At 45.7% G+C, this 72,089-nt stretch overlaps 1 pseudogene; it reads right to left on the reverse strand.

Moving 5' to 3' along the window:
- Nucleotides 1–8,990: 8,990 nt before the first annotated feature.
- LOC144167941 (uncharacterized) lies at nucleotides 8,991–18,688 on the reverse strand (annotated as a pseudogene).
- Between the last annotated feature and the right edge of the window lie 53,401 nt (nucleotides 18,689–72,089).

The raw sequence follows: 72,089 nt of genomic DNA on the forward strand, positions 1-72,089 counted from the left end.
GTAAATTGGCCAGCAACGACTGTGTTGTATCTGACGCACCAGAACAGGACAAGGTTCACCGGAAGAATCATTCTGTTCGCCTTCTAGGATGTCAAAATTGGTAGGGCTTTAGCGCAAGAAAGAGTCTCACATCTTTCCCTTCACGCCCCAGATTATCCAGTACTAAAGGATGTAGGACACCTTCCTGAGCCAACGTCTCTAATGCAGACCGATTCGAAAGGACGCCAACACCAAAACAAGGCACGAGCCAGAAGACGCCATTCCGAGCCGAGCACAAAGTGAGGTAACCAGGGAACATTGATGCGCTGCAGACAAGGAACAAAACAGAAGTCAAAAGAACAAGTCTTCCAAGGAGAAAAACATGAAGCAAAGGCAGCAAAGGCAGCAAAAGCACGGTCTCATCAAACGTCTGACACCTGCACCACAGGTTTTCCGTTCACAGCAACATTCCCTGGTTTAGAAACCGTTCCTGCTCACGCCGTCACAAATGAGCTCTGGCTTGCAAAACACCGTGGAAAAATTGTAGGAAGCAGCAAGTTAGGCGGTGTAAACAGCGATGGCAGAGAAAACGCTCTGTGGATGTTAGAGGAACGATGCTCAGAAATTTCACCAGGAACGTCCCCCCAAAAGGCACTTATTTAGAAATAACAATATCCTTCTACTCGGCCAAACACGATTTCAAAGAGAACTATGGACCTTGGCACGCATAGAAGTGCCAATAGGTGGACGGGACGAAGACGTCAGGACCGGCTCTTTACGTTTGCTCGGTGACACTGTAGTCAAGTTTCCCGTACCGCTTTTCAACCTTTGGAAGCCACCTAGCGCCATATGACGGCGGGGGAGACTGTTGTGACTTCCTCTGTGTCATCCCTTGTAGCAGAAGACGCAAGTCATCATCATGTATTACGCTTGTCACGAGCTGCGGCATGTTCGTGTGGCTGCGCCAGCTCGGGCCACTTTACTAACTAGTAGAGTCCATTAAAGCCTCATCCTCTTCAGGCGTGTCTCTCCCCTTCCTGCGCATCGCGCCGCAGCTGGAGGACTCAAAGGTCCAACACAGAGGTTTGCGACATCAGTCCAGGCAGTGGAAGGGGTAAGTGAATATAACTACTTAGGCCAAGTTGGGTACCCGGATCCCAACCATGAGGCAGAGATAACTAAAAAAATAAGAATTGGTAGGAGTGCATACGGCAGGCATTCTTAGAAAATGAATGGCAGCCTACCATTGTCCGTGAAAAAGAAAGTGTATGACAGCTGCATCTTACCGGTAATCACGTACGGAGCAGAACCCTCGGCACTCACTAAGAGGGTTCAAATTGAATTCAGAACGACTGAACAGGCAATGGAACGGAAGATGACCGGTGTAAGATTGAGGGACAAGAAGAGACCAGAGTTGGTGAGCTTAAACACGCCTGTTAAGGATATATTAGTAAAAATTACGAAGAAGAAATTGGCATGGGCAGGGCATGTAATGAGAAGGCAAGGTAACCGTTGGTCAATAAGGGTAACTGGCTGAATCCCTAGAGAAGGCATGCGTGGCGGGGGGTGACAAAAAGATGTACAGATGAGATCACGAAGATTTCAGGGATAAATTGCTCACAGTTAGCACAAGGCCAAGATATTTGAGATCCATTGGCGAGGCCTTTGCTCGGTAGAGGGCGTAGACAGACTCATGATGATGATTATGGCGCTGATGATTATCCATTAATGTTCACTTCGTGATCCTGCAAGCTCTTTTGATGTGCCTAGGTGTTAATCGGATAGTTATTTGTTCCAAGACCAGTTGAGCCGACTTAAACTTGTTTTCTTGTCGCCTAGTGAGGCGCCACGTTTCCGTTCCGTAACTAATCGACGGCAGGATGCTGTGGCTGTATATTCTCCGTTTCTGTCATAGAAGTAGCTCATTTATCATTATTTGAGAGGCTTTCCTGAAAGCAGCCCAGCTCATAACTTAACTTCACCGGAGTGTTCTCTTTTGTGATTGGAGTCCGCTGAATTAACCTTTCCGAAATGGGTCGCCTCTACTACTCGTTATAACTTTTCTTTACACAGGCTGAAGAGAGGAGTTTTCGTGTGTGTTTATCAACATTTTAAAAGTACTTGTTTTTATGTTTTGTTTTTCTGCCTAGGTTTCTGGTCGTACTTTGTTAAGCATTTTAGCAGGAGCTCCGCAGACATAGGTAACAAGAATATGCCGTGTGCAATCTGGAATGGGTGAAGTATTCTCTACTTATTCATAATGCTAAGTTTTCTAACTGAAATCTCTCAATTTCTCCCCTGAAGTCCATGGTTACTTCTGTAGAGATAGTATCTCCCTGTCTAACGCTTTTTTACATCGGGAATCTGGCGCCTTGCTCGCTAAGAATTACAGTGCCAGTACTTCCATGATGTATATCGTGTACAAGTTTTGCGTAGGTTTTGTGTATTCCATGGGTTGATTGTCGCCACAACTGTTGCGTTTTGCACTTTATAAAACGCTGTTTTATAGTCTATAAAAGCCATATAGAGGGCTTTGGTGTACTCTGAGTATTTGTCTAGTACACCATTTGTGATATAAAAGTGATTCAGAATCGGCTGTTGTTCCCTAAACCGATCCTTATCTGGATTGTTGAGAGTCTAGACTGTCGATTATGCTGTTAACTAATACTTTTGTAAACAGCTTGTATACAAGTGAGTGTAGGCTGATCAGCCGGTAATTTTCAGGCCTTTGTTATCTCACTTTTGTGACTCAGAATGATGTATGCTTTTTTCAGGCTATGGGCACTGTCTTTAAGCATTCCGAGAGGAGCGCAGCAAGCTTTTCGTGTACAACTTCTCCATCTTCCGCTGGAAGACCTACCGCTTTGCAGTCATCACTTACATATTTTCCTCTTTTCATGCTCTCAAAGCCTTTTTAAATCGTCTTTGGTTATTAGTGGCACGTTCAAAGCTCATTGTTTTTACTAAGTAGTTGCATGTGGCCTAACGTTGCTGGCGCATGGCAAGGCGTAGAATCTTTCTGCTGCATTTGTTTTCATCTAAAATCTTACCCAGTTTGTCTCTTAGCACGGACATTGTGTTTCCTCTAATATTGCATTTTATTAGTTGCTTTTAGGCTTCCTTGTATTTTAGCACTTCCTGAATCCCTTCCATTTTGCAGGAGCGAATGTCATCGTTGTACATCTAATACATTTAGAGAGCTGTGCTAATTTTTTCTGATCCGCATTATTCGCCACTTTCATGTGCTGAGGCTTCGCAAATAGTTCTTCATTTTCTGAGTCACTTTTTAGTTTGTTTCCTACATGTTTGTGCTCCTGCAGCTGCTGTAGGTTCTGTTACATTCGTTCTGAGGTTGTCATTAAATCGTTTTGGGACTATCCTCTTTTTGCTCGTGTACAACCTTTAATTTTCAACCTCCGGAAGATATTTACAGTAGTTCCACAGCTACCATCCACCTCCATAAGGAGAGCACCAAAATACCTATACGAAAGTGCGTCAGACCAGCCCACACAATCTCTCCAATGTTATTCATAGCATGTTAACAAAAAGTATTCAGATCACTCAACTGGGAACAGGTGGAGTAAGGCTTAATAGAGAATACCTGAGTAACCTAAGATTTACTGCTGCCGTTTCGTTGCGACGTAACTCGGGGGACGAATTGCAAAGCATGCCTACCGCACTCAAAAAACAGAGCAGAAAAGTGTGCCTGAAAATATTATGCAGAAAACTAAAGTAAGTATTAATAACCTAGGAACAGCACAGCTGGTTGAGATAGGTGTCGAGGCAGTGGAAATCCTGAGGGAATATATCTACTAAGCCCTAGTTGTCACCCCAGATCTTAACCAAGGGGCAGAAATAATTCGAAGGATAAGAATGGGCTGGAGTGAACTAGGGAGGCATGCTCCGGTAATAAATTGCAGGCTACCATTGTCCCCGAAGAAGAAAGTATATGACTGCTGCATCTTACTCGTACTTACCTATGGAGCAAAACCTCGGAGGCTCACAAAGAGGGTTAACTTCAACTGAGGACGACTCAGCGAGCAATGGAACGGAAAATGATAGGTTTAACATTTAGTGACAACACGTGAGCGGAGTGGGTCAGGGAACAAACTCGGGTTAAGGACATATAGGTAGAAATTAAGAAGAAGAAATGGACGTGGGCAGGGCAAGTATTGCGAAGGCAAGACAACCGTTATTGATTAAGCCTAACAGAGTGAATCCCTAAAGAAGGCTAGCTTGGAAGGTGGGCCGCAAATTTAAAAGTACAGATAAGATCAAGAAGTTTGAAGAAGCACAGGACCGCGATAATTAGAGAATAATATAGGCGGCCTTTTCCCTGCAGTGGGTGTATATAGGCTGGTGAAGAAAAAAGAACCTCGAATTTGTTTCGAAGGTTTATTCCCGCTTTGTGAGCCCTATCCAAGCTGGACTTCATTCTGGGTTTCATACCTTTAACGAATTTCCTTCTTTCCCTTTTGCCGCTCAGGCTTCTTTTGCGTCTTACCATTCTATGCTCACTGCTGCGATTTCGGCGTATCACCTCCACATCTTGCAGAATTCCTGGGTTGTCACGGGAGATTTGGTCAATTGCATTTTGTGTTGAACCTTAGAGGATTTTTCATGAGCACTTCTAGTGCTTTTGTCTTCAGTGTAATGTGTTCTATATCCTCAGGTATTACTGTCTGCATATCCTTCCAGTGCGTCTCCTCGACTGTTGAGACCGCCCATTCCAAATTTTTCCTCTGACCTCTCATCTCTGACCATTCGTTGCTTGCCTGTGTTGGAATTGCATTCTTCCATCAGAATCTAGAACTAGATTCTGATGGAATCTAGAATCTGGAATCTAGAATCTAGAAACTAGAAATAAAAAAAAACCTAGAAAAGACTCCTTGCCACGAACGTTTTTCAGTCACAACCGCTCTAATGAGAATGGCCTCCTTGTGGGTCTTCCTTGTGTGGCTTCCTTGTGTGAAAAGAAGATAGACAAGCTATCCGTTTTTGCAGCTGAAACATTCTCTCGAATGCCATCAAGATTAAGGCGCTCACACAACCCTTATGCTTTCTTCATCACTTTTGACGCTGCCTAATCGAATTTTACAAAGTTCTTAGCGACTGATTCCGTGGCGTTTAATCCATAAACCATCTTTGGCATGACAGCGAATCCGCCTTCCTTGTCCGCCAGAACGAGGGAGAGTTTATTGCTGCTCAGAAATTCAGTTGCCCTTTTTACACTGTTTGGGACCTGTACACCTCGTCCTCTTGAACTATGGCAATCAACATCTTTTGCAATACATGGTTCTTTGTTTTCTGTATAAACTCTTTCGGCCACTTTTCTTACCATCTCGAGAATTCCCACAGGCTAGCGCTACTTCTGTGTGGTTTCTACTTTTGCCCCGTATTTACCGCGCTACATAAAAATGTTTCACAATATGTTGGTCATCTCTTCAATTTCCGTCGCATGCGTGGTGGCGTATATCGGTGGAATAGGGTGCCTGTCGGTTTCGTTCTTTACAAATTCAAAGTTGTGCACGCAAATGAGCACCCATTAACCAAAACTGCTTTATTGATATAACGAAATATTGAATAAAGCGAAATATTTTGGGATCCCCTTCAACTTCGTTTAAACGAGGTTTAGTGTATATTCAAAACGTGTTTAGTCATTTATATTAAGTACAGTCATAAATACATTGACAAAAGGCTCTCGTGCAATGCGACTTACTTGAATTCGTTAATACTTAAGGCAGAAAAATGTTTTGGGGGTTTTATCAATTATTTTCGGCTCTAGTCTTAAGATATGCTCGATTGTTTCAAGCTAAACCAGCCCTGCATTCATTGGGGGCAAATAACGACTTCAGCGACTGTCAAGAACAGGTATACGCACAGCTTGGCATAATGAACTATTTGTATTGTACACCTCAGCCGAGTGGCCAATTTCGCTATTATAACCAGAAAAATGAAATCAATGCCTATCAGCCACCTCTACATTGATCGTATATGTCGCATTTATCTATTGACTCCTCCGTGCTTCACAGCCTCCCAAATGTGTCATATCGCCACCACCTAGGTGAGAAAAATAGAAACAGGAAAAATATCAGTTAAACTGATTTGTTAGAGACAAGCACGGGACAAATCAATTACGCCTGCCCTGTGGAGGTAGAAATATTCTTCAAGATAAATTATTTCCTTGTTTCCAAATTAAAAATAAAACCGGGAAGAAATTCCTACTTGAAGAATGCCACTTTCCAAGACGTAAAATGTTGTACATCGCATAAAGCCTATTTTATGTTCTTATGTGGCATTGCCCCTTCATGAACACAGAAGTGGAAAGGGGGAGGGGGGAAGTTCGCTTGCAGATTGTCAGACTGGGTGCAAATTCGCGGAAATTAGAGGAAAACAGCGGCCTTGACACAAATTGAAACGTTATCAATTATGTACGAGGATTCTAAGCTTCGCGCTATTTTCTTTGTTTATAGGAGCCGGAGTTGCTATGGTGACCGTTGTACGTTTTCAACTTACCTGGGCCAACCTCGTCTGTTACCCCGCAGGAAGCTAATAACATATATTAGCAATATTATAATTAAACAAAATATTTCAGGTCCTGTATTTCGGAGTCGCCATCTTGAAAGACCAAGTTCTAAAAGATATTTCAAAGGGAAACAGTGTAAATTAGAGAAACAGGGGGCAAGTAAAACGCTTGGGGCATCAACTTGGCAACTGGTGACCAGGTCCAGTCTGTGGCCGAGCGGCCGCGTCAAGACAGTGTCGGGCAACGAGGACGGGATGAAGGTTCCGTACCGGTGGGGTCGGTGAGTGTGGGACCTACGTGGCGGCGCTTGAGCTTCAAGCCGAAGCCAAACATGCCATACGACAAAGGACCCACGGCATCAAATAATCCGTTATAGCGCCATCCTTGATTTCACTTTCGGACTGATAAAAGTATTTTTAAATTGTCTTTGTGTGTCGTTGAAAAGAAAGGAAAGTGCAGGGCGTGTTCTATAGATTGGCTTAAGCTCGTTCGTTGTATTTCGTGGGTTTTTGTTTATGTGTAGGGCGTCGAAGGGTTTTTTTTACTGTCATGGTGCGGTTTTGGAGTGTATTTGGTGTCGCAGGGTTTTTCTTCGTGCCAGAGAGGGTGTTTGGGGTGTTTTGTATGTATGAGCGTCACGTGAAGCTCCCTATATGGGCTCAAGTTGGCTTTTTTTTGGGGGGGGGGGGGTCTTTGATCTTTTTGCGGTATTTCGTGTGTTATTTTCAAATGTACCAGCGTAACTGCTTTTGTGTCTGTTTCGTCTCTCAACCTGGTGTATTTACACACACCAATTCATATTGCCACATTTAACGGCAGGGGGCTTGCTCACAGGAGACAGCGAGAATCAGTTGTATCGTTTAGTGACCGAACAAGATCTGGTTATAGTGGCGGCACAAGAAACAAAAGTTTAGAGAGAGGAGCAGACAGATCGTATGGTCCGCCAGTTTGCGTCGAGGAACAACGTGTGCGTCACTGACACAGTCGGGATGCATGTGGGCGTTGACCTGTTGGTACGGCGGAGTTTTGGGGCAACCCCATAGACCATCACCTTGTCCGAGTGTGGGCGTTTTGTTGAGTGTGATTCTGTTTTTTTGTCAAGCGAATGGCTGTTGATTTGTGTGTACAAGCCCTCGAAGGCAGCTGAAAGGAAAGGTTTTTTGAGGATGTTCGCGGATTTTGGTATACGGAGAGGCTCGTCATTTTACTTGGCGACATTAAAGGGGTCCTGAAATACCTTCCGCCAATGCATGGATGTACATGTACCCAAAAAAAGCAATGTATTTGCAATCTCCTCCCGCAAGAATTTTGTTAAAGCGATGAGTATTAGCTGGGAAATCGTATATCAAAAACCGTGCATTATCGCCGCTCCGCGTTTCCTCCTCCTTTCGACTTACTCTCCGCTGTTGACGGCGCGCAAGCCTTGCCTCCCATGATGCTGCGCTCAGCAGCGGTGACGTACTTCCGCTATTGCGCTGCTCAGACTGTCGTCTGCTACGGGCAAGCTTTGTTGACACCGTGAATCCCGCACTCCGCTCAAGGCTGGAAAAGCGAACGAAAAATCTGGCCGCATGTATGCGGCGGCCTGGCCTTGCCCTTTCCCGGTACACGACTTTTTATCGGCGGCGAACTCGCAGCCGCACAGGGAGGGTCGTGCGCTCGTGCCCTTGATGCACCGCGCACTGTTTATCCAAAAAGCACCGTATCAGATGTGACCCCTCTGGTGCCGGGCCTTATTTTGCGGCGGTGGTAATTCCGGCCGGCGGCATGTGAAAAAGTCATATTAAACCGATACAGAACGCGTGCACAAATTGCTTCGATCATGTGGCCAGTTCAGCTTGGGGCGACGCGTGGTGGAGAGCGGCAACGTTGGCAAAACATGCTCCGCCGCGGCTCTGAGCTTTCTAGCGCTGGAGTGAGCGCCATTTTTTTTTGACAATCTCAAACATCGGTTGCCTTGGCAACAAGGCACAAACCACTAGAGAAGTCAGTTACGGTTGCGTGATCCCGGTTCATCTTGGGGCCCCACCTCGCGACATGTGGGCACTGCAGGCGTACCACTCACTCCAATTGGGAAGTGCGAGATGTGTTTGGCATTACAGGAGGCAGTGGTGTGTGTGTTGTGGACTCCTTTGTTTCGCGATGAAATGCGACGTTGTGCTTCTGTGGGTGGATAGTGCTTCCCATGGTCTGGATTATCTTTCTCGAGCGATGTACGACTCGGTATGTGTACGATGTACGGTATGTGCAGTGTGCGTGGCTAAAAGCCATCGGCTTGTGCGCCATAGTTAAGTGACTTGCTGTTCGTCCCCGCAAACCGTGCGCGAGGTGAGTGCCGAATTTACGACGGGCAGGAGGCAACCCATCCTCTGTCAATCGTGGTTCAGACTTTCAACGCATGTTGTGACGTTGTGTTCGTTAGAAACGCATCTCTGGATTGTTTTGAAGTTGAATAAAATGTATGCGTCAAACCTGGGCTTTCGGCTCAGAGCGTTCTCTGCGATTGCAGGAAAGAAGTGCCACGGGGCTTCAACGCTTTCTTTATGTAACGTACTCAGGTGAGCGAACATCCATGTCGTGTTATGGCCGTGTTGCATTCAATACAAACGGTTAAGCGTTTGTTTTAACGTGTTTCGTTTGTCCTAAAATGCCCAAGCACTCCGGCACTCCGCTGGCAGATCAGCCGGCGAGCCGACGCTAAGCAGACGACTCATCTCTTTGCCGGAAGTGCATAAAAAAGCCGCCCCAGGGCGTTGGAAATTATTACTTAACAATCGCCCCGGGCGATTGCCAAGTAATACTTGGCAATCGCCCGGGGCGTTGAAGCATGACATTCGAGGAGTAAAAGCGCAGCTTGAAGTAATAGTAAAGAGAAGTATCAGGGAGTGCTTGTCGCGCAAGATCTGAACGATTTCTGCACGGCGAAGCGCCGAATAAAAGAGCGTTCAGCACGGAACAAAAGTACGCTCGCTGAAATGCGACAGTGGAAATTGAAGCAAAAGGCGTGGTTTACATTGACCAGGCTAATATTGAGCGTTGTTTTTGTGACTTTTATAAAAACTTGTTTTCCCGTCATCCTGTCAAAGCTGTCAAGTATAGAGAAGAATATACGTCTTTTTTACCGAGCTTAGACGTGGAAGTTATGGCGTGTCTCGAAATAGATATTACAGTAGAAGAGATACGCAGAGCTATCGACGAGTTGAGCCCAGGGAAGACACCGGGCCCTGATGGCCTAAGCGCCACTTTCTAAAAGGCGTTTAGGGTGACATCAGCCCGGTTTTATGTAGAGTATCAGAAAGGTGTATCAGAGGCGTATCAGAAAGGTGTGCTGCCACCTTCTTTTCTCGTATCAATTCGCTCTCGCGAAGCAAGTGACTAGGCTCCTGGTTAGCTCAGTTGGTAGAGCGGCCGCTTTGCTAAACCGGTGGTCCCGGGTTCGAATCGTTCAGTTTCAGCTGCGGAGTTCCTGAGAAAGCTGTATAGCTTTATTTGTATTAGTATGGCTGCATTTAGGTGGATGCCAAACTTTTTGGCATAAGCTTACTCCCACTTGGAGAATTCCCCTAAATCTGTTGTATTAACACTTGTCCTTCACTTCAAGTTGCTCAACATTTCGCTCTCGCGCTGCAAATGAATAGCCTTTTGGTTAGCTCAGTTGGTAGGCCGACTGCTCTGGTAAAGCGGTGGTACCGGGTTCAAATCCATGATCAGGACAATTTTTTTTCAACTACGAAGTTTCTGAGAAAGCTGTATAGCTTTCCTTTGTAGCTGTATGGCTGCATTTAGGTGGATTTCAAACTTTCCTTCGCCGAAATGTACCTCACCTTCGGGAATTGCCCTAAGTCAGTTCTAATATTACCCCTCCTTCACTTCGAGTACTTCACCAATTCGCTCTCGCTCTACAAACGACTACCATTCTGGTTAGCTCAGTTGGTAGAGTGACTTCTCCGGAAAAGCGGTGGTCCCGGGTTTGAATCCTGGACCAGGATAAAGTTTTCTTGAACTGCGAAGTTTCTGAGAAAGCTATATAGCTTTCGTTTGTACCCATATGACTGCATTTATCGCGACGGAAGTACGAGTGCATTGAATGGTATAACGGCAGATCTTGGTTTGGAAGATGTGAGAGATACATTGGAATACAAGACGCATATCCAGTTTACCCACTTTCAAGGAACCAGCTGCTCAAGATTAGACCGAACTTATGTTTCCTTAGAACTTGTGCCGGAGTGCTCTGAGTATAGTGTAACACCCGTGTCGTTCAGCAACCATTTCTTTGTGTCGTTCTTGATCGGCAACAGCAAAGATGAAAAGACGTTCAACTAGGACTAATGGAAAATGAATACCCTGTTGTTAAAAATTGAGGAATTTTTAAAAGAAGTAAAAAAGGGATGTGAACCGTCAACAGCACACATGTGACTGGGCCTCTCAGTGGGAGAACTTCAAAACAGAAATTAAGATGGCAGCAATAGAATTGTCGACCGCCGTAAAGCATGATAAAAGAAAACAGGAAGCCGTGCTTAGAGGAAACCTCGAGACGCTTTCTGCACTAGAGTGCCAGGCACCTGAAAGTTGGCATTAAAACTTTAAAACATCAGTTGGACGCCATCGAACAAGAAAACTATCATGGTGCGCAAGGGTGAGCCCGTGCATAAAAGTTTATGTTAGGGGAAGCTCCTAAAAAGAGAGCACTTAGCTCCGGGAAGAGCTACGGTACCCGCAACTCGATTGCGGAAATAGAGTATAAAGGTCAGGTTCTTGGCGAACAAAAAGCAATTAGTAAAGCTTTTTTTATTTTATGATGGTTTGTTTTTCTACCAACCTGGAAACTTGGAACGGTTTAAGGACAAATTTTGAAGGATCTTGTCGGCGATAGATGTTGAGAAAAAAAATTAAAAGTACCAATTACAGTGGAAGAGTTCAAGAAGGCTATCGACGACCTAAGTCCGGGAAAGTCTCCAGGCCAGACGGGTTGTGCACGGCGTTCTACAAAGTCTTCCGCAATGACCTAAGCCCAGTGTTATGTGACGTGTACAAAGAAGCCTACACGCAGGGAAGACTGCCGCCCTCGTTCTCACAATCGCACGCTGTTCTCATTCCCGAAACAGACGTTAGTGAAAAGCTCAGAAAAGTTCCTGCGTATAGGCTAAAATCTTTGACGAATGTTGATTATAAATAATAATGAACGTTTTAGCAAAGAGATTACAGAGTGTGATAACGAACATAGTGGTCTAAACATGTGGTGTAAAGAAAGGTGTATCACAAGTAATATTCAAGCATTCTCGAGTGTTGTGTGGCATGAATATTGTTGTAGCCATGCTACAAACAGACCTGGAAAAGGCCTTTGATAAAGTCTCGCATGAGCTACTCTATACTATTTTGGAAAAAATCAATTTCGGGAAAGTAGTATTGGAGCGCGTAAGACTGCCTTATAAAAATTGTTTAACAAGGCTTGTTTAAATGGGTCAGTGAGCCGACCAATAAAAGTCACGCGTTCAGTTCGGCAAGGATGCCCGCTGTCAATATCTGTCATTGATAGCGCACTAATAAACGCTGGACACAAAAAAGAGTTTGCAATCTATGGACTGATATTGGCACTGCCAACTTTCTCCAAAGGTGCAGCGAAAAATATTTTTATTTGAGAGCAACATTCTTTTCTAATAAGTTGCTCATTTTTCGGCATAGCAGTATGCATTTCAATGATGTAATCTACCACACGTGCACTACGTCAACAAAAAGACAATTTTGGGCTGTTTTGAATCAAGACTATGAACTCTTCGCATTTTTTTGAATTTTGCCAAAGTGTTCAAAAGACTCAATCCGACTCTGCTAACTTTTTTTAAATAATGCGGCAACCGAGGGCCGGTTTTAAATGTAATCAGACTGTATTTGCAGAGAGTTACTCAGTTGGCGGTAATTATAAATTAATCTAAGTTTCTCACCCTCAGCCCAGGGGTTCTACAAGGCATCATTTATGGCCGTTACTCGTTCATTTGTACGTCAATTGCAACATAATAATATACACCGAGGCAAAATTTGCAGGAAAAATCGGCTCCAGATAATGGGGCAGAGATGGGTCACGGGGCGGTAGGACATTGTCCGCCTATGAGTCCTGTGCCAGTATACGAAAACGAGAATATGTTTATCCTCACATTTATAACACTGAAGAAATAAGTTGCGTAGAAAAAAGAACACTGAATAAATGACATGAGTGGAATATGGGAAACCCAGTTGCTATCAACGTTTTCAAAACTAAATCAGTTGTTTTCAGAACTCGAAAAACAATATTTCGCGGCCATTTTAATTCATCTCTCGTTCAAAGTAAAATACCTTGCCTTCCGAATGTAAATAGTCTTGGTGTCACATTCTTTGAGCATGTATATTGGAAGCCGGAACGATTCGATTGATTGTACGGTTTAACACGTCGACGCAACGCAGGCGATGAGGCGCGCCGTAGTGGAGGGCCCCGGATTATTTTGACCACCTGGGGATCTTTACGTGCGCCGAAATCTCGCATAAACGGGCGTTTTTGCTTTTCACCCCCATAAGAAACGCGGCCACCACCGCCGGGAATCGAACCCGCGACCTTGTGCTCAGCAGCGTAATGCCTTAGCCACTGAGCCACCGCGGAGGGTAGAGCCGGAACGGATGAAATAAAAATTATTCTTTGAGTACGAGTGAGGATGGAGGCAAGGTGCGGTACTTTGTTCCATATAAAATTGCTTATATAGAGCTTAATATTTAACAGTCAACTTACGTATGCTCTGTTTATTTGGGGGGGGGGACAGCCTGCATAAATCAATCTAAGGAAACTTCTGATTTTACAAAACAACTTTGTGTGCATTGTAGCAAACCACTCTCGCGATTCCCCATCAATTAGAATATCGGAGTCACAAACGCGGTAACAAATTAGTACCCATATTCATACAAGGGAGGTATGAATATGGGTGCTTACCTCCCATGGATACACGAATTAACCCTTGGCACTCAGTCCACAGCGACTGCGAGGCAACTGAACACCGTGGCTGTCAGACCAGCGCCGCCGTGGACATTTATTTATTTATTTAGGTTACCCCTAAAGACCCTCTAGAAGAGGGTATTACATAGGGGAAGCGGGGGGGGGTAATAAAACATGGTGTGAAATGAACAACAACAAGAAAAGAAAAGGGAAAAACAGAAAAAAAGCAGCAAAACAAGATACAATGCAACGTGACCCCCCAACAAAACGCAAACCATGAATACGGGCAGCAATTGCATGGCGTTATACAATAGTTAAAAAATATAAACAAAAACATAACAACAAAAGTAAAACAAATTAGTCGCCGTAGTTCGCATGAGCTCTAAAACCTGTGCGCGGGTAAACTGTGCCCAGGTAAACTGTTCCACTCAATATTAGTGCACGGGATGAATGACTGAGCGAAACGAAGTGTGTGAGATCGCGGGCGTTTAACTTTGTTAGGATGGTTACGGCGTGGAAAGATAGAACAGGGTCGTGCAAAAAACTGTCATGTATGATGGGTGATTGTAAAGTTTGTGGAAAAGGGCTAAGCGTGCATATTTCCCAAGAAGTGCCAAATTTTCTAGCCCAGCAAGGTTTTTTAGGTGCGAATGCACTTTATAAGCCACCCCAAACCTTCCACCGCCGGCGGCGGCGGCGGCGGCGGCGGCGGCGTCCGCAGTCCTCCTCTCCCTAGCAATGGCGTGGAGCGGAGAGGAGCGTCGGTAGCAACGGCGCGGTGACGTCACTTCACAACGTGACCGCGCTCGCTCCGCCTCCTCGCCGTGGCTGCGCGGTTGCGCGCCGCTCCCCGCACCGCTCCTCGCGCCGTGACGTCATGGTATGACGTCACAGCGCGCCTCCTCTCCCCAGCAGCTGCCGCGTGCCTCTCTCTCCACCGTGACGTCACACTCTCTCCTCTCCCCCTCGCTCGGCTGCAGCTGCCGTGCGCCGCTGTCCCTCTCCCCTTGCGCTCGCCTCCTCTCTCAGCCACCTGGCTCGGCGCGCTCGGCGCGGCTTACCCCCCTATATATGCAGCGATAAACTGCCAGACCTCCGTGGGTCGGCTCGCGCGCGCTCACGGGCGAATGCCAACGGATTTTAACTTTACTCCCCCTCATAGCATCACCCCGTGCATTCGCACTTAACCATGTTCACCCTCGGGGAAATGCTTGGGAGTTTTTAAATAAGTGACGCTGGAATAGGAAGAAAAATCTGAGTAAATGAAATGTGCAGCATTGTTTTGCAAAGATTCAATATTTGATACGATGTAGGCTTGATGAGGATCCGAAATGGCACTGACGTGTTCTATTTTAGGCCGAACTTAAGTGGTAAAACCAAGCTTTTTTATCTGATACGGAGGCTCTTTAAGATTTCGTTTCAATAACACGAGAGACCGGTTAGCAGCTGCAAAAGTGAGTTTTATATGATGGTGCTATGATAGTTCCGATTGAATGTGGAGGCCGTGGAACTTGTAGGTAATGTTAACTTAAGTGTCATATTACTCCACGAGTATTGACTAGGAAAACAGGTAGTAGCGTTATAAAGGACATACACTTTGTTTTAGAAACATTTAACGACATAGGCCCAGTTGAACACCAGTGATTATTTTGTTAAGGAAAGATTGCACAGTTAAGCAGTCCGAATCAGAAGAAATGTTACGGTATAACACGCAGTTGTCCGCAAAAAGTCGAACGTGTGAAGATAAAAAATTCGGTACATCATTATATTAAGGAGGAAGAGTAGAGGACCAAGAACACTTCCTTGGGGTACACCAGATGTTAGCGGTAAAGCGGAAGAACAAACAATCACAGCAAAGGTGAATTGACACATGAAGGAAAGAAAAGCTTTTATCCATGCAAGAATGTTACGGTGAATTTTAATTTGTTGTAGCTTTAGTAGTAATCTCTGGTGATGAACGCGGTGAAAAGCTTAAGCAAAATCTAAGAAATTGGCATTGTCCTGGCAACCAGTATTCATAGATTTATGAAGGTCGTGAACAAAACCGGCAAGTTTGGTGTCGCATAAAAATCCCTTGCGAAAACCATGGTGAAAAGTGAAAATGATATTGTAACGTTCCAGATAGTTTATGAATTGAGTGTGTATGATATGTTATCTGAGTTTGCAAATGGTACTAGTTAAGGAAATGGGCCTGTAATTTAGCGGTAAGGAACAGTCACCCGATTTGAAGAGGGGAACGACTTTAGCTGTTAGCCAGCCTTCAGGTAGAGTTCCAGTAGACAAAGGCTGTGAAAACCGAGCGCATAAGAAGGGGGTGCTGCTGAATGATATAGATTTGAGGATTTTATTATTAAAGTCTATATATCCGAGGTGGAAGAAATTTTAGTTTCTGTAAAAGGGAGAGAATGCCTTCCTAACTGATAATAATTTCCGGCAAGACTGTGCTGTTGAAGCTATGCATTATGGGAGCGGATGAAACATCTTCTCTGCTAAAAACTGATAAAATAGCCTGGTTTAAGACCTCTGCGCATTGAGATGTGGGAACTGAAACGCCATTTTTATTGCCCAGGACTATATCAGGATAACATTTGGGCTTAACAACGCGCCAGAATCTGCGTTGATTATTTGCAAGTATAGGTGATAAATCATGGTAAAGAAGAGGCGGCGGATAGGTTTTAAAAGCGACTGATAATCATCATCGCATTTTTTGTATTTCGTCCAAGAGATAGAGGTATCCGTTTGGATGGCCTGTTTATATAAAAGTTTTTTTTATTGTTCAACCGTCGGAGCTGCTGAGGAAACCGTGCTTCGGGTTCTCACGGTGATGACAGGTACGAATTTGTTGAAGAGACCAGTCTGTTTATTTATTACAGCAACCAGTTTTCTTGAATGGTGCGCTGGAGATGGCCATGTAAGAATTCTTCGTAAAAGGCCGACAATTCATTTTTTATGCCATCAAAACTGTTATAACACCTAATCGATTTGTTAGTTGCTATTCTAACGACAAGTGGGCGAATCAGGTTTGCGATATTAGTGGCATGGTCGGAAAGACCATCAAAAATTATAATGTTCCAGCAAGCATCAGGTTCATTTGTTAAAATTAGGTCGAAGATATTCGAACTTGTTGCTCAGCAGCGTGTAGGAAAACTGATTAGTTGACTTAAATAAGAGTCCAGGCAACTCCACAAAAATTTGTGGGCCTAAACATCACTTGGTGGAGCTGTAAGCTAACTCCAATGAATGGCAGGAATAATAAAATCACCGAAAATGATAAGTACAGCATTCGGAAAACGGGTATGAATATCGCCTAGAACACGAGAAAATTCATCCGAAAACGTTCCATTCATATCGGGGAGACTGTGAAAAACAGCCATTGTAACATGATTACCAGCGCACTTCAAGGAAGCAAAGGCACATTCCAGAAAAGAACATATTGAGATGGGGGCAACAACAAGATCGTTCTTGACGTCAAGGAGGACAGCAACGCCCCTTTGGTGCTTTCGATCGGAACAAAAAAAGTTGAATTCAGATGCACAAACAAAGATATTGTTATCACTAAGAGTGTCATTAGGCCATTATTTGGTTAATATTGCAACTGATGCTGACGATGGCAGTTTTTGAAAGAACACAACGGATATTTGTAGACAAGAATGAAAAATGCTTGACTATAGTGTGGGGTACAAGTAACGAAGAACACTTAATTCTAGGGGAAGAGCTAAGTCATTCACTCGTGTCGCTCATGGAGGTTACCGCCGCGTGTACGTTATCACGAGGATTTAATCTGACAGCGCATTCGTTTTCGGTGTCCCACACGTAGATGTCAATCACGAACAGCTTAGTAAATACCAGGCGGCAGTGGTCTCTCTCCTTTGCCACAGATTTCTTGAAGTGGGCAAGTATTCGGCGCTTGTCGCGAATGGGCAGAGAGTACTCACGAAACATGCTGAACGGCGTATTTTTTAGTTTGGGTCCTTCGTTCAAAATTGCTTCAATTTCTCTATCGTTGAAGAACTTGGCTATAATAGGCCTCCTTTTGTCCCGTACCAAACGAGCCATTCTATGAGCTCGGGAAACGGAATCTACTTTCATGCCTAACTTTGACGCGCAAAATTCCCTAACGAGACCTTCAGTTGCATCCTATGTTTTTGATGGTTCTTTATCATCTACGCCAAAGAAAAAAACTTTGAAATGCCGAGATCAATTTTCCAGGCCATCGATTTTATCTTTTAATGCAGAAAAAGGTTGGTCGTGGGTTAGTAGAGTTACGGTGTTATCTCTGGTTTGCATTTTGACTCGATAGGCTGTACCCGAATTTTGAGCTGTTCTACATTGATTTGAATAGCAATATGTATTAGTAAAACCTTATTTACCGATTCTAGCAAGGTAGAGTTGTGGTTTTCTAGGAGCTTAAACGCATCGAACACAAAGTTCAATTTTTCTTCCAGGGACTTATTCATTGGTCCAGGGTTTCTCTCACGTCACCGTGAAGTAATAAAAGGCGACTGAGGAATAACGCTGGAGTCCGAGCATATTTCAAAACCCCAGAAGGCCACGACACCTCCAAAAGGCAAATATCACCATTCCGGTAGGAACAACAGTCGTAATAACAAACCTGAAGATACATGATGGGTGGGCGTTGGTCCGCAGTGGCAGTGCCGTGGCCCGAAATGTCGATGCAGCCGGCGCGCTTTTGAAGGGGTGGGTCAGCCGATGTGGCACTATGTGGCCGGACGGCCAACACGGTAAAGTCCAGATCTGGCGGGAAACCATCCCAAACCCAAAAAACGCGCTGTGGTGCGCGTAAAAGCTTTTCAAAGGTGTACCCGAGTACAGGCCAGAATCTTCGATGACTCCAGTCCGTAGGTCATCTGATGAGGAAGACGACAGCCGGCCCGCGACGGCAAAAAGCAGCACCTGCAGATACATCATGAGTGAGCATTGATCCGCAGCGGCAGTGCCGTGGCCCGAAGTGTCGATGCAGCCTGCGCGCATTTGAAGCGGTGGGTCAGCCGATGTTGCACCGTGTTGCCGGGCGGCCAAAAGGTGAAGTCCAGTTCTTGCGGCAAACCATCCGAAGCCCGAAAAAATGGTCTCTGATGCGCGCAAAAGCTGCTCAAATATGTACCCGAGCACACACCAGAATCTTCGATGACTGTAGTTCGTAGGTCATTCGATGAGGCAGACGACAGCCGGCCGACGACGGCAAAAAGCAGAACCTGCAGATACATCATGGGGGAGCGTTCATCCGCAGCGGCAGTGCCGTCGCCCCAATGGCTTGGTAAAGTGTTTCCCACGGAACCTATGGTTCCGCAGGCCCATCTTCGGGGTTCCGGGAGCCACTGACAAATTTTCCCTGGTTCCGCAGTCGTGAATTCCCTTACATGGCGAACCTGAGGTGTGATCGACCTGAGGAACCTCTATTACGTACGCCCAACTGTCAGTAAGCACATCTCATTGCATAACAGAAACGGGCGAGCTCCACAATAAATCCTCCCAGCAGCTTGTAGCCAGCTAGATTACAAAAACGGGCCGCGTGGGTAAACTATTGCACCCGAATATCGGCCATATATTACCCCCATGCGCATATGTTCTGTTTGGAGGTAGGTACTGCGAGCGCATGCGCTCGGTTAAGACGACAGGAAAAAACAATACCCTTGCTTTTTTTTAAGTTTATTCCACGTGAATGTAGCGTGAATGAATTAAAAAATGGCGAGGGTATGGGAACGTGGGGACCAACATGCTTGAGAACCTCTACCGCAGAGTTTCAAGCTTCAAGTTTCAAGTTTCAAGTTTATTTCAGGCATGAAAATTACATGGCTGAGGAGGAATGAAAAAACGCCGCAGCTTAGAGGCTTGAAAACGTCCTTTCCCCTGAGCTACATCGAGAGTAAGGGTACCGAACAGCAGGTAGCAAGAACCAAATTAGCACTGCAGTTTTTTGTGTAATCAAATACAGTTGAATACTTATACATAGCTCGTGTACAATTAAAATATTCCTACATAGGAATTGAACAGAAATATATCCAACACAAGTGGTATCAAAGACTTTGAAAAGAGAATGGCAGAGGTAGGGCTAACAAGAAGACAAGTGAACTACTGAACAATAGGCAACCAAAGTAATAGATACACTGAAAGCACCTTGTAAAAAGTAAGTTTTAATTTGTTGTTAGAGGTTGTTCAAAACCCTGGAGAGGGACAGGGCACCACTACAATTTTAACCTGGCCACTTTTAAAACGACAAATTTATCAAGCGACGCGAGTGTAGAGGCGTTGTTCCAGGAATATATAGCATTAGGTGGGATGTAACAAGGCTCAGTGTGGTTAGGAGGACTGGTTAAGCCTGCACAGTGATGGAAAATAGACACTCATATGTTACCATGGTCTAGCGTAGAGAAGAGAACTGGGAGTGGAATATTTATTCAATCAAAGCATACCTACAAACATAAACGTATACTATAGCACTAACGAAAGGGTAGCTGGTCTTGTAAATAGGCCAAATATTAAGTACAAATTCAAGGTGGTACAGGACTACACGCCTACATCCAGCCATGAAGACCGACTAGTTGAACGCTTCTAGGAAGAAGTTTAACTTGCCAAGGTTAAGTAAATCGCAGTGTACCGGAGTTATGAGACACTTTCAATCTGAAGCAGGCAAGAAGCAAGCTGGAGACAGGGCAGTTGGGAACTATGGTAGGTGTTGTATGAGTAACTGAGAAATGTATTAATAATGTTAGCAGAACGGCATAATAGAAATACCTGAATACCTTCTTCCGCAAACAGGAGAGCCCGAAGTGGACGTGGAGAAGCCCGAACGGGTAACATAGAGATAAAATAAACTTCATACTATCCGAGTATCCAGGCGTCGTGCAGGATGTGGAAATATTCGGTAGGTTGAAGTTTAGTGATCACCTTGTGGTATAATCTCGAATTACGCTACGTTTGTGGAGGGAACGTAAAGCGCCATCACAAAACGAGCCGATCAGTGAGCTTACAGTAAAAAGGAAAGTTGAGGCATTAAGTATGGTGGTTTAGAACCGATATTAGGCTCGAACTGAGGCAGCAGAGTTTACGACATAGGAGCGAGTGGCAATCTTACATTTATTATCATAGGAGAGTGCAGTTTAAGTCGGAGGTATGATGGCCAGACAGGATACTTGTAAACGTTCCCAGAAGACGCAATTTTCAATTAGGAAAAAGCATAGCATGATAGTCTCCACCCCAGCTCACAGAATAAAACTAGCGGAACTTTTTGAAGTTCATTGAATAAGCGGAAAGCAGTTGACATACGGAATTATAATAAGGAGAGGATTTAGCGTGCTGTAAAGAATGTTGGCAGCCTGAAATCAGTGCAGAGGTGCCTAGGTATGGAAACGATATCAGATTATGCACTTGAAGAGAAGCAAGACAAGTTTATCACAGGTAGGCATAAAATATTTATAGTATTCGAGATGTTTTATAGGAATCTGCACACTAGCCGCGACATCCAGGATAACAGCGAATGGGGAATTTGTTCAGAGGAGGTAGACATCTCACCAGTAATGAGCGGACGAAGTAAAGCAGGCTTTGAATAAAATACAAGGGGGAAAAGCCACTGGCGAAGATCAGAAACAGCAGACCTCTTGAAGGATGGCGGCCAAATTGTACTAGACCAACTGATAAATCTGCATACGCAGTGCGCAATTACGGCGAGTGTACCGGAATCTTTTTTACCTTTTTTGTATACGCGTATTTAAAAAGGCGTTACATTTGCAAAGTTCCAGTCTTTTGAAAAATGCCTGAATCCAGTGGGATTTGGTTAATAATAGCTATATTTATTATCATACTGCTGCCGTGGAGGCCAAAGCAAGAGGGGTATAATATGGTAACAATATCAACCAAACGATAATACAAACAGTAAACAGTAAAAAGCAGAAACAAGAAAAGAAGTGTAAAACAGTGTACGCTAGGCGCCACTACAAAGGCACAACTAAACATATGTTTCTGAAGAACCAAGAGAGTTTAGACAATTTTCGGGTGTGCTGTTCGAAACGTTATTCTGCGGGTGAAAATAGAAAATATAAAGAGATTGGTAGAAACAAGCATTTGGGTTAAGGACAGAGAATATGAATGATGAGTAAGGTGAATAGCAAGGGGTTTCAATGAGGAACTGCAGTACAAAGCAACTCTCCGGTGATAAAGTAAATAAAATAATTTTAAGCGGAGAAACTGTCTTCTGGACTGCAAGGTTGGAACTCTGGAAGTCAATATTTCTTGATGTATGAGGGTCCCAAACAGCCCAAGCATACTCCAGTTTAGGTCTATTAGCGGGTTCCATGCAAGTAGTTTAACATTAGGAGCGTCTCGAAGCTTATGCCGAAGTAAACATATACCAAAGGCTGAGGAAGAAACATTATAAAACATGCGAGTTACTGCCTAAATTATTTGTTAAAATTATGCCCCAACATTTATATTGGTGAACTTGGCGTAAGGTATTTGCTGCAAGAGAGTACGAAAATTGGTGAGGATTTCGTTTATTGGTGATGCGAAAGGAGGTGGTTTTTTCGAGTGTAGTAGCATGCCCCTTTCAAGGCTCCAGGAGAGTATTGCAGCGAGCGAGAAGTTTAGAGCTTCCTGGTCACTAAAGAAATTGATATAATTAAGGATAACGCAGTCGTCGACGAAAAGCCGCATTTGTACGGGTTTTATAATTACGGAGGCAGTATCATTACAGTAAATGTTAAAAAAATCACGCCCACCTCCCCTCGCGGGAACCGTGGTGTGGTGCGACGCTGAGGTGTTTCAAGCGCACGTGGAGAGCAACCGTCGACCGAAAGGCCGCCGCAGAGCGGCATACGCAGCGCAGCGCGCCCGAAGGAGTGGAGACCGCGTAGAGAGAGAGTGCCGTGGCTATGGCGCAACACAATCTAACACAATCTATTTTAATCCAATCCAATCCAAATCCAATCCAATACAAGTCAAGTCAAGCCAAGCCAAGCCAAGCCAATTGAATCGAATCCAATGCGCCTCGCGAGAGAGTGTTCGCTATCGGAGAGGAGAGGGGGAGTGTGGCTGCGGACAACGGACGCACGCGGACAACAACGGACGCACGCAGGAAGGACAGGGCCGCCGACAAGAGATGCTCTATGCGTTGCATCTAAAATAAGGGGCCAAGAATGCTATGCTAAGAGACTCCGCAGGTCACTGGAAGAGTACTAGCAATAAAACCAATGTCTACATATTGGCTTCGATTCGACAAATAATCCGAAACCCATGCTACAAGAAAGGAAGGAAGCCCGATAAGATAGAGTTTGTGAAATAGTTTATGATGGGGCACTAAATCAAGCGCTTTGGGGAAGTGTAAAAAAATTACATATACCTGCCCAGCATCATCCAGCGTTGAAGCAAAACAATGAACAATTGAACATTATTGAGTGGTGGTAGAAAACCCCTTTGCTAAAACCATCTTGCAGTGGAGATAGCATCTGGTGTTCGCGAAGAAAAGTTAAAATAACAGTTCTTACTATATGCTCTAGAAGTTGCCATCAGGGCGGCAGAATAGAAATGAGACGATGGGTAGCCTGAGAAAGAGAGCCACCTTTTTAAATATAGAAATACAACGCTCCACTTTAACATCCTGAGGTATAATAGCAGATTTAACTGACGCCTGAAAAACAATAACGAGAAATTGGCGAAGGGTTTAGCATAACGACGCAATAAAGCGTCGGGTAAATTATCGCGTCCTGCAGAAGATTTTAGCTTTAAATTGTGGGGCATGTTAAGAACGCCATGTGAAGACTACGTTAACATCTGTGAAACTGGTAATATTTGGAGGGGGTACACCAGAGCTAGAAAATACGCTGTGAAAGTATTGGTTTAAATGGCAAGCGATATCCGAGCGGTTATCTAACATTGAGCCAGAAGGTTTGCTGTCGGGCCAGTTTGTACATTGTTACACTAAGAAAAAAAGCGCGAATGACAGTAAGAAAAAATAGAAGACAAAAGCACAGGCGCTGTGCTTTTGTCTTCCCTTTTTCCATCCTGTCATTCGCGCTGTTTTTTGTTAGTGTAACATTGAACCGTTGTGTGAAATCTTATAAATCTTTTTATGTTCGCCGACAAATCTCTAATATTTCTGGGGTCCCCGTTCATAAAAGTCAACAGGATAGTATTGAAATAAAAATTGTTGGCCTTACGGATCTCTTGCGGAAGCGCAGAGCAGACTTGATTAAATTGAGAAGGTGCACAACGCTTAGATTGCAAGCGCTTGGCTTTGCGCTTTAAGTGAATGATCTTTCTATTGATTCAGGAGGTGAATTTGGCTGTTCTCTTAGTTTTGTGTGTATGATGTGATCTGGGGAAAAATAACACATGTTTTTGAAAATGTTCCAAAGTTCAAAGACATCACGATCAAAGTTAACAAGTTTTGCTCTGAGGTATTCAAGAAAGCCACGTCATTGTCGCGTGTGAATCTTTAGGTTTTTAATACTGCATGGCTTAGTCAAATGTTTTACACAAAAAGAACGGTACAGATAAGGTGCTATGGTCACATAAACTAGGCTCTACTGAAACTTCGTACTGGTTGATAAGACGCGGGAGGAAAACAAGATCAAGTAGACAACAAGAATGGCCTGCGAAACGGGTCGGTTGACATACAACTTGAACAAGATTGAGCTGCAGCAGTACACAAAAAATTAGAGTTGCGTTGTTTGTAGTAGGAGCGACGGCGTCGGACCTCAAGCGATCCCAAAGAATGCTTTGGAGGTTAAAATTACCGGCAATAAGTATTTTTCTGGTTATTATATTAAGCAATACGTGACTGTATATTCAACAAGACGTCAGGAACATCTCTAGGAGGTCTGCAAAGGGCATATAATATAAAAGAAGACTCAAAAAGTTTTATCATCAGGCAAGAACTTTCACTATTCTCAGCGTGAGGAAGAGATGTAGCCTCAACGCAGGAATTAACAATACCTTCGACTCTGTCAGCACGGGTTAGCGGATCTCTGCGGAAAATATTGTAATTCGGAGGTAGTAAATTTTTATGACGAATGCCGTCGTGAAGCCGTGTTTCCGTTAAATCTGTAATGCGCGGGTCATAATATTAGAAGAGAGATTAGAGCTGCTCCGTCTTATTTACGAAGCAGCGCGTTTTGATATTAGGCAATCTAATACATTTGGAACGAGCCATTCAAGAAGAATCGTGATCCCTGGTTCCACTCAAAGCTGCTCCGCGCGATGCGTGCGCAGTGTCGGTTACAGGAGACGGGTTGGAAACTTCAGGAATTTAAAAGTGGAAAGTTTGTGCGGCTCATTTTGTGGTTTCGTAACTTATGTAGCAATCGTCGGCTATTTTTAACTTATCATAAAATACACCTAATTTCTTACCCTCTAGCTTATCGGATTTAGCGCGTTCCCATAGTAGCTTTCGTTTCTGAAGTGTGTGCTGAGAGTAGTCCTTCTGGACAAATATTTTGGTACATTTTAGCTTGGAAGGATTTTTAAACGCGTGTTTTTTGTTGAAGTTTTAAAAGAACAAAATAACTTGCCTATTACCGATGTGTTTACCGAGTCTGTTTTTCCTACCAACAGATTCACAGACGACGCCTGACTTATTTGAAAAGAGTTTCGTAAGAACTTTCTTTTTTAAATAAGATTGAGTTTCGTTCGGAGGTTCAGGGACTCAAAAACTACCATATTAGATCGCCTGCTTCGGTCTTCCGGGTCAGAAAGTTTGCGAGTCTGGAAGTTCATTGAGTCTTTGTACAATTTTATTGTGCTGTAGAGGTGTAGTCTAGCCATTTGCAGTTTGAGTTCGGTCATGTGTACTTCTGGTGCAGTGAAACGAGTATTGTGGACAGCAATCATTCCTTCTGTTTCGCTAATAAGGTCGGCTAGTTCACTACGCAAAAGACTTTGTCCATCCAGAATTTTAGACAACAGCTCCTGGATGGTAGGGCCGGGATTCAGCTAAATATCACCGCAGAGCAATAACCGTAGCACAAGAAAACATTGCTACGCAATACGCCAGCACGTCCATTAGCACGGCAGGACTACAAGGCAACGGAAGTGGCTAATAACAGAGCTATGAAATAAATCATCCTGCGATAAACAGAATAATGGTGTAATCAGAGCCATGCTTGCGCAGGGCCCGCCGTGCCCATTGACAATGAAGTGCTCTGCCGCAGCTTTATGGGAAACAAGTGTCTTGACGACACGGGGCCAGATGTGACACGTGATTCTAGCAGAAATTAGGGAGGGGGAGGGTCCTGCTGCAGCATACGTACCTTGCAATAACAACCTGGCACTCCTTCAGTACAAATTAGCGGTAGCCTATATGAACCAGATGACTTGGAAGTTTTCAATAACGTAAGAGGCCATCTATGCCATAAACATCTGTAGAGATGTCTAAAGAGTGAATTACATCACTTACTCATGATGGTAAAGGAGCCGCTGCAGTTTTTGTAAAAAACAGACTAAAAATGCATTGAACGCTTCAGCCAAAATTTGTTTGCACAGTGGTGCCATCCAGTGGTAAAGACTGCATTGAAATGCCAGGTTTTCTTGTTTGTCTACGTATTTCTTCGCTTAAGGTCAATGTTCAAACGGCGAAAAAATTATCTTTTCGCAGTTTTATTGCAATCCTAACATGATTGTTAGCGTCTGTCAAGGTCTGTTTATTATTTGCACAATTATTTCTGCAGAAAATTCTGGAGGATCGCCGGACTTCACTTAGTATTTTGCAAATTGACGCGTTAAACCAAGGTTGTGTTGCTTTTTTGCCGTTAGGTACTTCCATGGTATAAACGTTTCCGTTAGATGTTTTACTTTATCGCGAAAGATACACCAAAGTTCTTCCAACGTCCGGGGTTGAGACACCTGAATATAATTTTTGAGGTATGATTCTGGTTATGCACGAATAGCTAAATTGTTTCTTCTATGAAGCATGAAAGCTCGGCAAGGATGTTACATTTCATTCAAATCACTAAGTAAGGACAATTCGCTTTGTGGTCGCTATTGCCAGTGATGACAGAAACTTTAGACATATATTTGTGTAGTTTTATAACATCAAATTCAACATTGCGTCCACTATGTGGCCAGAAAATATAAGCCCCTCGCACGCGAAGCGGAAATTGTTATATTTTTGTGTTAACCCCGATGCACGATGGCCTTGAGAAGAGACTGCATCCTTGCAAGGTGCCCGTCGAAAGTCCGGGCGAATACCAGAACGTCGTCGAGGCATACAAGGCGGGTGTGCCACTTAAGACCTGCTAGCACAGTGTCCATGACTCTGAAATATTGCTGGTGCCGTGCACAGCCCAAGCGGCATTACCTTGAACTCGTATAGGCCGTCCGGGGTTATGAATGCAGTCTTCTCCATTTCTCGCTCCTCCGCTTTATTTGCCATTAGCCGGTGTGGAGACTTATTGATGAGAATTACTGCGCGTTGCAGAGGTGGTTGAGGGCATCGTCGATTTGTGGCAAGGGGTGCACATTCTTTTGGAGGATTTTATTTGGAGAAGTACGACCAGCACAGCCCAGGGACTTTTCGGTGGCTGTGTAATGTTGTCGCTGAGCATGTGCTCGATTCGTGTCCAGATGGCTTTCGAATCGTGTGAAGAGGGGCGGTACGTATTACCCCAGGCCAGGAAGCCGCAGTTCAGTTGTGAAAGAGAAAGTAACTTGTAGACAACCAGCTTTATATTGGTGGTAATGGTGACTGCCCCCGCACTTCGCAATAGTGGGTAGGAGAGCGAATACACGTATGTATTCCACAGTACGTTTTCTTCAAAGACCACTCCGAGACTTCGAATGTAGGGAAGATTTCTATGGAAGGGGTTCCAATCATAAGGGTAACATCAGTATTCAAGCTCTGGTTTTTTTGGTTTTAAATGTACCGCCTTTGTTTTACTGGGGTTAATATTTAGGGAGTTGAACGTGCTCCTGCTCTTCATTTTCTTTCATACCTCCTTAGCATTAAAAATTAATCTAGTGACCTCGTTCCAAGAGAACAGTATTTTAGTGTCATCAGCATAGATTACATATTTTGTAGAATGGTCTATTCTAACTAGGTTGTTCATATACATATAAATAGGAGGGGATTGAAAATGCTTCGCAGGGGCACACCACATTGCATACGCATCGCATCAGACACTTGGTCGTGGATAATTGCTTTTGGCAACGGAAGTCTAGATATCTGGTCAATAAATCTAGAAATATCCCCTTGAAACCATAATACTGAAGCTTCTTTAGGGGAGTGGTGTGGTTCCGGAGGTCAAATGCTTTGCGAAAATCCACAATGACGCCGAGTGTTAGCAGTTTATTTTCGATAGCCTGGAATAATATTTCTTTGGTGTTAAAAGCTCGCATTCCGTAAGAAGACCCTTTGTAAAACGAAACTTTGATAAAGTGATTAGGTTTTACTACCCGCAAAACAAAGTCATTCGGTCATTTATTAGCATTTCAAGTACCTTTGAAAAAACGGGAAGTGTTGATATTGGCCTATAGTTAGATAAGCAGTTCAAATCACCACTGTTGAAGACGACACTTACTTTATGTACAAGCAGGCTTTTTCGGAATAAGCCCAGTGAGAAACTAAGGTAAAATACACATACACGCACAGGACAAATTAAATGTAGCCCGTATTCAAACTGGTCGTATCCTCATGTCATCAACACCACGGGTCCAGGTGTTCCGAAAACTGGAAAAGGTGCGATAGACCTCGTCACCGTTTATCGGGGCCAAAGATGAGGTGGCGCAGTTTCGGGTGGGCACGTAGTCTGAAGCATGCAAGTCGAGCACTTTTATCGAGGGACACAAAAAAATGGTTAAGAGGGTTCAGCAGTGCCGGCCTCCCGCAGACAATACATAGACATTTTCAGAAGCCATAGCACGTTAATATTCGGCCTAGCCTAATGCGGTCAGTATCATTTTTTTTTGCAGTCAAAAACGGGGGGAATGCGGCCGACAGATTTTACATCTAGGAGCTTGATTTTTTGCAAACGAGTAAGAAATATAGCAAAAACATGGGTTTTTCAGGTGCCTGTGCACAGAGCAAGATAAACAGGAGCGCCGAATTCGCTCTCTCCTGCGGGCCCTTAATGTCCATCACTCGCAGAGCACAGTGTAGATGGCGCAGCGAATGAGCCGCCGGTACAATTCCTGCATATCCTGTATACAATTCCTGTATACATCTGATTGCCACATGCCGCGGGTTCCAGTTTGACAGAAAGCCCGCTTTCAGTGCTGCGCGCAGGAGTTATGCTCAACTCGGCATCGACGGTTGTGGAAGCGGCGTCAGTGGCAGCCGCTCATCTGATAAGCGGTCCAATATCGTGCGCCAGTTTTTAGATGCGACTGCATCTCATTCACTCGCCTTGTCCATGCAGCGTCGGTGTCGTTGTCGTCCGCCCCTCCCCATTTTCCTCGCCGCGCAAGCTGCGCTCTCCGCCGCTCACCCCCTCTCCTCTCTCGCGAGGGGCATTGGATTGGATTCTATCGGCTTGGCTTGGCTTGGCTTGGCTTGGCTTGAATTGGATTGGATTTGAATTTGATTGGAATTAAGTGGCTTGGGTTGGATTGTGTTGCGTCATAGCCGCGCCACGTTGCGTCATAGCCGCGGTCGTTCCAGCACCGGCGTTCCGATTTCCATCGATGCGTAGAATGCAGCCTAACAATTCTGCTATCGCCCGCGCAACCGTAACAAGCACCGATTACTGTGATAACAGGAATGCGAGCAGCACTGAAGACAAGGCTGCGAAGCGGCGTGAACGGGATGCTGAACGCAAACGATTGAAGCCAGCAGCCGAATCCGAACTTCGTAAACGTGATACCGAACGCAAACGGTTGAAGTGAGCAGCCGATGCTCGCTGTGGCGTCGCATCTCCACATGGTTCCCCTCCGGGGAAGGTAGGGTAATTTTTTTCCGGCCGCTCCTGCCACTCCTCCTCGCCGGTGCCGCTGGGTGCGGCGGCAGCTTTTTCACACGATAAGAGTGGCTTTCCCGCACGACCTGGACCTCAAGATGGCGGATGGACGCGCAACTCTGCTCCCCTAGGGGAGCCGTATACAGAAACTCTAGCCGCCGGCTATGCGGCCGGCGTTCCCCGTGCGCCAGCGGGAGCGTTGGCGGAACGCATTCCGTCGGCTTTTGTCGTCTGTTTCGGCGACGGTAGTTTTGGGCACGGAGTGCTTTGGGCCTGCGTTGGTTCCGCTTTGCGTTCATTGCGCTACGCCTTCGTACGGCTTGAGTAACTTGTTCGACAGCATCTTCTGGGCAACAGGGACCCGACGGAATTGAGTGGTCGTACGGCAAAGATAGGTTAAGGATTGGTTTGCATGGCGGGAAAACAAAATGTAGAGCCCACATATAGACATATGGCTGCTATACAAACACCACCTTTGCGCAGTGCTTGCCGAAAATGTGACTCCGTTTTGTAAATGTGTGAACACCAGTTCGGCTGTGTTTTAACAGGTTTTACAAAAGGCGAAAGGAGCAGCTGGTTCTGATAACTAACGATTATAAAAGTTCCGTCAGCTTTGTCGCCGTTTTCCAACTTACTTCCGAAACAGAGTGTGCCTAAAACACAGACAGGCACTCACAGGCTCATCAGAAAATAACAGAAACGCGATAACATCGCCCGCGACTGCCCGCAACGTAGCAATCTGCTCAAGATCGAGGGCCTGACAGTGCGGTCTTTTCACGAGCCTTCATTTCGCGATATTTGAATTCGTCTGGACCCTATATCTCTGTGGTGATGAATCGCCGAAAGAAAAGGTTTGACGAGCCGGTTGTTTGCTGGTCAGACGCTTAAAGAAACAAAAAAATTCTAGGAACCCAGGTAGGCCCAAAATTGCAGGCATTAAAATCTCAGCTTTTTATTTGGAGTCCTCGGCGTTATCGACGAGATAACACGACCGTAGAGCGACAGTGAACATCGGGCGGTACGTTGAAGCAGAAGTTACAATGAAGGTTGCGTTTGATATTCTTGGGTGCCTTATAAAGCTGACAGTGTTTTTGTATACTTATTACCACAGGGCAGCCGTCCAATTCAGTCATTGGCGCAGAAATATGTGTATCATTGCCGTTTGCCAATGGAGACTCCGGGGAACCCTTGTAAGCTTTGTTCGTGCGCAGAAGCAGCATAAATAATTAAGCACGCGGCCAGAGAGCGGGACAACAACAAAGGGTAATTTTTGCGCTGCATCGATTTGTGGTAAGCAGAATCACGCTAGACTGCATGTTGTGGCGTTTTATGTTACTCTTGCTCATTCTTTGGTGCTCCTAAAGTCGTCGTCGTTCAGTTGCGGCTTACATCTGCTGGGTTAGTACAATATTTTTAGCGGGTCTTCATATAGTCAGAATAAACACCCCCTGATAGGGAATAAGCGATCGCCATGTATGCGGTGGAGTGCGATTATTTGCGCCGTCGATTCCGGCTGCGGACCAGTGTTTAAATTCTTCGCGTCAGGCATTCCTCCGGCAAAGCAGGAGAGGCATACGACAGACGTCGCTGCGAAAGAAAAGACGCTTGTGGGGAGAGCGAAGAAGGGAAGAGCCATGTACAGAGGCACAGCGACGAGAGGGCGAACAAAGGAGGAAGAGAGCAAAGGGAAAGCTGAGAGGTCGGCGGCGCGGGTACATTATCGGCCCAAGCAAATGATTTTTTCTGGGCCAGAGTCGGCGCTACTCTTTATCTTGCTCCGTGTGCCTGTGTTTCTGCACGCCGAATTAAAAAAAAAAACGTCCAGTATCAAAACTCTGTTTGCAACATTCCCTCCCTTTGGCTCTTCTGATTGCATACATACCGGTAGAATTCGTCTGAGGCGAATAGTTTAGGCGCTAGGCTTTCTGAAATTTCTCAGGTCGAGAACGCCCGAAATTAAATTTTCCACTCTTGTTGGAAGCTCCATCTTTCGTAATCAGGGGAAAACATTATTAGGATCTCCCTTTCACCACATGCACGCTGCGGTCTTGCCATGTTACTGCGCCGATACCCGGACTTTTGGGCTCAGGCTGCATGCGCGCGGGAGAGTGAAGAAAACATCGCCGTTACTCATGCGAGCGGGCACCACCGTTTTCATTGCAACTATGCATTGCAGCGTCATCTCTTGCGAACCGGGTTCCACGCTTATCAGCGTGCGGGGAAGAACAACGTTAGACCGATGGCGTTCGTCGAATCGGTGAATGTTTTGCTTTTTCACCGAACGACGGCTTGCTTCTGCAGTAATGCTGTTTACTTTTATTATTAAACTATGAGCCGTAGCAAAGACCACGCACTTGCGCGAAGTGACGCGACCTCAAATCTGTGCCGGCACAGCTGTTGCTTGTCGTCCATTGCATGATGGGGGTGTCACGGTGCGAACATGAAGGAATATTATTTTTCTTCCAGGCTCGGATGGTGGAAGAGGGAAAGGGGGTGGTTTCGCCCTCGAGTCCTAAAGAAACTTTAGTGGGGCTTTCTGAACTGATAACTCAACCCGCCTTCTTTATTTTTTTTTTGCTCATTAAAACGTTTTGCCTTCTCCTCCTATTGTTCCTCCTCCCCGGCTTACTCCTCCTCCTCCTTTCCCTCTCCTCCATCTCTCTCCTTCACGTAGCAGAAAGAATAGACATTTCAGGAGCACCCCTTTATTCAGATTACGGGGAAAGTTTATTTCTTTAGCTTCAGCTTCGGCATTCCTGCGAACGGAGACTGACCTTATACAGCCACTTGCGTGCGCACACGCATACGTCAAAGGAGCAATGCGTAAACTCGCTGACTAGTGCGCAAGTTTGCAGTTGTTGTACCACTTTATTGTACTGTTCACTTAGCGTCGCAACCTTGATGATGATGATGATAGTTGGTGTTTAATGGCGCAAGGCCGACGAGGGCAAAGAGCTCCAGAGAACGTATTTAATGAAAAGAAGTGATTACCACAAAAGGTAGGTATAAAATGTGTAAACTGGACATAGTAAGATCAATAAAGATAATGGTGATGGCTGGTGTATAGGGCCAGATTTGATTATGCATGATAGGAAATGAGGTTTAAAAACTTAACATCTGACAAATATTTAAAAACGCGTTTCACAGAAACCATGGCATCGTCACCTAGAAACAGGGGTGGGTGTAGGGGAATATGTTGTCTGTAGAGTTCTCTGAAGTGTTTGTGTCGTGTTGTGTCAAGTGCCTTGCATTGTATGAGTATGTGGACCACGGATAGGCCCTCCCCACACCTGCTACACAGGGGTCTTGGAGATCCCGTGAGCAGGTGCGAGTGCGTCACATGTGTATGGCCTATCCGGAATCTAGCTAAGGTAACTTCAATGTGCCTGTTGTGTGAGTCAGTAGTGTATTGTCCCAAGTGTGGTTTTATTACGTGTAGTTTGTTGTCTGTCTGTTCGCTCCAGTCTGCTTGCCAAGTTTTACGGAGTTGTTGTCTAATGTGTGGCTTGAGGTCTGTGTAAGGTAGTGTTGCCATGTCTACTGTATTTCGGAGTGCAGCATTGGCGGCCATTTCATCCGCCACTTCATTACCGCCAATGCCAGAGTGGCCTGGCACCCAACACACAGTCACCCCAAGGCTTGAGGAATAAGCTACCATAATTGTTTTGAAGACAAGAATAATGACATGGTTTTTTGATGACTTTCCGGATGATATTGCACGGAGGACGCTGAACGAATCTGCATAAATGACGGATGTAGGAATACGATGTTCAACTATGTGACTTACAACGAGAAATATGCCATATCCTTCTGCCGTAAAAATACTTGTATTACATTCATTGTTCTACATGTTTCAAAATTGGGCCCATGCGCAGCACAAGACACCGCAGTGGACGTTTTAGATGCATCACTGAAAAACTCTGCAGCCTTGTATTTATCCTGTATATACATGAAATGCTGCCAAATCCCACTTTTTGGTGTCCTGTACTTATTGTATTTTAAGAAAGACAAGTCACATGCAACAGGACGAAGATGCCACGGTGCTACAAGATCGGTGATAGATGACTTGAATGCGTCTACAAAGGAGACCTCATGAATAGTGACCTCGTCCCTTACTCTGAGCGAGAAAGAAACAGGAATGGATGGGCGATTTAAAAAGAGCTTTGATGTGGATGTATCATTAAAAACTGGTTTAAAAGGGTGGTTGTCCATTGATGAAATTTTAGAGGCATATAACAAGTCAACATAGGTTCGCTGGTGTGATAAGCACCATTTGTCACACTCTGCGTAAAGACTCTGTACAGGGCTCGTACGGAATGCGCCACAAGAGAGGCGAAGCCCCAAGTGAAGCACTGGGTCGAGCATTTTAAGTGCTGTTTTAGTGGCTGCCCCATACACAACACTCCCATAGTCCAATCTAGACCCCACTAGGCTTCTGAAAATACGGAACAGGAGTTGCTTATCCGTTCCATACGACTGGTGGGACAAGATTTTAAGAATGTTGAGAGCCTTTAGACATTTATGTTTCAATTGTTTAATGTGAGGGATGAACGTAAGCCTTTCATCCAACACCACGCCTAAACACTTGTGTTCCTTCCTCACAGGAATCGATACGCCATTAAGGATAATGTATGGGTCCGGATGGATCCCACGCCTCCTGGAGAAGACAACACAGGTGCTTTTTTCTGGGTTAAGTTTAAAACCGTTTTTGTCTGCCCAGCTGGCAAGTTTTTTGACACCGAGCTGGACTTGACGCTCACAGATAGACATATTACATGATTTAAAAGATACCTGGATGTCGTCTACATACATTGAATAAGAAATTGTAGGTGGCAGTGCCTTCCCAAGGGAGTTCATCTTAACTATGAACAGAGTGCAGCCTAGCACTCCACCTTGAGGAACGCCGTTTTCTTGCACATGAACTCTTGAGAGTGCGCTACCTACTCTCACGCGAAACGTTCTTTCTGACAAATAACTAGCAAGGGTGTTGAGCATATGGCCCGAAACACCGAAAGACTTTAGGTCACTGAGGATCCCGTAACGCCAAGCAGTGTCATAGGCCTTCTCAAGGTCAAAAAACACCGTTGTACAAAACTGTTGGTGAATGAAGAGTCCTTTATATAGGACTCGAGCACGACGAGTTGGTCGTTGGTGGACCGCCCCGCCCTGAAGCCTGCCTGGCAGCTCTAGAGAAGACCATTGTACTCAAGAAAGTACATGAGTCTCCTGTTTATCATCTTCTCGAGGAGCTTGCACAGGCAGCTTGTGAGGGCGATGGGCCGATAGCTAGCGGGAGAGGAAGGGTCTTTTCCTTCCTTCAGGAAAGCCACTACTATGGCCTCTCTCCAAGAGCGAGGAATGTGCCCCGAAAGCCATATGTTGTTGTATAGATGTAGGAGTGTTTCAAGAGTGTCTGGGTGTAGGTATTGCATCATGGTGTATGTGATTTCAAGAGGGACGAGGATTGGGCCTGTTGGTGACACATAATTCGCGCTTGTGCTTGTGTATTCTCTCTTCGTCCTCGTCTTGTTAGCGCGTTTTATCTCATTATGTATGTGATTTGTTCTGCACCTGGAGCTGAAGGCTTACAAGCGTTCAGAGAAACATGCAGCTCATGAATTGAAAAAGGAGAATTGTAAGAAGTGTGCGACTTGTTATCAAGCAGGGACTTCTTTTCTACAGATGTCTTCTGTTTCATGAAAGTGTTTGTGTAGTGTGCTGAACTGGACACCTTTTCGAAGTGTTGTGCAAGTGTGTTAGCCTGGTCTTCCAGTGTGTCCCCTGTTGTACTAACCAGGTGCAGGCTGTGTGTCTGTTGTCCTTTTAGTTTTCGTATTCGTGCCCAGACTTTGTGTGTGTCAGTGTATGAGTTGGTGGAAGTTAGGAAGGTGCGCCAACTCTCCCTTTTCGCTTTACGATGAACACGCTTCCCAAAAGCCTTTGCCCGTTTAAAAGAAATGAGGTTATCTGACGTGGGGTACCGGCGAAGGACACCACACGCCTTGTTCTGGGCCTCTCGCGCCCGCCTGCAGTCCTCGTTCCACCAGGGCCTACTTGGGTTGCGGGATGCACTGGAGGCCTGGGGCATGGACTTTTCGGCGGCGTCGACTATGTGCGCCGTGACGAGTTGGGCAGCTTCCTCAACGTGTAGGTGTTTTATGGTTGTGTGGTGTAGTTTAGATGTTTCTGTGAATGTACTCCAGTTTGCTTTTGATTCATTAAACCTGTTATGGGAAGATGGACTGCATGGGCCTTTACCTGTGTATGTTAGGGGTGTGCGGAAGTGGTCACTACCATATGGGTCCGTGCCCACGCCCAACTCAAGACATGGAAAGAGAATTGCAGAACCAATAGCCAAGTCGAGATGTGAGTACGTATTATGTCCTAAGTTATGGTATGTAGGCTGTTTTTTGTTGAAAAGGCATGCTTCGGAGGATGTAAGAAACTTCTCTATCAGGCGACCTCGGGCATCCGTTCTGGAGGAGCCCCAAAGAGAGTTGTGCGCATTAAGGTCGCCTGTTAGGATGTATGGTTCGGGCAGCTGGTCGACCAGCGCCTTGAAATCAGAGCTCAAAAGTTCATGATCAGGAGGAATGTAAATGGAGCACACCGTTACCAACCTATTAAATATTATTGTTCGAATTGCTACAGCCTCGAGGACAGTGTTCAGACTGACAGGGTGGCAGGCTAAGGATTTCCGGGCGACAATTGCCACACCTCCTGAAGAGTGTGTGCAGCCAACCCTGTGCTTTCTGAATACGAGGTACCTATTTAAGAATTTGTCTGTTTGGAATTGAGGTGAGTCTCTTGGAGACCCATGAGACTTGGCTGATTAGCATGCAGGATATTATACACATCATCAAGATTTTTAAGGAGGCCTCTGCAGTTCCATTGAATGATGTTTTCTGTTCCCATTATTTATGTTTAAGAATGAATGGAGTGTGTGTATGTGTTCATGTGTCGTCTTTCGGGGCTTTTACTCTGGGATTAGGCTTTTTAGGCCTGTCTGTAGGCTTGGAAGTCGGTGGCCGCTCCTTGCGCTGCGTTGCAGGCAGGAACGACCCGACTTCCATCTCGTCATCGGATGTTCGAGGGGTGCCCGACGGACCAGGCCCCCCGGACTTGGCCCCCCCTAGGGAGCCTTTCGTTTGAGCCGCCACCGCCGAGGGCGTCCGGGGCACGAGAGGTGGCACGGGCGGTGCGGTGACGGTGGGAGCCGGTGCGGGGCCCGTGGTGTCCATCACCTCGGTACCCTCCAACGGACTGGAAGACGGAGAGACAGAGGCGGGAGCGGCACCGGTCCCGACAGAATTGGTTTGCCCCACAACCACTGCTGCCTCAGCAAGCGGCGTGGTGCCGGGTTGGGCTGCGTGAGGCAACCCAGGGGGGGGGGGTGGGAGCGGGACCAGGTCAGACTCGCTGAACTGGGTCCCTGTGGACACCAGACGCCGCTCCGCCCCCTGGCGAGCTGCGTCGGCGTACCTCCCCAGATGGAAAGAGGCGAACCTCTTTGTCGCCTCTGTAAAGGTGATGTTCTCAGTGACCTTAATGTTTATGATCTTTTTTTCTAGTTGGAATTTTTCGCACTTGCGGGAGTATGCCGCATGCGGCCCCCCGCAGTTTACACAAGTGAGAGTTTCGGATGGGCAGTTCTCGCTCGGATGATCGTGCGCCGCGCATTTTGCACACGTCAATCGGCCACGGCAAGAGTTAGTACCGTGCCCGAACCGCTGGCACTTAAATCAGCGCCGCGGGTTCGGGATGTAGGGACGGATAAAACCTGCATTTATGTGTTGTGGGAGAACTGCGCGGTCAAAGGTCAAGATGATGTGCTTAATGGGAATCTCCTTGTCGTCTCCGCGGATGGTGATGCGTCTCACGGCAGTGACGTCCTGATCCTTCAAGCCGGCAAGGAGATTCGCATCCGTTTTGTTCAAGAGATCTGTCTCTGATATCACACCCTGCGAGCTGTTGAGGCTCCGATGAGGTGTAACCCTGATGTATAGATCAGCCAGTTTTGTCTGAGCTAGAAGCTTTGTGGACTGCTGCTTGTCATTTATTTCGATTAGGAGTTCACCAGACCTTTGTTTTTTGCACTTATACGATTTTCCTATTATTGCTTCAAGATACTTGGCGATCAAGAAGACTGACTGAGATGCAAGAGGGTGGGTTGGATTGAGGGACTCCATGACAAGAAATCGAGAGTAATGATCTGGTTCAGGAAATGTCAAAGATGGCAATGGGGGAAACGATACTTCGGTGCGGCCCCTTTTAGGGGGCCGATCATGGTTGGGGGGGGGGGTTTAGACAATACCATAAAGCATAGTATAAAAGCAGGGAGACGGGGGTACTTTCTCCTTCGACCTTACCCTGTTAGTCAAAGAGGTCCCGGAGCTCCCTGCTGGTAGACAGGCAGGAAGCCCATCGGCCGGAGCTTGACCAAGGCTCCGACGGCCACCGTTTACGGCTTCTACCCTTCACCTTTAAACACCTCGGCACGGTTGGACACGGCTTATTTTGGGAGCTCGGGGTCCGCGGTGTCACTGCACACCGTCACCATGAATACTCAAGGTGCCCCGTGCGGGGAGCGTCGCAACCTTCCTAAATGTCATGGTGCCTGTCTAGAAATCGTAAAATGGAATATTTTTATTACTTGAATCCATTCCAGGCGGCAATTGCAAAAAGGAGCCGACAGAGGCAACTGTGCGAGCGCACAGACTGTTGACCTTATTGGAAATTAAGGATAGCAAAGTAAAGCTATGAGTCTGTTTAGGCTGCACTTAAGGTGGTTTCTTCAAGCAGAGCAATGAGTTACTTTTGCTATAGGTATGAAGACTAATTTTTGTGCAGTTTAAATGCGTCCTTCCAAAATTGCTCCGGAATTCCTCCTTCACACCGTTCAATTTTCCTTCCCCAGGACCAAGATTGCGTGGTGTGCTGTAGTGTGAATCGATGCAGCGTAGAAGTGAGAGAGCCGCGCTGGGAAGTTTACCTTAATCTATATATTGTGCCGTAAACAAAACAATGAATGAAGGGAATGTCGTTTTTTGGTTTTTTTTAATTTTTCCAGTTTGTTTATTCCTCCTTTTCTTTTCCACCCCTGATTCCGGGGTATTTTTTTCTTGGTTATTTGGTTGTATTTCTGTTGTGTTATTTGCGTTCTGGGTTCATAGCCCAGTTTTACCGATTTAAAGCTTAAAAAAATATGGGTTGTCCATGACCGTTCACGGGTGTTCGCCTTCGGTTCTCGTTTTGTGAAAACTTTTGTGCCAATACACCAACACAGATCTCTTACCTACTTTCGCAGACTTAACATTTTGTGCCCAAATGAGACATGGATGCTACAATGTGTCTCCTTGTGCGGGCGCATAGCATGTATATATGTGCTGTTTATGCATATCCATGTAAATGTTCCATGATAAAATTTACCTTTTATGTAACTTTAACGTGTATGCATTTCTATGTCGCGTGGGTTCTCTAGAACCTCACTTGCCTTGTTTACGGGGCACTGTCCTCGGCAAGCAGATCAATGGCTTTATGATAGTACCCCACCATCAACCTTAGAACTACAGCTGTTGGTGTTGAAATAAAGATGTTAGGGAAGTGTTTTCTGTTTAAATGCTATTTAGCCCGGACTTGTTTCATTTTCACTTATTCATGTTCCTTCAGATCATTCTCGGCCCATTTTTGTTACAAGCCGACAGACCAACTGCCGGCAAGCCACGGTGGCGAATGGTTTGATTTCGGCCCCTCTTTCGTGCTGACGCAATGGCATGAGCTAAATCAGTATAGGTTTTCTCCTCATACAGCTGCATCAACTGTTACCCTCGTGGTCTCAGCCCTGCTATTAGAAAAAAGCCCTTAATTGTATATTGGTTGAAACACGTCCGAGCTGGTCCACTTTATACCTTCGTCTTTCTGTTTTGTTCACCTGCAATTCGATCCTTTCCTGGTCCCATACAAGGATGTGTAACGTACGTGGTATGTTGACCAGGGGGTTTGGAAAATCGGGCATATCCAATTCAGATAGATGCTTTAGCCTTCAAGCAAAATGTAGAGACTGGTTGCTGTTTTTAAAGCAGAGCTTTCTACGTCTACTAGCCAATGGATCTTTCCTGGCGTGCGGGACAATAAACTCCCAACGTGGCGGAGGCGGTGGCGGGGCGGGAGTGGGGCGGGGGTTGCAGGAGGGTTTTACTCACTGAGCACACTGAAGATTGCACGGTGAATTTGCCTAGCGTTCCCCGCGTGGAGGTTTCTTCTCGCCGGCGGGCGCGTCGGCGGTACGGCTTTGTCGTCTGCTTTAGCAACTGTTGTTTTGGGCCTGTTTTGGCGCAGCTTCGCGTCAATTGCGCGCTTCCTTCACACGGCTCGATTGAATTGTTCGACAGCACCTACTGGGTAGCCCGGACCGTACGGAAATAAGTGGTGGTACGGAAAGTTAAGGATTGGGTTGCAAGGCGCTAAAACCGAATGTAGATACCACATACTTACATCTTGCCGTTAAAGAAACGCTACCTTTTGCGTCCTGCTTTCCCGAATGGGACTCTTTTTTCTAAATTGGGGAATACCAATTCGGTTGTGCTTTAAGAGGTATTAAAAAAGGCGAAAGGAGCAACTGGGTCTGATAAATAGAGATTTCAAAAGTTCCCTGAGCTTTTTCGTAATTCTAATACTTACTCAACTAACTCGTTTTAGTCGGCATAAATGGGAATCACGAAGCTCGCATACCAAATTGTTTCGGTGTCCGCGCTTTTGTCGCGCGGTGGTGTAGCCCCGAGCTAGAACATCAGGAGGGCTAGGTTCCGCTATCACCCGTTAAAAGACGCTCCTATCCGTTTTCTTCGTGCCGACGCACGGCCGGGCTACAGCGGCGGCGTCCGCTGCTCTAGCCTGGCAGTGACCGACGCTGCTGCGATCGGGAAGCCGCCCCCGCGATTTTCAAGTGACGGCTGGCAGAATCTCTCGTTTTAATCTTCGTAGAACCACGTGTGTGAATTCAAGTGACGTCGCGCGGGCAATTTTTGTTGGTGTCGCTTAAACCTTTGCTTTCCATTCACCTTCATAGCATGCATTTTAGCAATTTTCGGGTCTAGAAATCACACATTCTTTTTATTTTGTGTAAACGCCCATGTAAACATTTCTGGCGTGTTTTTTATCGCTTATGCTCCGAATTTAAAAGGCACTTGGTACGACGAGGTTCAGGGACCATGATCATCGAGATTTTTGACACCACGTCAATAACTCTGCCCACTGTACAAACATTCGGGCTGTTATCCAAGAGGCGCAGTGTGGCTGTGCGTTTTTTGGAGTTCACTGTGTCACACCCACGTGATGTTGGGAATACGTAATGGACACGGCGGGTGTACATGGTAATGCTACGATGACGAATCTACATTTCGGTGGCATACTTCAGAATTCCGACTCCCGCGCAGCAGGCTTCTGAATTGGTTCTGTTCCCCTACGCTGTAGAGGACTCACACACGTGCACACCCAAGCACACATACACTAGCACGCACGCGAACGCACCGACACGCGCGCACCCACGCACATACACACGCGCACCCACAAACCACACGCAACCACGCACACCCACATACGTACTAATACACACGGAAACACGCAAGCATGTTCCCAGGACCACACTTGTAGGTTGAAGCATGTCAGGAAAATTTGACGCCGAATTAACATCAACATTGCATTCATTTTATTATTTTGCGTTTTAACCCCTTCACATTCTTACCATTTCTTCAGAGCCGCGAGATCATTTTACCACGTCTGTATAACAACAGAATGACTGTTGCTGTCCGGAACAAATCAGAAATACTATTCTAAGATTAGATTCTTGATCAATTCTTCATTATTGAGCATTAACTTTATTAAAATCGCGAGCCTTGCTCGTATACGCAATACTTCCCCAAAATGTAGGCACATGTTCGTCCCGCGCCGGGGAGCTGCGACTACAGTGTGGCTAAGGTGCAAAGGCCGCGACTACAGGAAAAGTGACGTCCCTTCCTCAGTGTAAAATAAGAGCGCCGTGATTTTAGGGGTTGCGGGTCACAAAAAACAGAACTGCATGACGTACAGTCATTTCGCAACGTCGACTTCAACAATATGCAAAAACAATAAGCACGCAGCTGTGAAGATTACCTTCGCAACCATGCAGTACCCCTTCACAGCCGGTAAATCTAAACGCATATATTGAGAGACCCATTTCTGCGCGGCTGCTACAAAAGCGCAGAGAAGACGCGGGTGCTAACCCCAGTCGTGGTGGCCGCTCTTAAGATTGAGTCGATGAGAAACACCACCCGCGTGTCGAGATTTCGCACTACGGTAAATATCTCTAAATAGTTTTAATTCATCCGGAGCCCTTCAATATAGCGCGCCTTACATCCCAGGTGTAGGTATGCCGTGTTACACTCCCAAAATTTGATGTTTTTAAAGCGCACTCAGCACAGTGTCTGGCGCGTCGACGTTATGCATGTAAGCGGTACACAGTGGTCAGAAGTCAGTGAAGTCAGCGTCGCCAGGCGTGGGTGCCGCTGCCTCAGCTCGCTCCGATGCGGTTCTTTCGCAGCACGTAAACGATTCGGGTATTAATAACGCAGGGTCATGCCGTTTCGAACGATGCGTCAGACTGTCCAGGTTGTGTTGTCAGTTGCCGCAAACATTTTTTTGGATTTAACGTTCGCAACGGAATATTCACGGGCAGTTTCAAGCAACCGCAGAACATTTGGCTTGAGTGGTAGGCATTCCATTCTGCTGGTTCTTTTGAGGGCTTGAAAGAAAGAAACAGGGCATATGACCGGACAGGAAAAGAAGTAGAGGACCACTCGCGCAAGTGTTTGTTAACTTCTATTTGTGTCCCGACTGATGCGCTGGTGTTTTCTTTCAAAGTAATGCATCAATCAGATCGACCTTCCCCTCTTCGTTCAGGTGTTATTTTCTAGTAAGTACGGAGAAAAAAGCTGCCAGTTTGTTGAAACGAAACTTTACTGTTTTCACTGATGCGTGTGTAACGCCATTATGCCATGCAGGAAAGTGGACTTTCTCTGATGAATATAATGATTGATCGTGGATGAAATGAAAAAAAAAACAAAACGCTTCCGGTGGCCGCAATCTAACCCCAGCTTGCCACAGGAAAAGATAACATGCCCATCACAGGGCATATCTTCACCGATAAAAGTGATTGCGGCATTCATGTTTTACTCCAGAATAAGGCGGTGTGTCACGGATTGCAAGCCGCGGTGCAAACGCGTCATCTACGCGGTGTAACAGCGTCATCTACGCACGTTTCATCGCCACTTTGTGGATGCAGATGTTTTAGCCTACATCAGTTCAGTCACAGTGCGTGGTAGTCCGGCAGTATACATATAAAGAGGAATGCCACTCCCAACTAGCCCTCTTGAGCATCCTTGGGAGGGACAGTGCAGCGGTTGTGCTATAGGAACACGACCGTGAACTTAGCGGGGGATGCAGCCTCCTTCATTTATTGCGGGTGCACAAGCGCGGCCAGAACCCGCCACGGCGGCTCAGTGGCTAAGGCGATGCGCAGCTGAGCACGAGGTCGCGGGTTAGACTCCTCCGGCCCTGAGCGGCCGCTTTTCCGACAGAGGCGGAAAGCTAAAACGCCCGCGTGTTCGGAATTTCGGCGCACGTTAAAGATCACCAGGTGGTCAAAATTACTCCAAAGCCCCCCACCACGGCGCGCCTCATCACATGCGCTGCGTCGGCGCTTGAAACCCCTCAATCAATTAAGCGTGGCCGGAACTGAGAGCGGCGAAGACATGCGACCGCCCCGCAGCTCAGTCGTCTGCGATCGGTTGTGTCGCGTGGTGCCGCTGACGCTCGACGCCACGCACCACCGACAATAGAGGCAGGACGGGGTTTATGATGATGGTGGCGCACTGCAAAGCAGATTGGGCATCGAGCCCCGACAAGCTTCTCAACTCTTCCTTAAGAGGAATAACTTTTTATTACACGAAAGCTGCCGCCTTTGAACATGCTGCGCCACCGCTCGCAGCACGGTGTTGCACTAGTTACGCTACCGATCCACAATCCGGTCCGGTGATGCACAAGTTACGCAGTAGGCTCCGAGGTTTATAAATAGGTATTTTAAATAACATGCGTAAACTTGTTCTACGCAAAGAAAGTGAATACGAACTTTCTTTCACAGGCATCTTGACGCATTAAGTAAATTGCGAATGTTTGTACTATTGCTCTTCTGCTACTAGAGCAGATAACACATTATAAAACCACCCCTGTGATAGGAAAGCAGCGTGCGCACTGCCAAGGTGTCCTTGAGAATATTTATGCCACCGCAACCCGTAATAATGACGAATGCGTTTGAAGAGTTGAAGGTGATCAAGTGAATGAATCCCAGCCAGAAAATCTGTGACAAACGGAGATACTGCAGAAAAATTCCAGCTGCTTGGTTCTAGAAAGTGACCGCATGTTTTCTTTGAACCAGTGGCCACGCTGAGACACGAACCGAGCGTGCGCGTCGTGCTTCGGCATCCCGCGCTTTCTTTCCAGGTGTTTTTGAAAACTATGAAAGTGTTTTCAAATCGCTTAAAGTCGTAAGAAATATTCTTAACGCAGATATGAGATAAGCCAAATGCCAATATTACATGCATAGGTTTGACACTGCTGGAAACACCCGCCGTATGTGACAAACAGTCAAAGAAATATTCTGTAAATCTCCACAAGTCAAAAAAGTTTCAGTTAAGTCTGACAATTCAACTAAACTTGAGATTTCAGATTTACCTATTGAACATTTTTAATTGTTGGTGCGCCTACTAAGGACACTGCAGATATTCCATGCGAGCAGTGCATCACAAAATGTCCAAATACCATGTATTTATTACCTACCGACAAATCTGAAATCCTTCAGATAATCTTTTTGTTGAAGGACAGCTGTGTCGTAGGTGCTGACGGTATTAAACCTAAACAGACTAAAGGCTGTTGCCGAAGGATTAAGTGTTCACCTTGTGCGTATATGCAACCTTATTCTTTCTCAATGACTGTTCGCGGATAAAATGAAACTTGCTCGTATGACAGCTATACATAAAGGAGGCCCAATGAATATTTTAAATAACTATCGACCGATTTCCGTGCTCTAAGTGTTTGCAAAAATTGCAGAACGTCTTCCAAACAAACGACTAACAGCGTAGTTGTCCTTAAAAAGTATTTTATTAGCTCAGCAATTTGGTTTTCAAAAGAAAAAACCCGCTGAGGTGGCACTTTTCAGAATTAAAGAGCAAATTCTAGAAAACAGTGAGATGAAACCACTCACACTAGGCACATTTCTTCATTTAAGAAAAGCATTCGATAGCGTTCAACATGATGTGTTTTTACGGAAACTTCCTTATTATGGAGTCTTACGTGTCACTTGTTCGCTCATTAAAAGTTACGTAACGTCCACGTCCCAGTATACAGAAATAAATGGCATTACATCAGGCACACAGTACATTCAGTATGGGGTACCCCAAGGATCGATTCTCGGTCCAGTTCTGGTTCTCTCGTATATTAACAACATTTCAAATCTTCAGGGCACAGAAGAACTTGTGTTGTACGCAGACGAGACACACGTTGTTCTTTCTGGTATACCTGTTCGAGACCTCTATAAAAAGCGAATCATTGGTTGATAAACTTAGGTGTTTGGCTCAGATCAAATGGGCTAGAAATAACTGTAGAAAAACAAAATACCTCGCAATCAGACCAAAAGGGACACAAATTTCTACAAACCTGATGTTAAACTCTAAAAACAGAATCATATCAACAGAATCATGTAATAACAGTCTCAGGCAATTTGTTTCCTTGGTGTAACCTTTCAGGAAAACCTTTCATGGACACCACACACAACTTCCCTTAGAGAAAACGTTGTCGAGGTGTGGGTGCATCAAAACGAGCTGAGGTACTACTTGCCTACGAGTGCAAAACGTCAAGTTTATTACGCGCTTTTTCATTCGCGATTAAATTATTGCTCTTTAGTGTGGTCCACCACAACTCAAACAAACATAAAAAACCTTACGATACTTTTAAAACGAGCCATACGAGCAATTGCAAACCTAAAGTATTCTGCGGGCTGCGCAGCATATTTTAACAAGCATGAAATACTACCAGTGCGCAACTTTACACCCAAAATTATCTCTAGAAGTACTCCGCTAGCATAATGGTAATTAAACATTGTTTGAGTTGAACCATCATGTATATATAAGTCCGTATGAACTGAGAACATGCTTGCTAGAACAATGCCGTTCTCGGACAGGCTATGGGGATCAAAGGGTAAAATGGTAGATTCCGCACCTCCTTAATCAGTGCCCTCATATTCTTGATCTCATTCGATATCTTAGCTCAAACAAAGCAACTAAAGTTATGAAAGAAAAATTGTTGAGGCAAATCAAAAGTACCGGTGACAGCTTGTTACCGTTCTAATCTTGTCACTTTCCAGTGCCTGAAGGATGTGTGCATTGTAATTTCGTTGTTTGTTTTGTTGGTTCCGGTATCAGTGGTTCCGGTATCAGATGTGTGTTAATATTTTTTCCCTGGTTTAATTATGCCAGTGTGCACCTTTAATTTTGTCGAGCGTATGTAACTCGCGTATTGTATTTTGTGTTTGTTTATTTTTGTTATCTTTTCCTTCTAATTGTGGTTCCTTGTGATCCCGCTGCTCCTCTGATTGTTATGGGTGGAAGGGCCCCGTCAGGCAGTTTTGTTTGCCTTTTGCCTAGCCATTAAAGGCGTTTTTGAATTGCATAAAATAAATGAATACAACAGCAAAACTTTCCTGGCCCCTATTAGGAGGCTAGGTCTTGCTGATTTCCATGCAAAAGTTGAAATTTGTGGTTTCAGGACCATCCCCAGGGTGGTACCATGAAACTAGGCAGAGCACAAGAAAAGCGTCTGAAAATTACTTATTTGCCTAGTAATATGAAGCACGTGCTCAGCAATAACCATTTCTGCAGAATGGCGCTACATACTTTGGCGTAGACAAGGATGACTTTGGCTGTTGAAAAAATAAATCTTGTTGGAGCGAACTTGTGCACAGCGATAAACCAGACGGAAGTACAAACGTTGAAGAAGTAGATATCAGTGTGGCGTGCACAGGTGAGCTTCGCCTTATAACTTGCCGCGGCATTTCCTAACCGCGCTGTTCTCCTGGATGTTGTCGTTTCTAGAAACCACTAGTCATATCCAGGACATTGCCAATCAAACAAGCACAGTCCTGGATAGTCGCCACAGCGCTACACCTTTTTCCGATTAGCAAAGGTTTCCGGTGGGGCACGCGAAACAAAGGTTTTTCCTGACACACAGAACAAGACATCCGGGAGTAGCCACGTACGGGCGGGAGACAAAACATCTCCCACGCGCAAACAAACCAAAAGACACACATGAAATGAAGACAAATCTGTTGTAACAGTTTTCCGTGCCCTATACAACAAGCCTAAGCAAGTCTGAAACCGTAAAGACAATTCGCCAAGTAGGCCATGAAGCTATGTTAATTGGTGGCGATCGCTCGGCGTACGCTCCTTTTGCCGCGAGGCGGCTTTAGTGGCGCTCCGTCTTTGTGCCTCAATGATGTATTCCCGTTAGCTTATAGGAAGTCCAGGGCTTCTCCTCGGGTCAACAGGCTCTGGCAGCAAACAGTGCACGCAAAACTTCTCTCGACGGGGCAACATCTCGTTTTCCCAAAACACCCGTTCCCTGCCTATTGTCTCAACGTGGAGACCTTCTCTTGTCCAGACAGCAAACAAACATTTTCCCGGTCGGACATATTCGGTTGCCTTTGAATTTGGTACCAGTAGTTGCTTCTGAGCCGGTCAGCCTTATTCGAAGTTTCAGCACAGTGTGTTATATTTTACTGCGTACTTCTTCCAGTGGGGTGAGGTCTCTCGCTGCATACGGACACTTGATTTCGACCAGCGTGTCGTCACCAACCAGTCCGTCTGGCGTGGCACCACGAAAAGGGCGCTGACGGTCTACGAAAAGCCCACACTCCTTTACAACGACGTCATATGGGGCTTCGACGTGTCGGAGTGCGATGGACTCTTGGTCTTTGCCGTGCCTTATAGCGTCCGATGTGATGTGCTTGTACAGCATATCTTTGACAGTTCGCCCGCATCTCGTCGAAGGCTTCATCTTGCAAACAGGACCGAAGAGTGATGCTGTCAAGCGCTTGCGTCTCTCGTGTTTCCGAACAATGGAACCACTTTGCCCAGTTGTTGCTTTTTGCAGTTGGTCGGTGTCTTCTTCGGTAAGTGCAAGAGAGTGAACAAAATGGTCCGCAGCTATTTGAAAGGCGTCTGGCTCCATGTCCGGCGGTCCGTAATCCGCGTCAGCACCTTGTGAGCGTTGTTGCGTGCCTTTTAGAGGCTGGGCAGAAGGTGCTTAATTTTTACGCGGCCTTTTGTGCCTCTCAGCCTGGCGGCGCGCAGATAATTTTGCAAAAGAGCTCGTGTATCTGCCGCCTTTTCTCCCGCTAACTTGAGGAGCTATGCTGTCATGGTAGGCGTCCTGGGAGTTGAAGGACAGAGACGCAGCAGAAAATCTTGTTTTGTAGGAGCGTTTTAGCGAATAATTTATCCGCTTTCCACCAACATACTTTGCCACCATGAAGTTGTAATGCTCAGCAGCGTTGTTCTCAACGTCTTGTATGAGACTCGTTGAATTTCCTGCAACTCGGCTCATGGCATCAACAATCTCGTCGAACACACCAGTGCGAACCAATTCTGGCACCACATTCTCTTCCCCCTGGTCACTCCCCGAGCAGAAGTACCCGGCACACTTGCGATGATCACCAAACACGTGGATGGGACCGTTTTTGGTGTCACCAATGAGGTGCTGCCTTTTTGGCGCAACGAATTGTTCTCCGCCGCTCTCACCTTGATGGCTGTGACTACCCCGTGTCTGAGCCGAACGGAGGCTTGTTGGATGGAGTTTTTGAAATGTTGATTCAAATTTTGCGGGCGCTTTCTTTGTGCAATGTTGCGAATTTTACCCGAATAGTTGCGGAGATGTGATTACGGCAGCCAACTTTTTTCTACTCTTTGATTTCCATACGGCGCTGCTGCAACAATCGCTTTGTATGTGCTTGAGTCTCCATCCGCAATCAACCGCATGAATTTCTTCACACTCTGGATTTTGACGCTCTTTCTGAATCCTTCTACAAGTATACTTTTGCTCCATGCTTGTAGAACTCCCCTGCCAGATTTTGTGGCACTTATGCTCCCTGGGGTGATCTCCTGGTGGCGCTATAGCACACGCCGCGAAAACTTTGTTTCTGACTCCGATATGGAGAACTTTTCTGGTCCTATGTCCGATGATGCCAGCCTAAAAAATAGCATAATATGCATCCGTGGATTTGCACCCAGGAACAAATAGGTCAATGAGAAGAAAAATTTAAGGTGGTTCCACTCAATGTGAAAGCTGTCGGAAGGGCAGAGCAGTGATTCGGCAGAATGGGCTGTCGCGACGTTATACGCTTACTGCTACCACCCAATGCAATTAAAATTTCTCGCCTTCACAGTGCTCGCACGCCTCCTGCGTGGAACTGTGCCAGCGGGACTTTGTGCTTGCTTTTTGTGCTTGCTTTTCCCCCCGTGCATGCCGGCGTTGCACTGCCACTATTTTCGCGTACTATCGTAAAAACAAAATCAACAATTGTTCCTAAATAAATGAACGCGGCGCTGCCGGTTAATTACGTATATTTTGCCTCGGATGTACCTGCACTTTTCTTTGCGCAAACAGGGTTATGTAAGATGTATATCAAGCGCCTGCCGTTCGCGAGTTGCGAACGCCTATGACTGTGTAAACCACTTGGCTTTCGAAGCTTCTGGGTTCCGCCGCGACGACAGCCGCTACGACGGAATGCCGTGCGGCTCTACTTGGGTCCAGCGAGCGAGCTACGACGGCAAGGCGAGTGCCTAAAGTTCTCCGCACTTAAAAATCGGGAATGCAGGAGAGTTAATCGCATAGAACCATATTGCTTCAAGGTCAGCCTAGGTAAATTATTTGTGCACTGTCTGAACGTTTGGACACAGGTTTATCTTGGTTTTATTGAAATTCTTGTCTCAGTACTTCGTTATTTTAATAGATGAGAAGTAAAAAATCAAAAATAAAACACCATTCTTACACCGTTGCTTCTGGTATGACCGAAAGCCTACGAAGTGTGAAGCGCGGCAGTGTTTGACAGATTCCTGCTGAAGCATTCAGCCATAATAACACAATGTATTTACATGATCCGAGCAAATATTTTCAGGCAGCCATAACGAATCCCCTGCTGCCTGCTCCCGCTCACATTCCCTTCATCGTCGATCCTAGGCAATACAGCGGTATGGCCTACTGCCCTATTCTTCGTATTGTCGTGACAAGATAGTAATGCAGAAATTACAATATCCGTCAATCATAAACAACGGCTCACGCCCTTTGCAATTTAAGAAATATAACATAAAAACTGTCCTTTGCAAACGGAAGCGTTTAACTTGTCACGCGAAGTGCGCTCCGAGAGTTTAATTTCACGTTCAACCCGCCGTGGTGGCTAGATTGGCGAAGGCTTTGTGCGACTGAGCACGGGGACGTCAGTGAGATCCTGTACACGTAACTTGGTTTGTCAGAGGAACGCCAAGAACAAAACTTCCCTACTATACCACATTTCTGCACGTAAAATATGCCCAGGTTTTCGAAATTATTCCCTAGCGCTTCACTACGGCGCGCCTCACGAGCCAGGGCATGAAACCCTAGAATTTTAATGGAGGTGTCATGTGAGCACGTCAACGACAGGGGCGAACAATTTAATTTACACCACTAGGTAATAGCTAATAGGGTAATTGATAGCGTCCCAAAATACAGGAGCAAGAATTGGCGTTGTTTGGCTTCATTGCATGGCCAGATGCGGCCGCACACCAAAACAAGTGACGTAGGTTCAGCAACGCTAAGCCCTAGACAATTATTCACGGCTTCGGATAGGAATAGTTGCTGTGGGTAATGTGGCTAGCTTGCTAATGAAGCGTCGGCGGATAGTCGGATGGATCCCACCGCAAGTGTAGGCAAAAAAGCTGCAATTTTACAAATTTCTTCTATAGGTCTCTACTCAACAAATCGAAATAGAATATACTGCTGCAGTGGCAATGCTCTGAGGTTTACGCTATTTTTTTTCATCTTTTGTGGAGGGGTGAATAATTCTACGTTTACTAATCTAACCAATAAATGCTGCGCCCAACGCAAATGTAACCACACTTCATAGTAAAAAACCAACATGAAAGTTTTGTTTTCGCTAATGTTACTTACCACCCCTGATGAAGCATCGTACTTGTTTTTGTGCGATCTTTTGCAGCACGCCCCATCTGCCACTACTATTATAGTGGGCACACCGTCATCATCGACGTCACCACTCTTCCTAGCCAGTCTTGATTCTTCCGCTGCTGCTTCTTCATTTCTTCCTAGGCGACTTTGTCGATCACTTCGGAGAGGTATCGTTGGTATTTATCGTACGTGACATGGCTGGGACATTGAGAGACGCTAGCAATTTGCCGAGGTTTGAAAAACCACAGCCAATACTCATGACGCCAGATACTGTGGCAGTGTTGACATCCATGCCATTCACTGGTTCGGGCCATGGCGATTCAGTATCTACGGCAGCTTTGAGGCTGAACATCCTACACACAAAAGCAGCGTACTCCTCAGTCCCTGCCTTTTTTGGGACACGCAGTTCATGTCTGCGAAAGTCCACCCGAAGGGATAGTGAGCGGAAATATTCTGCAGGCTACGCAGGAAGTGCCCGATGGCCACAATGGGCCGTATTTCCAGCTGAATTTCGTTGTCTGGCGGTGATGTCATGGTTGCCGAGAGAGTGGGTTGTTCACCGGCTGCATGAAGCAACACGTCGTGGGAGCACAGGCAATTTACTGTACTGTTGCGGTAGCGTTGATGCGGGAATCACACGTACATAAAACGTCTGAAGTAGTTCCGGCAGTTCATCAAGTGTCTTGTGTTTCTGGTCTGTCCTGGTCGGCTACAGCAGCTGAGTCCCTTTCTGACTCGTAAATGTCGTCTTCCGTCGTCTGAGGAAAACTTGTGCAAGGGTTCCCAAGTCCTGTGAGTTCTCCGAAATACTCAGGCGAACAGGATTCTAGCAAATGTTGCTTGCTCACGTTTCCTATGAGCGTCTTGCCTCGCTTCCGCTTTCTAAACTTGTAGCATTTCCTTGGCACCGTGAAATTTATGTGTCGCGTTGCCGCTGCAAATAATAATCATAAGTGCAAATAATAACAAGACAGGGAATGAGTATGTGCAGACGATATAAAGAGATAAAAAGTAAAACACAAATTTGAAAATATATATGGAAGACATAGGAAAACAGAGAGAAATAAAGCAATGTTAAAACTGTGTATGAACGTCGTATAAGTAGAAAACACTGCCACACTTTGGATAATATACACTGTACACTCAGTGAACACAACAATGTTGACATGACACAACAGAACTGATAAACTGTCCACAGATTAAAACGACCACCACTTATAATTCAGATGGGCATTTAAACTTGTAAAATCAAGCCTTAACATGAACAAAATAAAATTCCGTGGGCAGCATACTTTGGAAAGAGCACGACAACGTAACAAACGGGAAGCCCAACAAGTATCAAACTAAAAGTAGAAAGATGAATTTGTTGCTATAAAGGAGCAAAATATAGAGTATGTTTATAATATACTACTACTACTACTACCACAACCAACACTACTACTACTACTACTACTACTTCTACTACTACTACTAATAATAATAATAACAATATTAACAATAACAATGTTTTATCAACACCCCTTCGAAAATGTGCTTACGGAATTCACGAAGCTACTCACCGAAATTGTTCTGCGTAAGGTAAGGAAGGGTGTTTCACGTGCTCCTTCTTGGCAACCGCGGAAGTCTTTCTATCGGGAACAAACCATTTTCACCAGTCAACGGAGACAAAAAAAGCAATCGTCGACCCAAGAATCTGCGAATTTGAAGACGAGGGCTCACTACTAAGGAGCCAGGTGACGCAGTAAATTGCCACGGCAAATCAACATCATTGCTGAATTTCGGTTTCCTCTAATCGCGAAACGCACGTCCACGTTCGAACGTTACCAGTGTGGTTGTACTGCCGAGATCCCACAATTGCAGTCTATGGGGACTTGATTGCACGTTGTACTTGATTCAAAAAATGATAAAACGTGATGAAGTTCACTTTTTGGACACTGTGATAACGGCGCATGCTGCAAACCCATGTGATACGTAGCTTAGCTTCCAAATGAGTTTTGAAAAACCACGCCATGCGCCACAAATCCGATAAGAAGCCCGAAATAAGAAACAGTTGTTGTCACCCAGGCTACAGTTACAAGGGCACGACAGAATCAAATCGCAAACATCAATAGCGTCGCGGCAAGAGAGCCTCCTTGCGCCGTGTCTTATCTGCACCTTCTCACCGCATTGTGCAGTTTTCATGATATTGGCACGACCGAAATTTTGCTTGCGATTCCGCCGCAGCATTGTAAGCGCAGATAAAGAGACTTCGCTTGAAGACAGCTTCAATGAATATTCGAGCTCAACTAGTCGAGCAATGAAACAGTATTTCCAATGTGTCTCCCGATGAATGAACTTTTCCTTACAAGGTATTTAAAATCGACGAGCTCTTTTATTGACGCGACGTCCTAGATTGCTTGTCTCACCTGCACAATAGCGCTTTTATTTTTATGCTGAAGAAGCGTGATTCATGCCGGCCGTTTGCCGCGGTCGACCTAACCTGAAGTCAAGAATAGCCCCTTCAAGCACGAATGGTATATTCGGTTTGCTCACCAGCCTCATTGTGAGGCAGCACGTTTTCCGTCTGGTTACCTAGATAAGCACGGCATGCACCTTTTCCAGACCAAATACAGTGCTCTGAGGGGGGAATACGAAATGCACAATTGGTGGCTATTTCAGCCATATTTGCTAGGGACGCTGTCGTCCAATACTGCTAACCACGAAGAACGCCCACCCGCCACCAATTACACTCAAAATTTCATGGTTACAAATAGATATGACTGAAAGCAGCATGATTGTGGAGTTTCGCCGGATGTTGAGGGTGACTTGGTTAAGAGACTAATTTCAGCGATCATTCGCGGCAATACCCACAAGGTAATTTGCGTTTCAAAGTGAGCAGCGTGTGATAATGTAGATTTTCACACCTTCCCCAGTAGACTATCGACAATCAGCGTTCTCCTGACGTCATCGGTTTCATAGATCGGCGCTACTTGGTGCACTACACACGGAACTAGAACTGATAGGATAAGTTTGAGTCGCAGCCTTGGAGTACACGATATATCTTGAAGTGGCTATTACAATATGACGCCGAAAATGCAAATCGTATATTTTGGTCTGCTTCACACCTTATACCGTCTTTTTGACGCAAAATTCGGGTGGTACACATATATTGTATGTATCAGACGAGAGTTGAAAGCAGCGTCCCATAACCACGCAGCAAAGAAAATGGCGGGTGTGTGTGCGTGGGTTGGGGAGGAGGCCCGATAGTATCCACCTAACAGTGACGTTCTCAGGCTGGAAAACCAGACCTAAGTGGTGCCACGGCAGTCAGGCACTGCTTGTATCAACGTCGGGCACTACGCGGATGTGAGCTGTGCGAGCTAACTCCCGAAAATGACCGAACAAACAACGCTGATACGATATCTAAGGCTGATGCGATATCCGTCGAAGCCGCGTGGTCAGTCATGCCACGTAAAAACGTGCGTCGCATTGTGGAAAGTCACGTTTATTTCTTTAAAAAAGATACGAAGGAAAAGGCGACTTTCGCGCTCAAGGTGTATTTCTTCTCTACCGTTCCGTAGTTGTTCCTATTGCTCAAGGACGAACGGACCTGCTCCGTCAAAAGGGGGTTGCGATATTGGAGAGCTTTAGCTGACGGTCGGCTCCGGTACGTGCGGCCTGCTCAGCGTAAACGCATGCCGTTCGCGGATGAGCAGGCCACGCATGCGCAATTGCGTTCCCGCTTGGTATCGGAGTGGAGCGGAGCATGCAACGATGATCCGGAGCGGTCACCGTGCTCCACAACGGAGCGCGCCTACTCCGCAAAGAGCAGGTACTCCGAAGCTGCCTTTGGAACACAGCCGCTCCCGCCGGAGAAAAGTGCCGAACCGCGATGGGAACAGGATTGAGCCAGCATCGTTAGCGTGGCGCCTTCCCGAAATCGGCTGGTTCCCGCGGGCGCGTTCATGTCGCGCTCCGCGGCTGGAGGAGGCAGAGAAGGCGAACACTTACCGGAAGCGCAGACTATAGTGAACTAGAATACTAATTCACCGTAGCGCAGACGGCGGCGGCGTTGGTGACGTCACGCGGCAAAAGCAAGCGCCCAAGTTAATTACGGCTGACTCCGCCGATTCCGCTGGAACGACCTCGGCTCCGACGGCGCTCCCGATCTGCAATTGAAACACGGTTTGGTTTCTTCCGATCTGCCATTGGAACGCGTCTGCTCCAGACAGAGCAGAAAAGGTACTCCGAAAGTACTCCGGATCTGCCATTGGAACTCAACATAAAACTCGTTACTAGCGAGTTTTAGCAGTTTTAGCTCACCCTGTTCCGCAGTCCGCTCCGGTCCAATAGCAAGCGAGATCACCATCGCGCATGTGTGGCTCGCTTGGCCGCGGTTGCGCTGAGTCATCCGCCAATACCAGGGCGGATGTCGAACCCGGACAGGTAAAACTCTACTATGAACATGCACCAAGTCGGCTAACTGAGTTGCCTTTTGTGCTCGGTCTCGAAGTCATTGATTGATTGATTGATTGATTGATTGATTGATTGATTGATTGATTGATTTATTTTTCTTCTTTGATTATAAGCTTCATGTGCCATCCCATTGTGTGAAGGTGGGTTTCCTCCTTTGAGTTTGGTTACTACGCCGCCATAACTACGACCAATACAGCTTTGCTTTAATAAAACGCCCTTTATGCCCTACCTTGCTGCCACTGTGTACGAGAAGTCAGGTCACAAGATTACTGCCCTATGCAACGGCCAAGGCCCACACCCCAAACATGTCACCCTACTGCATTTATTCATTTCCTATAAAAGGGAGCCCACCTGGCGAGTGTAATTGCATGAGAAATGTTTTCCACAGGAGTTGTTAGTGGATATGCCACTAGCAAAGACGAAAGTTCTAACCCCGCCTCCAGTGACCTTTTTTTGATATAGGCGAAGAAATAAAAACGCTGTGTTTAGATATTTTAGTTCCCTTTGATGTTCTAATGCTCACATTTTTTAAACCACACATAATCGACGAGTAACACCTGCTATTTTCACTGGGTTCAGCCATGCAATAGAAACTTTCTCTAGACGTTGCCTATTTTCCTCACCCCCTCCATAAACAAGCTTGTCCCCACTGTGAAGGTAGTGAGTACCGTAGTGACGGGCATAATCATTTGTTTCTCAGGACGCATAGAGAAGACAACGATTCCAGCCATTACTCGTCTTACATTGACGGCGGAAATCGGTGACAGGCCACTCTAGTATGTACCTTGAATACAGCTAAGAACGTCAAATTTTCTGCTCTGTAGCGAGAAAATCACTGAGATAATGCAACATGTTTTGGTAGCTTGCAATAAACAACAATGCCGGCTTCAATATGAGAGTTTCAGGAAAATCCAAGGGCAGCTTTTTATAGAGGCCTTAAATATGGGCCAGTGTTAAAGGGAATAACGTTTTAATTATTATACTTACATAAAAAATTGTTACCAGAATGACAAATGATGGCATAATAATACTGAAAAATGGAACTCGTTAGCTTGTTTATAAGTAGATAATCTGCACAAATTTAGAGAATTTCTTCTAATGCATAGCCTTGTTAGGACGAGTGTATACACTGTGAGTTTTCTACAACCTCATATACCAAACACGCTGGGATGTTGTATTGGTTTTAGGTTTCCTTTTGCTCCTTCTTTCAATTAGGTAAATTTACACCGTTATAGCGAATAAGTGCCTAAACCGTGTAACTCCCGTAATTCTCCTGACACCCAAGGCATGGTGTAGGATTGGTTCGTTTTCGCTATTCTTTCATTGGTACTTGCAGCGTGCTTTTCCTCGCCTTTCTACTTGAGTCTCCGTTTGTTGGAGAAGGTGAATAACAGGTACTTTTTTATTTAGACTGTTCAGTTTTGTAAAATGTTATTTTTTGTACTTTTACCATTCTATATTTACCAAAATATTATTCGACGACTTAGCTGTATTTACGCTATTACAAGGAAAGCTTGTGCCGCTTAAGGTATATATTAAGTTTTCTCAAAATGCAGCTGGTTACACGGTTTGCTGAGCTGTACTTTTATTCGTATTTGCTACGTTTGCTTCAGGGCGTTTGTAATCTATTCATTTTTCGGAAGAGATGTTGACCGCATTAGTTAATTTCTGCGACATCTTTATTTTCTCTTATACATTTTTTTGTTTTGAGTTAGTAGCGAAATCTAAGCCGAGACCGGGAATGACAGCAAAATATGATGAAATAATCTGGCGGGCGTTGAGCAACAATTTTTTGCTGCATGCCGTACTTTGTGACGCCCTGTCAAAAGAGCTGGGTGCACTTCTTCAATACGTTCTGAAAGTATGTCACATTAAAAAAAAAGAAGTCGGAAAAAACTGGCCCAGCTTGCACTAGTGGTGCAAGGATGGAGAAGCAGCCCAGCTTGCGGCCCCTCAACCTTCATGGGAGACTCGGCTGTTGCAACTCACATAAATTTCCGCACTTTCTGCTGAAATTTCTTCATCACTGTTAGAACCGGATGGATTTTTCCGTGGGCTTTCACATCTCTCTCAAACTGGACCTCGTTATGACGCGCTAGAACCCATGGCAGCCGGCACCGTGAACTGGGCGTCTGTACCGCGAACTCGGCATTTGAGATCCCCACTTCAGGCGCAAACACACGTGAACTGGCGAGCAGAAGGGCATGCGAGAGATCACGGCACGGTCGCTGGGAAGAGTGTTTTCGAAGATCGAGCTGGCCGACGCAGGAAGCTCCTCACGAAGCGCACGCTCACGTGCGCACGGTGTTTTTTCTTTGTGTTTTTAGCGAGCTCGTCACGTGGCTTCAAGCCCACGCGGACGCCCGGACGACGCAGAGCACTCTTCACGAGGCGCAAGCCCACAAGTGCTCGGGCTGTGTTTTCTTGTAAAGCTCGACGGCAAAATTGAGGGCCTAAGTAACTCTGCTGTTAAAATGTATGCATGGTCCCCCTCTGAAAAGAAAACAAAAGTGTTCGCAGCCTGGCCTGATACCACTGCAAATTGTTCTTGTAGGTAGTTAATATGCTAAGATGGAAGGTAATTTCCTTTTGAGAAGTCGCGCTTACATGGCTACTACAGAAGCGCAGAGAACGTAGTTTTTATCGCGTAACGGTTACATAAACGGCAGGATTCATAAGTATTTCTGAGGAAATTCTGAAGCCCAAATGCTTAGACACGATCCCTTGCCGCTGCAGTAATTTGGTGCGATGCTCTTCTATTGTCGCAAGAATAACAACCGGCGGCGGTGTATGCTGGCACAAAAGTGAATTGTATATACGCGCTGGCGTTATTTCTGTGTTTTTACCACCGTGGGTAGACTGATACCAAAGGTTTAGATAACAGGGAAATACCTTTCTTTCGCCTTCTTAAATGCAGTAACCTTATCTGGGGTCACAAGAAATGAATCGGGCTTTCCATTCAGACCCCGACAATCACCCCCCTCGCCCTCCTTTCAAGTCGCCGACTTCGTGTTCACCAGAAAAAATGAAAAAAGGGCACATCTCCCCGCGAGGGGGACTCGAGTAAATGCGTCGCATAGGGGGTGGGTGTATTGCGTTAACGTTTAGTTTTTTGGGGAGTTGGTGGTAGTGAATGCGGTGTATCAGCAGCTTCTTGACGTAGTTTGAATGAGTCAAGGATGTAGGGCGCGTTCGTAGCCTTCCATTCTGTGTCGGCTTTGTGGCGCAGTGGGTAGAGCACCATGTACCTTGCGTTCCGCCCGCAGGGTCGTGGGATCGAAACCAGGCGGCGGTAAGTATTATTTTTTATATATTGTAGGGGGGAGGGGTGCGGACCTGTTGTTGAGAGCGAGGAGTGTAGCTTGATGCGGGAGAGGATGAGTGGGGAAGATGGCGCAGCTGGAACAGCTGTTGCGGACGCCGAGGCACGCCGACAACGCCGGGTGGCATCGTGAGTGAAAGAAATGCTCTGCATTTAAAATAGGGCAAGAAATAATGGAAGAAAGAAACAACATCAGTGCCAAGTCATGCCAGTATTCATTCCGTACTGATAGCTGACATGCTTGGCGAAGATCGTCGGTCATATCAGAGTGCGCTGGTGGCCGCGCACGACCGAAGCATGCCGTCATCGCCGCTATATTTTCCTTTGTGTGGGGGAATAAAGCGTGCTTAGGTATCCTGGTTGTTTTTACAATGCTGGAGTGCTGCTACCTGACGCAGCGTTTTGGGGACGATATGTGATGCCATCTATGAAATAAAAAAGTGTGACTCTGAGTTGGCGCCGACCTGCTGAACCCTCTTAAAGCCTCTGAACAAGCCCCTGATGTCAACGTTCAGTTCAAGTTTATCTCCTGCTATCTTGCGTGTGCTTCAGCCCTCAGCCAATTACAGTGTTTAGTTTTTGCCTTACAATGTCATTTTTTGGTAGGGTTTCTGTATTATATAAATATGTAAATAGTTCCCTTGGGCTTGTCTTATGATCCCAGGTACTTTACGTCGAAACACTATAAACGCGTGTTGGTCGGCTTAAGCCGAAGTATTTAAAAAAATTGTTCAAAAGAGCATTTTTCTCCTTTATAATTTTAAAAATCGATGCGTAATCCAGGACCGGCGTGAGGTTTAGGTTGGAATGTCTTGCAGGGGAAGTAGTTTTGGTAGGCCGAGTAAATATTGACAAGAACGACTCATATTCGCTCTCAGGGCAACTTTCAGCATACACTTTTTCCCAGTTTAATTGCGAGAGCTTGTTTCAGAACATTTTTAACGTCGAAGGTTTTATATTTTGACATGTTACGCTGTGCGCCTTTTTAAAAGGTTTGAGAACTTCATTTTGATCAGTAATTAGGAATAAAGATCGCTACTTTCAGCTGCGAAAAGGCCATAAATTGTTTCGAAATTTGTTATATTCGTGATAAATGCATCTATCAGTGTTACAGATTGATTTTAAATACGAGTGAGCGTATTGATGGCGTTAACAAGCGCGTTTGAGTTTAGTAGACATACCAGCTCTCTTTGGACTGTTGATTCGTTTAGCATGTAGATATTTACACCTCTGTCCAATACCAGGTGAAAGTTCGGTTACTGATCTAACTAAAACGTACCCAGATAAGCGAAGAAATTAGAAACGTTCCCGCTAGGTGGCCATTATAGCACAGAGAAGATAGTTTGTAGAAATTTGAGGGTTAGAGCTTCAAAATTAGGTGTTATGTGAGGAAATTCACGTATTATTCCACAGTTTCGGTTGTTTGTATTCACCAACAGCAAGCCTCCCCCATTTTTGTGACAGCGGTTTATATGAATTGTAGTGTATTCAGTCATTTTAAATACTTCCTCTTGTGCCCGATATAATGTATCGCCGAGCTCAACGACATCAAAGCACAACTCAAAGCAAGATAAAAAAGTATGTATCTCGTCATCTTTTCTCCGAATTTATTGTGTGCAAAAAAAAAATTGCGCATGTCAATTCGTTTTTTAAAGCTTATGTACACCAAAAAAAAAAAAAAAAAACGAATTGACATGCGCAATTTTTTTTTTTTAAAGCTTATGTACACCAAGCGGCCGCTTTTCTGATGGAGGCGAAAAGCAAAAACGCCCGTGTGTACGAGATTTCGGCGCACGTTAAAGATCCCCAGGTGGTCAAAATTAATCCGGAGCCCTCCACTACGGCGCGCCTCATCGCCTGCGTTGCGTCGGCGCGTTAAACCCTACAATCAATCAATCAATATGTACACCAAATGGCCTTAGAGCATCGATGGCCCTCATTCATCAACGAGACACGGCTGGTGACCTACAAACGCCGCGAAAGGTTTCGATTGCTTTCGGGGAGGTTACTCGGACAGTACGTTATTCCTTCGTCTTGCGTTTTTTTTGCCTTCCTTGGTCGACGCATATTATCACTTTTTTGTTTTTTCAAGCAATAACTTTGCCCAGCAGTTTCTTCACTATTGGGCGCAAATTGTCATTCCCTGAAACATGCGACTTCTCTTCCAGCTTGAAAGTCAATGGAGACAGTCGCCTAATAAATACTTTGTGAATACCCGGGTCACGCTTCACTCTCGCGTTGAATTGCACCACAATGTTTGGGCAAACACCGTCTTTCTGTGGCACGCGGTGACCCATGTCAACATCAATGCCAGTTATAGGTTCAGCCATTGCATTACCAACCTACTACAAAATTGCTCCACAGCTGAAATTCCCGTTATCTCCACATTTTTTCTTCGTTGTCTTTGCCCGGAAGTGTTTACTAATTTCTTGAAACTTTGAAGCAAAATGGAGAGACGAGCTAGTTGGTTCGCCATTTCCATGAGTGAAACTTAAGCGCAAAATTTTTCACAGGGACGAGAAAGGGAACGACACAGGCGCTTACTATCAACTGAAAGTTTTAATGAAAACGAAACACATATATACCACCCCCAGACTGAACAACCCAGCACGTGTGCCCTTCGCCCATGCGTACGGCCGTACAAGAGAACCGCCCAACCCCTTCCCTTTTCTCTTCTCCTTTCCCTCATTCTCTACCCCCTCTCCTTGAGAAGTTGCACTTCTTTATCTAAAATACTCAGTGACGGGTGACTTATGCAATCGGGACCCTTAATCCGAATGTGGAAGGCTTCTGCAAGTTCCCTGGTGGCACGGTCTCTGTGCTTGAAAACTACTACCGTGTCCGTGAAGAGTGGCTGACAACGTGGCTGAAAACCGCATTTTGAACAATGCTGCGCCAGGTGTGTGTAGGGCTTTCCTTTCAAAGAGGAATGATGCTCCCTCAGGCGTACATTAAGACAGCGGCCGGTCTGGCCGACGTACACCCGGCCACATGACATGGGAATGCAGTACACAACATTGGTCATGCAACGAACAATTTGGAGCCCGTGTTTTATCAAACAACCTCGTGGGGGGGAATCACCCCGGGAATCGAGCCTGTTGCTCACCATGGCGCATAAACTGCCCAGCTTGTTCCTGGCCGAGAACACCACCCTGACGCCGAATCTGTCAGCTGTCTTCTTGAGGCGATGCGACAGCGCATGTACATAGGGAATGACTGCCACTTTTTTGCTCTGGTCGGTATCTGTTATGTGATGCGCGAACCCTTTGAACTGTTTCACAAGACGCTGACAGATTGCCTGGAGGATGGAGAGGGGAAAACCTGCGTTCTCCAGCCGAACTACTTGTGCAATAAAGCTTTGTTGCGCCAAATGATAACATGACTTGCTGACTGCGGATTTGAGACACGTGTGGGCTATCTCGTTCTTAACCAGCTTGGAATGAAAATAGGCGAAGTTCAAGAGTGGCTTATTAGAACGGGGTGCGTACATCCAGCATGTATGGGGCCGTGAGAAACGAAGCTCGAGGTCAAGAAATTTCAAGGTGCCTTCAACTGGAACCTCGGTCATGAACTTCAAACCTTCACCTTTCGCATTGAAGGTATCAAGAACAGCACATTGGAAGAACTCCATTTGTACGTTGCAGCCCAGAACCAAAAAATCGTCCACATAACGGAACACCTTATTGGCAACACCCTGTAAAGCGAGCTGCAAATCACAGTCAACCTTGCCCAGGAAAATGTTGCTCAGGACTGGAGCCACCTTAGACCCAATGCACACTCCCGACTTTTGTACGTATACTTTATCTTCAAACCCCACGACAGTACTCTGAAGGTAGAAACTGAGCAGCTCTAAAAACGCCTACACGGGGATTCCACTTCGATTCACAAAGGCCAGCTCATCATTGTCGTTTGTGATGCAATCTCTAGTACATCTCATCATCACATCCTGAGGCAGGGAGTAAAACAGGTCCTCAATTGACAGGACCATCATTGATCCGTTTTCGGTGCGGAACTCTGAGGCGGTTGTGGAGTATCTGTCCTCTGTTGGTTGCTTCAACGTCTCAGGATTTAGCGTGGACGTTGAGGACCTGTGGCAGTCATTCCCTATGTACATGCGCTGTCGCATCGCCTCAAGAAGACAGCTGACAGATTCGGCGTCAGGGTGGTGTTCTCGGCCAGGAACAAGCTGGGCAGTTTATGCGCCATGGTGAGCAACAGGCTCGATTCCCGGGGTGATTCCCCCACACGAGGTTGTTTGATAAAACACGGGCTCCAATTTGTTCGTTGCATGACCAATGTTGTGTACTGCATTCCCATGTCATGTGGCCGGGTGTACGTCGGCCAGACCGGCCGCTGTCTTAATGTACGCCTGAGGGAGCATCATTCCTCTTTGAAAGGAAAGCCCTACACACACCTGGCGCAGCACTGTTCAAAATGCGGTTTTCAGCCACGTTGTCAGCCACTCTTCACGGACACGGTAGTAGTTTTTAAGCACAGAGACCGTGCCACCAGGGAACTTGCAGAAGCCTTCCACATTCGGATTAAGGGTCCCGATTGCATAAGTCACCCGTCACTGAGTATTTTAGATAAAGAAGTGCAACTTCTCAAGGAGAGGGGGTAGAGGATGAGGGAAAGGAGAAGAGAAAAGGGAAGGGGTTGGGCGGTTCTCTTGTACGGCCGTACGCATGTGCGAAGGGCACACGTGCTGGGTTGTTCAGTCTGGGGGTGGTATATATGTGTTTCGTTTTCATTAAAACTTTCAGTTGATAGCAAGCGCCTGTGTCGTTCCCTTTCTCGTCCCTGTGAAAAATTTTGCGCTTAAGTTTCCCTCATGGAAATCTTGAAACTTTGGCAGTTAGCTAGAAAGACAGCATTATCTATTGGTAATGCCGCGTTCTCGTTTTCAATCTTTGCGCAGCCATTGCATGTAACTGCGTACTCAAGGAGTCCCTTGAGCTTTTTATCCTTTCTACTCTTTCTTGAGCTATTTTTCAAGCGTTGCCCGCATATCCCGCAAATCGGTGAAAAAAAATTGATGGTGCGGGCGTGAACTCTAACCTTTGAGTAAGATGCAGACGTTATCAAACTTCTCGCTATTCGATGCTGCTGCCAAATGAATTGGAGGAAATCGGTCCCCGGGATTTTGTAGGCAGCGGGGTGTCCAGCAGCCAATCGAAGGTTTAGCCAGTGACGTCACAAATCAGCTGCGTCAGCACCCGACGCCATGCGCCAAGTGCATTCCATTGAGGCGCTGACAGGCATACCACTTCACCAGTGATGTCCCTTCTGCTCTGAATCAAAGGCCCTTCGTTGGCACTTCCACAGTTGGAGCAGCCACGTCATAGTTCCTGAATCCTTAGTGCAAAGTGTAGACATTAGGCAAGTTTACGCTATTCGCCACTGCTGTCATATCCCTTAAAGACATATACCATTTACTTCTGAAAACCTTAATTGCTTTGCATAATGAAGGATGCTAGAAATATCACCATGGAGTTGGTTGAATGCACCCGGAACACAGTGTTTTCTCCCTGTGTCCATAGCGTGTATTCCAACAGGCAATCAAGTAAAACACTTTTGGTGTAACATAATAAAACTATTTGTGCTAATTGGTTCATGCTTATTCGAAACAATAAAAGTGACACTACGCCAACAAAGACAAAGCAGACACATACACCATATTGGCTGTGTCTACTTTGTCTGCGTCTGCTTAGCACCCCTTTTATTCCTTCTCTTTTGGTGGGAGTTTACCCGAAGGGCTTTACTTCGAAGGTTTGAGGGAATTATTAGAGCATTATTTTAAAATTATTTTTCGTTCTTCAGAAAATCAAACTTTAATAAAAGCAAAGATTTACAGTCAACTTTTGCATCGTACCTTATGTTTGTTACCAGAGAATGCACAATTGATTCCATCCTATTTATCCAGCGCATGGCACATAATCTATTCACTCTGATGCCATTTCAATGTAAGCTACAGTGTAAAGCAGTTACTATATTTTTACAAATATAAAAGATAAAAAAGCGGTATTGTTGTGCAAAACACTATAAAGAAACCGATGTTTATTTAGGGTAGCTAACACGGGAAGCTTGGCCCCGTAGAGGCTAAGTCAAATTCAAAGTTTTCTATGCAAAGTGCCTCATAACTGCATAATTCCATAAAAATGGGAGCGACCTACCTTGTGTTTCGAACAAAAAACGCAATATTCTCTTGATGAACTTGATAAAGCAATTTATGTACCATGCAGTGCATTGTGCGCCGCGAAAAAAGCGTTCATTGAGGGATAGAATGCTTCCTTTAACAAAATGGTGGGCAAAATGCACTGAAATCAAACGACATTTACGTCGCATCAAGGGACAATATCAAAGCGTCGTTGTATGACCCCTAATTATAGCGCACTCTTTCCGTGTAATCATGCGATATTTCATGGAGCAGAGATTGAGCAGAATATGTAAGTTAAGATCATACCGCATCACCACCATGAAAAATAGTCGATGGTCTTGAAGTTTGGCACTGTCTTCTTGACCATATTCTCATTCTACTCTAATAGGCATTCTTTTCCATTCACATATAGCAATACATAAAATCTTGGGAAATGCAAACACATATCATCTCTGTTGACATATTTAAAACCATCCCATTCAAATCATACGTTTTAGAAAAATCAAATTGAACACAGTTTCACTGTCTCGTACTTATATCCTCCGGTTTTCGAGCTTGTTAAATATTTTCAGGGCCTGTTATATATTTCACACATTAACGAAACCTTTTCTCTTTCGTTATTCTGCAGCGACCAATTTACTTGTTGCAACTCAACTCCGTTTTCGTTTAACCCAAAATATTTATTACCGAACGTAACAACAAGCGAAGAAAGGCTCTCAACAGACACTTTGGCTATACACTTGTGCAATATGTTACCGCTGTCTACTACAACGTCCCGCATAGTTTCATTAGTTAAAATTATTTGTGGGCGTTTAAACAGAAAAAGTCGACTTGCATAAACTGTTTTTAAGAGAATATTTATTCTATGCATTGTTTTGTAGTATGTTGCTTGCTTACGAAGCTGTCGCATGTAGACCATAATTTTACTTGCTCATATTAGTTAGTGCTTCAATAAATAACCCCAACTTTTGTTGTTACGCTTTTCGTGTTTGACGTTCAGGTGTAAAAGGTATGGTTAATATATTAATGATTGTGATGAGGTCGAGGATAGGGGTGACTAATCTAAAGTTCAGCTAGCTTGTATGAAGAGGAATATTTATACAAAACAGGAGAAGCGAAGCTGGGCAATTGCCTCTACGGGTATGTGCCAGTGAGATCTCGGCAGAACGGAACCCGCAGCCTAGCCCCATAGATGAAAGGGACAGAAGGAGAGGAAGTGGGATCGTGACTGGCTGACCAGGAAGAGTGGATGCGAAGGAGCACATTTCTGAGGGCTGTCCGTAAGATGAGGTAGCCATGGTCTCTGGAGGCTGCCGTAGGAGACGCTCGGAAAACAAGACTTTTCCGCACCAGCCATGTTTGCCTGGTGCTTGACGGCCACACATTTAACCCCAGGAATTGAAAGGGCGAAGTGGTTTCCCCGCGCCAGGCTATAGCGCCAGCGCGTGTACTAGTTTCTCGACGGTGGGTCATTAAATCGCCGCCCTCGACTTGTCGACGTGAGGACACTGTGTCTAGCTACCGACAATCAAACAAACGACGACCTTTAAACTGGTTCGCATCGATTGCTCCACAGCACGGGATATGTTTCATTCATTACCCAACTTTTTGAACTGAACTCGAAGGTGTTTTTTTTGCGTTCATCTTGTGTTTTCAGGACTAATTTTCTGACCGTATTCTGCAAACCCCAATCCCGTAAATGTTTTTCTCAGTTTTACACGTCATTCTCAACACCTGCTCAATTTCGCAACTAGGGTCACGAAGACGACACAGTAATACCAAGGCCGGTCGCCGAAAAGAGCGTCCGCACATCCGCATCACACGCCGGCCATTTACGTGTGCACGACAACCTTCACAACGGAGTTTCGAGTTGAGGCCACGGGTTACGTAGGTGCGCCTGTGCCCCCAACATGTGTAGGGGGCACGGCTGTGCAGTGTTCCCGTGCGGGGCGGCAGCACCAGCGTGTCTACTACCTTTGCAACTGTCGTACATTGTATCAACGGTCTAGTTTGGGCTACGTGGTGTTACAGTGCCAAACTAGCAGCAACTGCTGAAACTAAGACATTTGACGTGTCCGCACCGAGCGCACGACAGCGTGGGTGATGTTTCATACATTACCTGTCCTTCTGAGCTGAACTCAGAGGCGTTCGTTTTTTTCGTGTGCGTGACACTTACACTGTTTAGGATAAATGTACGCATTTCATTCTTGTTTTCACTGTAACCTTAAGCTTATTAACACGTCTCGTATCGATCACTGTTATTCTTGGTTTTATACGCTGTTCTCAAGAGCCTATTTTTTGTCTGCAACGCCGGACTGGAAAACCAGGCAATAATACCATCAAAGTGACACGTTTCCACGGAGTATCAGAGTTTTTGTTTGTTTATGAATTCGGCGAGGTGCCCATTTCACCCTGAGGCTTTGATACCAGCTGCTGGTAAATTTTGCTGAAAACATTCTTCTTCGAGGATGAATTACAGAATTGAATTACAGACTTGATAGAACTAAGATAGGATTTAGGAACTATATCAAAAAAGAATTCATTTACAAATAAAAATTTAAATAAATAAAGGAACTAAAGAAATATAAAGAATAATAAGTAAAGAATTACTCATTACAACGAATAAATAACGGAATTTCAGAATTGATGGGAGTAAAAAGTATTTGCTTTTAAATACAAGGGAAATAATTACAAGGGTGTGGGGTAATAAATATGATGAAAAATAAAATTGCGCTGTCTAATTAGCCGGTGTATTCACAGTTGCTGGTACGGCGGCATAAGTTGAGATCATCTACTGTGGGCAAACGGATGTTGTATTGCGTATATGCATGATATATCGTTAGCAACAAGCGGTTAGAATAATGGTTACTCAAAATGTTGCCCTTGAACCAGTGCTCCCGCCTCGGTCATTGGGACTCGTGGCTGCAGTGGCCTGTATGGGGATGGTTGTGGGTTAGTTCTAAAGTGCGCAAGTTTTGAGCAGAAGGTATACCGTGAAGTATGGTTCGTCATGAAGTCATGGAGCAAAAGAATATCAGTGTTCTGTTGAGGAAGACGCGACGCACAATGAATGTCGAAGGATACTGAAGTGCACTTTGTCGGGAGACAGCCACCGAGGTGATAACGGGAAGAACGCTAGTAATATTTATTCAAGTTCAGTGTTCTGCTGGGTTTGTTTTGTGACGTGCATTTTTTGCCGTTTCCGGGTTTGGTATGTTTTCGATGCCGGAAATTGTTAAGACGTCCTTCGTTCAGCCCAAAGGCTGTCAAATCGAAAATGACTCAGAGATGAAGTATGAGGAGGCGCATACTGTTATTTGTTCGATTCTGTTTTTGATCCGGTTGGAAGCAGTGTTCTTTTGTCCTACTGGGTGAATACAAACCCTCCCTTAGCGAGTTACAGTGGAATAATTTAGGATCAGGGACAATTCTTGGGCTACTTTCCAAGAGAGGAAAGTGCCGTGGATTTTAAAGTGATCGCGGCCGAGTGTGCTTAGGCAAGTTTCTTAGGAGTGAAGTATGTTTGTGCTTGCACGCAAAGGCTTCTGTACAAAAACGACGGCAACGCTTTGTTATAAGGCATTCTGCATTCTGATCCGTGGTTAAAGTTAGTATGAAAAGGCTTTCGCACAAGGCAGGTGGCGTATGCTGGGTTAGAAAGGCCCTAAATTTAAAACAAACATGTGATGCTAATAAAAGGTAAAAGGGTCATAATAATGCGTTCAAAGAACCGAGATCCCAGCATCTTCGTCATTCGCACAGGCACGGAGTAGGTCATCGCCTGTGGCGACGGGAGTTCAAAATTCTTTGTTTGAACTATGAACATGCTTTGATGGGAAACATGAGTCCATCTAAGAACAATGATGTTCGGAATGGGAGGCTGGCTGTAAACACTCAAAACGTGCGCTCGTCTTCAATGATTCAACAAGAATATTTTACATACAAATACAGCTGTCGGAAGGAAGGAAAAAACAAGAAAAGCGGCTAGACGAGGTCAGTGCCCGTTGGCGTACATGTCATGTAAAAATACTGCTTACAGAAACATTTGAATTTAGGGGGTGAATATCAACTAGCCATTCCTCAGCTAGTTAGCCTACAAGAAACGCGTTATTATAGTTACTCAGGATTACACGAATACTGATAGGCTACAAGTAAAAAATATATAGAAGAATACGCGGTCATAACAAAGAAAACAAAAAAATGATTACTTCACAGAGTGCGAACACGGCTAGATATCCTTTGTGAGCAACAAACAAACAAAACATGAAAATCTCTGGTTTTGCGGGCGCCTTAGCAAAGAAAAAAGTTCGAAAAAGCCATTGTTGGCCATAAATAGTTTTCGTTCAGGAAACGAACCAAGTTTATGCATGACGCGTATCATTCTTGCGATACTTTGCTCGAAGTTTAGCTATCTATTATAATAAAGAATGGTGTTGTTTGCTTCCGTGATGCGCTTTAATTGGCGCTGTATGATAGAAATCTAAAATCGAACTAGTGTCAGACCTTCAAAAATTATCCGTCTTTATTAGGATCGTACTTCGAGTTATATTTTGATAGCATAGCATTGGGGTGAATACTTTGTAAACAGTTAGAAACATTAGCAGATCTTTTATGGCCCCATAAAATAAAATGTTCGTCAAAATGGGAAACAAAAGCTAGAAATCAGCCGCTTAATTTTGTGGGGCCAGAAAAGTTGTAACCTGAAAATCATGTAAATGAACTGGAAACATTTACTGCTACAGTTGTAGCCCTTGTGTTCGACGTAAGTAGCTCTTCAATATAAACACCGGGACTGTTAATGCAAGAACAATACTCACAGCACATGTTCTGATGTAGAGGCTACTATCAATGAGCGTGATATCGGGCAGGCCAAGCATTAGTAACTGCAGGGGATAACGCCAGCCCAAACCAAGTACTCCTCAGCGAGAGCTTTTCCAGCGGGCGAGTCAACTGTTGATTTTACTTTCACGCGGTAGAAGTAAAGCACGCGTGGCGCCGCGGAGGTTGTCTTTTTCACCAACAGTGCTTCTGCGGTAGACACTGGGAGTAGCGGTAGAAGCCGTGTTAGGTCTCTTAGGTGGCAGGAGGCGAGATTTGGCGCAGCGTGGGCAGGAAGCATATTCGGGCGAATCCACAACACACGGACAGGGCATGGGTAGCCGTTCTTAATCACGTACATGCGTACAGCCAGAATTGTATAGTGTGCACCGGGACATTAATTTTTATAGCTGCGGTTGAGTCTGTGGCAATGTCAAGCTTCACCCCACTAGCTGCTGTCGACGCAAGCGCTTGCCGAACACTGTAAGTTCTGCTGTCTGTGTAGGTCGAGCACAGAGGATATCGTACACGCAGCCTTGGTTCAAGGCAGGGTACGACGAACAAGTCAAAGCCGTGGTGACGATGCAGTCGTTATCCCTGGCATCCAAGAGAGCCTGGATAACCAGTTGCATCGCAGGCACACTGTCAGTAATACAAACGGCGGTGTCCCTTCGAAGGTCCAAGGACGAATGTCCAGGGGCTGATGATCTTGTCAGAGGCTTGTTGTTCGTCACCTGATGAGATAACCAGGGCGGCCTTGCGGCAGCCAAGTCTGCCATCTTCTCAGGTGGCTGTCCGACGTAAGCAGCGAGAGCTGCCGACTCTTCAACTAGTCCACGTTTCAGCGGCCGGGCGGAGCGACGCTGATGAATGATTTCATCGAGCGTGTTTTACTGGGCTTCTGCTTGCTGCGGCGCAATTTGGGTTGAGCGGGTAAGCAATTGATGCTGCGCATGGCGGATCTATTATTAGTGTCAAGGGCATCTCGTTCCACTTGTGTATTGTGATGGAGCTGTGCCTTGTACAGGAGCGTTGGCTGTAGTAGAGAACGCACTAGGAGACGGCCAAGCTCCAGCAGGCCCGTCAGATCTCTGAGAGATACGGTGAGCAAGGTCGAGCAGTTTTATTGATTGGTGGCACGAAGACAATGCGAAAAAGTGGTGGAGACAGAACAGACCCTTGTTGCACGCCGCGGACTGGAGTAAAGGAGCCGAAACGTCCACCGTTGATGCCTACGGAGGACGCGCAGTGTTGCAGAAACTAATAAACCAAGACACTAACTCTGTCAGAGAGGCAGAGAAAACTAAGCACGTCTGAGATGGCAGCTTGACTAACATTGTCACACGCTTCGCATACTCGTTTGTTCCTGGGTAGCAAAGTGCTCAGACGGGAAGAAGAGGTCCAACCAAAACCATAGATGACAGGATTTCCAAATCATCCTCATTATCCTGATGAGGCCTGAATCCGGTTTCGGCCTGGTGAATAGCTTGTTCAGCGTAGATTTAAAGGTAGTTGGGCGTAAGTTGCGAAGTTCATGTGGTGGTTTCCGGACTTTGGGATGGGGATATTATCCGCCCGAAGTAACGATTCAGGCAGTTTACCGGAGAGCCACACCTCAGTTAGGGAATCTAGAAGCATTGGGGGAGCTGGGTCATCACTATTTTTGTATACCTGGTAGGTAATGCTGTCGGGACCAGGAGCAGTCCTTAGTTTAGCTTGATCGATCGCACCCAACAATTAAGACATTGTGAACGGTGGCTGGATTCGTGAAATGGCTTCGCAAGTTGACTTTAGGCCCTCACTCTACGGCAGGGGGAACAAACATGCTTTGCAACTGGCACAGCATAAAAGGTCGGAAAGAAGACCTGGTCAACGTCGGCGGCGAATAGTGCCTTATCCTTGTTAGATGCCATGCAAGCACTGGTTGCCAAATTTCATGGAGTGAAAAGTGCGCCAGAGGGACGCCGTTGAAGATGACATACCGAGAGTGGCATACTAGTCAAGCGAGTGCGGCCTGGACATTCTTTTGTCGACACTTATGGCCGTAGTGGTGAAGCGCTGATACCGGAGCGTGACAGGTATCAACGAAGGTTCCCGCGTGGCAGTTATTTCTGCTTGCGTAGGTTTTGCCAGGGCTGCAGGAGAAGGAGATTTGGCCTAGGGTGGCACTCCTCCACTCACGTATGCTGGGAGGACTTCGTGAGGCCAGGCGAATCGAATCGATTGGGTCCGGGATGGACGCTAAGAGGAAAGTGTTGACCGCGGATCGGCAGGTATCTCAGTTCACCACTATGCAACGGCGATGAAGGTGATCAGTTGACACTGAACTAAGCCTGAGGCAAATCGGGTTGTTTCCACGGCCCCAGACTCCTCCTCGCGTTGCGATGAGATTGTTTGTGTACCCAGCAACTATGACAAGTCAGGGAGGTATTGGGGCATCCGGGCGTGGGTACAAAGGCGCTTCGGGTTAGTAATATTATTCAGCAGCGTAAAGCAAACAGCGCCGAAGTTCTTCAGGACCACTCGACCAGACTCACTTGAGGCACGGTATCCTCAGTCACAGTGTGAAGGATTGAAGTCTCCTGCTACAAGAATGATGCTGCTGCTGATGATGATAGTTGGTGTATATTGGTGCAAGGCCAACAAGAACAAGGAGTGCCATAGAAAAAGGT

This window comes from Haemaphysalis longicornis, unplaced genomic scaffold (genome assembly GCF_048455015.1).
Source record: "Haemaphysalis longicornis isolate Haplotype H1 unplaced genomic scaffold, Haemaphysalis longicornis Haplotype H1 scaffold_2, whole genome shotgun sequence".
Taxonomy (NCBI): Eukaryota; Metazoa; Arthropoda; class Arachnida; order Ixodida; family Ixodidae; genus Haemaphysalis; species Haemaphysalis longicornis.